Source organism: Zingiber officinale, chromosome 1A (genome assembly GCF_018446385.1).
Source record: "Zingiber officinale cultivar Zhangliang chromosome 1A, Zo_v1.1, whole genome shotgun sequence".
NCBI lineage: Eukaryota > Viridiplantae > Streptophyta > Magnoliopsida > Zingiberales > Zingiberaceae > Zingiber > Zingiber officinale.
The window spans coordinates 37,021,533-37,093,621 of NC_055987.1; the positions used below are offsets into that span (position 1 = coordinate 37,021,533).

The 72,089-nt window shown below is 40.4% G+C and overlaps 2 protein-coding genes and 1 non-coding gene across 3 annotated transcripts; all 3 read right to left on the reverse strand.

The window, feature by feature from the left end:
- Positions 1–11,632: 11,632 nt before the first annotated feature.
- On the reverse strand, positions 11,633–12,700 carry LOC121997493 (uncharacterized mitochondrial protein AtMg00810-like). Its single transcript, XM_042551936.1, has one exon. The coding sequence runs from the start codon at positions 12,698–12,700 to the stop codon at positions 11,633–11,635; it is 1,068 nt and encodes a 355-aa protein (XP_042407870.1).
- Positions 12,701–16,589: 3,889 nt separating this feature from the next.
- Positions 16,590–19,685, reverse strand: LOC121997510 (kinesin-like protein KIN-7K, chloroplastic). Its single transcript, XM_042551959.1, has 6 exons — positions 19,640–19,685; positions 19,270–19,479; positions 18,563–18,683; positions 18,122–18,243; positions 17,247–18,034; positions 16,590–17,120 (listed from the first exon to the last, which is right to left on the reverse strand). The coding sequence occupies exons 1-6, from the start codon at positions 19,683–19,685 to the stop codon at positions 16,590–16,592; spliced, it is 1,818 nt and encodes a 605-aa protein (XP_042407893.1).
- Positions 19,686–35,210: 15,525 nt separating this feature from the next.
- Positions 35,211–35,316, reverse strand: LOC122039136. Its single transcript, XR_006128030.1, has one exon. It is a non-coding gene; the product is annotated as a small nucleolar RNA R71 (small nucleolar RNA).
- Positions 35,317–72,089: the final 36,773 nt, after the last annotated feature.

The following is a 72,089-nucleotide window of genomic DNA, read 5'->3' on the forward strand; positions in this document are numbered from 1 at the left end:
GTTTGACAAGAATAGAGAAGTTATATTTTGATGTTTGACAAAAATAGGAACTTGGGGGATTGTGGGTGCAACCTTTGGTCAAGGTTGACCTGGTTGACCCGACTTGAGTTGACCTGATTCGAGAAAAGTCCAAGTATGGAGACTTGGTACGGAAAAGTCCAAGCAGGGAGCTTAGCACGGGAAAAATCCAAGCAGGGAGCTTGGCACGGGAAAAGTCCAAGTATGGAGACTTGGCACGGAAAAGTCCAAGCAGGGAGCTTGGCACGGGAAAAGTCCAAGCAGGGAGCTTGGCACGGGGAAAAATCCAAGTATGGAAGCTTGGCATGGTAGGTCAGAGAGGGCTCGGTAGCTCGTTCTCTGGACCGGACGAAGTTGGAGAGGGCTCGGTAGCTCGTTCTTTGGACTAGGTCAGAGAGGGCTCGGTAGCTCGTTCTCTGGACCGGACGTGGAAGTCGGAGAGGGCTCGGTAGCTCGTTCTCCGGACTAGGTCAGAGAGGGCTCGGTAGCTCGTTCTCTAGATTAGGAAGACTTTAGGGTTTAAGGCTGGGAAATTGGATCGGTCTGTTGACCGATCCAGTGATACTATGGGTATCTGGATCGGTCTGCTGATCGATCCAGTGATACACAGATTCTCACTGTGGGTCATCGATCGATGCGGTGACCGATCAAGGTAACAACAGATTGGGAGGAGAAATAGGAGGATCGATGCGTGGACCGATCCACCTATGGCCTGATCGGTCGACAGACCGATCAGGCCTCGGCAACCAACTCTCTGTGAGAGTTGGGATCGGTCTGGGGACCGATCAGCCTAGGGCCTGATCGGTCCACAGATCGATCAGGGATTCCTGGACCGATCAGGCCATAGCCTGATCGGTCCAGGCCTAGCCGTTGAGTCACAACGGCTAGATTTCTGTGTCTGTGTCTTCTTCTTCGCAGGTTCATATAAATCACGAGGTCGAGGGCCTCTGCAAGATAATATAGAAAAGGGAAAAAGTGAAGGTAGACTTCTTCTTGCTCCTGTGATCTGAGCTTTGTTGAGCTCTCCTGCTGAAGCTTCGTGTGAGCTTCCCTCGGCTGGACTACAATTGATCAGTTGCAGCTGTTGTTGGCATCCGTGAAGTGGTTGCTTCATCACCAGTCGACGAGAAGGCAAGCAAACCAGTGTTTTTACATTCATATTGTTCTTGGCTTCTTGCTGTATTTCTTGTACTCTGATCTTGCTGTTGCAAGAGAAATTGTGGCGAGGTTTCTCCACCCAGAAGGAGTTTTCATTAGCCGATTTTCCGGGGTCTCATCCACTGACGGATTGATAGGATTCGTCCACCTTACGGACACGCCGAGGAGTAGGAGTATCATCTCTGAACCTCGTTATATCGTCGCGTTTGAGGTTTGATATTCTCCTGTTTCGTTTCTACTTTTTATTTCCGCTGCGCTAACTAAAATTGTAGGAAGAAACGTGAATTTGGGGTCGGCTATTCATACCCCCCCTCTCTAGCCGCATCCGAAGGTCCTAACAAGTGGTATCAGAGCGAGGTCGCTCTTCGTCGGATTAACACCCGGGGGAGCACGAGCTAGAGAATGGATTAACTTGGAGAAGACGTCACGATTCCACCCTTCTACGATCGCGACGACTTCGCGTATTGGAAGGTAAGAATGAAGTATTTTCTTATGACTAACCTAGTAAATTGGAATTGTGTACAAGTAGGTTTTATTCCTCCGGTGGATAAAGAAGGAGAACCTCTCGAGAAGAAGAAGTGGACGAAGGAACAAATCCACCAATCCATAATCAACGACGAGGTAACGAAAATCTTTGAATTTTCATTACCTAATAATATCTTGTGTAAGATAGGTAAATACAACAATGCCAAGGAGTTGTGGAACAACTTGGCTAAGTTCCATGAGGAGAGCTCCAATTCAAGTCATGAAGAGGAGTCAAGTGAGACAAGTAGCTCACATTATGGAGGTATGAGATTAGAAGTTGAGGGCTACTCAACATCTAAGGAAGAAGAGGAGGAGAATTCTTCTTCTAGACTGGAGCAAGAAGAAGAAGCCTCTACCTCCGGAAGGGATGAAGGAGAGAGCTTATATCCATCCTCAACCCTAGGTAACTCAAGCAACTTAATTTCAAGTAAATTACATATAATGTGCTTTGAGTGTAGGGAATATGAGCATTACAAAAGTAAATGTCCAAAGAAGATTAGGAAGACTCCACCGGCACCAAAAGTCAAGGAAGCCAGAGTCCCGATACGCAAGGACAAGGAGCACGTGGTGTGCTTCCAATGCAAGCAAAGGGGACATTATAGGAGTCAATGTCCAAGGGGGAGACAACCTCACAAGGACAAGAGGCCAAGCACATCTATGGGGGGAGCTAAGGCAAACCCTAAGATATCCTTTAAGGCACACTCTTGCAATTCTAATAAGACACATGCTAGTAGTTTTATTGCAATTGTCAATAATGATAAGCATGATAACCATAGAAACCGATACATGTGCTTAGGTGCCAAACATGCTAGTCTAGATAAGGACAATGCTAGAAATGCCAACCCTAGAGTTAACTCATCTAAGGTTAGGGAAAACCTAGATAGGAATCCCAAAATAAATAGACATATGCCTAGGAATACCTCAAAGAAAAATGGAAAATTAAAGCTTGAGGTATTAAAGAAGGAAAATCAAGTCTTGAGGTCAAGACTTGACACTTTAGAAAAGGCTTTTAAGAATTTGGAGAAGTCAACTCTAGGGTCTAAGGGTCAAAAATCAAAGCCCAAGGACATGAGAGGTTCGGGTCACAAACCTAAGTCTCAAGTGGTCAAGCCCGCTTATCATAATGTTCCATTCGATTATGGAACAAGACCTAGGGCTAAGAAGACCATCACCAAGGTCACAAGGGGAGTCACCCCTAGAGTTGATCTTGATGAGTCCCAAATGACCAAGGCTTTAAAGCCTAGGAAGGTCATTAGGAGGGTTGCTAGGGAAGTCATCCCTAGTGAATATTTAGTGAACCCAATGAGCTCAAATAGGTATTGGGTTCCTAGGAGCGTAATTCCTTCACGCTAGATGGTTTAGGGTGTGTCAACCTTAATTGGATAGATAGTTAACCTACTCATGACAAAAGGTGGCATTTTAGGAATTTTCAAGGTGTAATCAAGCCTTGAAAATGAAATTAAAAATTATTCCTAAAGTGATTAGGATGTGTCAACCACATTTGAGGAGTTTTCTAGGGTCAATCTAATTGGCACATAGTGATATAAAAATCTTTAATATATGATTTTAGATCTATTACACTTAGGAATATAGAATTTATGGTAAAATAATCAAAATTATCAAAAATAGCAACTAAGGCTAGAATTAGGTATTTTCTATACCTTTATATGTTATTTGCCATACATTGTTTGTCATATGTCATGTCATGACATCATATTTATTTTATTATCATTTGAAATGTCATGATAATGCTTAGGTTAGTTATATGTCATGCCTTATTTAAGTTTCATACTTTATGACATGACATCATGACATTGGCACATGTGTCCACTTATGATATTATTTTATGCCATGTCATCATCTCTTGCATTTATGATCAATTAATTTGATTTAAGGATAGAAACATAATTTGATATGGAGATTAAATTGTTGTTTAGAAAATGCATGAGAACTTAGCTTATGATGACCTAAACCCATATCTCACATCAAAATTGACTTGGATGTGTTTGATACACCTTAGATGTGTGTGAGATATTAGGATTATGAGTTAGGATCAAGGTGCATAGTTCTTGTACCTAGATGAGCCTAATTCGAATTTGAGGATCATAGGGAAAACTTGTGTACAAGGCATGTACATTTAGCCCTAAGATTGTGGTCCTAAATTGAATGGTTTAAGATCATTTCAAAATTGATTTGAAAAACTTTGATGAAGCTTTTCTAGTGATAGCATTCATCATTGAGCAAGTTGATACAAAGATGGATTAACCTTGAGCTATTTCAAAGTCTTTCGAACTTTGTATCAAGATTAAAAAATGGGAGTTATTTTCATAGAAAATTATTTTTCCATGATAATATATGTTATGAGGAATGTATCCTCAAATTTTATAATTTTTGAAATTTTCTGTAATTTTTTAGGGGTTTCTGAATTTCGAGAGAAAAATCAGAAATTCTTATCAGAGAGTCGTGGACCGATCAGAGGAGATCCTGATCGATCCAGGGAAGTCTGGATCGGTCTGGTCTGGTGACCGATCCAGTGGAGTCCTGATCGGTCTGGTGACCAATCAGAGCGTGCCAAAATACTGATTTTCGACTATTGTCTGAAATTTCAGCTATGGAAGTTGGTGCTTTAGATTTCTAAAGGGTTGAAACTCTCCAAGACATTGTTGGTGCAATGGTCAAGGAGGAGTTGAACTTTAGGGGGAGTTTTACCTAATGGTTAAGGGGGAGTTGACTTTTAGGGGGAGTTTTTACTCGTCAAGATTTCTTAGGATGAGTGATAGGGGATTATCACTAAGTTGATTGTTGATTTTAATATCAAGGGGGAAATTAAGAGTTTCAATGAAAGGTATGGGACTTTCATTAGGAAGAAACTCTTGACCTTGTTCACTCTTTTTGATGTGTGTCAAAAAGGGGGAGAATGTCCAAAGAATGTTCAAGGAAGAACATTGGAGTTTGGGGAGAATGTTCAGAGAATGCTTGAGGAAGAACATTGGAGAACTATTGGAAAACCTAAGTTAGGTTATCGGGTTAACCTAACTTGATTATGGTTTTTGTCAAACATCAAAAAGGGGGAGATTGTTGGTGCAACCTTAGGTCAAGGTTGACCTGGGTGACCCGACTCGAGTTGACCTGACTCGAGGTATATTTTGATGTTTGACAAGAATAGAGAAGTTATATTTTAATGTTTGACAAGAATAGGAACTTGGGGGATTGTTGGTGCAACCTTTGGTCAAGGTTGACCTGGTTGACCCGACTTGAGTTGACCTGATTCGGGAAAAGTCCAAGTATGGAGACTTGGCACGGAAAAGTCCAAGCAGGGAGCTTGGCACGGGAAAAGTCCAAGCAGGGAGCTTGGCACGGGAAAAGTCCAAGTATGGAGACTTGGCACGGAAAAGTCCAAGCAGGGAGCTTGGCACGGGAAAAGTCCAAGCAGGGAGCTTGGCACGGGGAAAAGTCCAAGTATGGAAGCTTGGCATGGTAGGTCAGAGAGGGCTCGGTAGCTCGTTCTCTGGACCGGACGAAGTTGGAGAGGGCTCGGTAGCTCGTTCTTTGGACTAGGTCAGAGAGGGCTCGGTATCTCGTTCTCTGGACCGGACGTGGAAGTCGGAGAGGGCTCGGTAGCTCGTTCTCCGGACTAGGTCAGAGAGGGCTCGGTAGCTCGTTCTCTGGACCGGACGTGGAAGTCGGAGAGGGCTCGGTAGCTCGTTCTCCGGACTAGGTCAGAGAGGGCTCGGTAGTTCGTTCTCTAGATCAGGAAGGCTTTAGGGTTTAAGGCTAGGAAATTGGATCGGTCTGCTGACCGATCCAGTGATACTATGGGTATCTGGATTGGTCTGCTGACCGATCCAGTGATACACAGATTCTCACTGTGGGTCATCTGATCGGTCTGGTGACCGATCAGTAACCAAACAGATTGGGAGGAGAAATAGGAGGGATCGGTCTGTGGACCGATCCACCTATGGCCTGATCGGTCCACAGACCGATCAGGGCTCGGCAACCAACTCTCTGTGAGAGTTGGGATCGGTCTGGGGACCGATCAGCCTAGGGCCTGATCGGTCCACAGACCGATCAGGGATTTCCTGGACCGATCAGGCCATAGCCTGATCGGTCTAGGCCTAGCCGTTGAGTCATAACGGCTAGATTTCTGTGTCTGTGTCTTCTTCTTCGCAGGTTCATATAAATCACGAGGTCGAGGGCCTCTGCAAGATAATATAGAAAAGGGAAAAAGTGAAGGTAGACTTCTTCTTGCTCCTGCGATCTGAGCTTTGTTGAGCTCTCCTGCTGAAGCTTCGTGTGAGCTTCCCTCGGCTGGACTCCAACTGATCAGTTGCAGCTGTTGTTGGCATCCGTGAAGTGGTTGCTTCATCACCAGTCGACGAGAAGGCAAGCAAACCAGTGTTTTTACATTCATATTGTTCTTGGCTTCTTGCTGTATTTCTTGTACTCTGATCTTGCTGTTGCAAGAGAAATTGTGGCGAGGTTTCTCCACCCGGAAGGAGTTTTCATTAGCCGGTTTTCCGGGGTCTCATCCACCGACAGATTGATAGGATTCGTCCACCTTACGGACACGCCGAGGAGTAGGAGTATCATCTCCGAACCTCGTTATATCGTCGCGTTTGAGGTTTGATATTCTCCTATTTCGTTTCTACTTTTTATTTCCGCTGCGCTAGCTAAAATTGTAGGAAGAAACGTGAATTTGGGGTTGGCTATTCACACCCCCCCCTCTCTAGCCGCATCTGAAGGTCCTAACAAAGGGGACGTGACAGTTAGAAGTCAAGGGGACGTGACAGTCAGAAGTCAAGGGAACGTGTCAGTCAGAAGTCAAAGAGACATAGCAGCCAGAAGTCAAAGGGACGGAACAGTCAACAGGTATGGAAAGAAAAAGTAGGACCGTGTGACGACGTCAGCAACATGATTCCCGGTTGGATTCTCACATACCAGGACTCCAGATCTGAGACACCTTAGTTTAAGATTGGGTTGCCAGTCGGGGTGATATCTGACCTGGATCTGACTGGTCGGGCTCTCACGACCTTGTTATACCTAGCCTAGCGCTCTCAATAAGCTAAACTCTCGGGCAGCCAACTCCCGATTGGCTCTTAGACGAACTCTCCACAACTCCCCGCCCACACGATTTAGGTTAGGTGGTATACCCGACTGATCATCCTGGGCTGCCCTATTCATACCCGGTCGGGACAGAAGGCGCTACATGACAACAAGTTCAGGGAATCGTAATTGTCTGTCAGGGAACAACTGCGAAATGTCAGGGAATATTCCAACAGTTTGCAGTCACCTGCTAATGGAATTTTTCTTCAATCTATAGGAGGATGCCATTGGAGCAATCTAGGTGCCCTAGGTTTTGACTTTTGGACAAAGGTTTAAGTTAGGTTTATTGTTGTATTTGATATGCATTGTGAGTGTGCAGGATACAGGTACAACAAGGAAAGTCCAAGTGTGATCTTGATAAAGGAGGAAAGTCCAAGTATGTAGTCTTGGCGGTGTAAGTCCAAGTATGTAGTCTTGGCAACGTAAGTCCAAGTGTGACTTGACAATGGATGAAGTCCCGGAGGCGCAACCTCTTGGCAAAGGAAGACCCGACAATAATGACAAGGCCGATGGAAGTTCCAGAAGGCAAGACGTGAAGGATGGGGAGGCATTCGAGGGACGCAAGGTTGATGAAGGAGGCTAGAAGGCTAGGTCTAGGTTGGTCGGGCGAGAACGAGTGCTGAGTGAATGTACTCGAGGCAAAATCCTAAAATTAGGAGTTACTGTAGCAGTGCGGTAGCGTTACTGTAGCATTACTGTAGCGTTACTATAGCAGTCGACTGGTGCACTGTAGAGAGCCGTTGGGCTGGCACCAGTCGACTGGTGCAAGGTCCAGTCGACTGGTAACGGGAAAATCAGCTTACTAATTTGCTCCAAGCTCTATAAGAAGGAGCTTGGGATGGCCGACCAAGGTGACAGAACTAGACTTGGTTAAAACCTAATTAGTAGTCACCAAACGTGCTCAAGGTTCTCTTGTGTCCAAGTGTTCTTGGTTGGTGTTGTGGTGAGGTTTCTCCACCCACAAGGAGTTGCTTGAGTAGCCGGAGTTTGCCGGGGGTTAATCCACCGAAGGATCGGGATCGTCCACCTTACGGACAGCCGTGGAGTAGGAGCAAGTTATCTCCGAACCACGTTACATTGACGTGCATTGGTTTGCATTTCCTTTCTTTGTCTTTAGCTTTCATATTCGTATTTAGTTTCGTATTATTCCGCTGTGCAACTAACGAATACGTAGGAAGCCATCGATTTGGGTGAGCCGCTATTCACCCCCCCTCTAGCGGGCACATCGGTCCTAACAGATGCCACGTGTCCTCCATCACCCGACAAGTCCTGATACCCGACATTCTCTGACATTAGTCAAGTTTCAAAAGGTACACACTGCCATATAAAAAGGGAGGTCCTCTCCCTTACGCAGGTATGCTCTCTCGCAAATTCGTACTTGTCTTCTACTTTCTTTCTCTTTCGTACATTGTTACTCTGGGGAAAAAGTACCTGGCTTGAGCCTCGAAAGACCTGATCTGAGGACTTTTCCCCTGGTTTCTGGCCTCTAACGCCCGTGTACTTGTTTGAATGTGCGCAAAGCGCAGGTACCGCCAGCTCAGTCATCATCGTTCATCAGTACCACGTGGGAGTCCATTTTTGGAAGCGCATGAGAGAAAGGTGTCTCAATCGCCCCTCTGTCAATGCCAGCAACAGCTCACCCGAGCTTTATCTGACTCAGATTTCAGACATGATCAAAGGTGATTATATTTTTTTATTCACTGTTCATTAGTTTTTTATAACAAATATAATTTGTATTATTAAAAGTAATACAAATATCTTGCGACCTCTACAGGAGGTAACGGTCGACGACGGCAGCCGCCGCACCTCTGCCTGAGGCGGCGATCAGCGGTGGTGCCCGACGATGCTAGGAGGTGGTAGCTAGTGGCGGTGGCGGTGACGGCCGACAACTGTGACGGTAGCGACGTTGGTGACTAGCGATCGGCGATGATCGACGGCTAGCCATCTCGGCAACGACTTGTGGCCGGTGCCTACAGGCGATGGTCGACAGCGGCGATCGACGACCGGTAGTGGTGTCCGATGACACCCAAAGGTTGCGGCCGGTGGCAGCACTCGAAGTCGGCCGACGGTCGACGCTCAAAGGTGACGGTCGAAGGCTACCTCTGGAGGCGACTGCCAGCGGTGGCCAACGACTAATAGTGGTCGGTGGCTGAAGACCGAAGGCGGTCGATGGCTAACGACTAGCAACGGTAGCAGAAGTGACATCGATGACCGATTAATATCGAAAATATACTAAGAGTATATTTAATATTTAAATTTCGAAGACCTTATAATATAATTAGATTACATTGTATTAATTATGTAATACAGATAATAAAATTTTATTATCTTTGTAATTACATTATATATTACAATTTTAAAATAGTATCAAATAAAATAATCAATAAATAATCTTGATTATATTGTAAGACTGGTTATCTCTCCTACCAAAAAGTAGTCTCACAGTGTTCGAAAAATAACATCATCACATTTGACTAGCTATTCTAATAGACTGATTCATTGATAAGGACGATAAGGTGACAAATCAAACTGAATTTTTAAAAAATTTTTTTTGGAAAGAAACCACCATCATTATTTACATGATCTAATAATAAAACAAGTAATTTTTTTTTTTAAAAAAAAATCATGACTTTGTAATGTACTATATGCTTGTATCATGCCATTCTCGCTGTCCATTTCAAGCTAATGCTTTGACTGAACAAGGGGATCGATGAGCTTTTACTAATTACTGGTCGAATAAATTCATTTTTAGACGACGTGGATTGTATTACATGCATGTAACGTCGCTCGAACTGAACTAATGCGTTGATGATTGCACGTTAATTATTACTTAATCATTAGTTTCTAGATGCAATTGACTAACTAAACGTGGTGAATGAGATTTTATTGGTTCAGTGGCTTCGAAATTTATAGCTATGTGCAGGCATGCCCATCTCATAATTTATTGGCTTAGGCATGATACGACTGACTGCATGGAAGAATGCATGCTCGCACTGCGAATTTCTTTCTATATATATATGCAATTTACTAATTAAATTGGACGAGCTTTCGTTTTTGGTTGAATAAATTCAATTTACTAATTAAAGATGAGCTTTCATATAATAGTTAAATTGAGTTGCAAAAAACATCTCTCATATATTCAAGCTGGCCGGTTGGGGGAGGGGGTTGGGGGGGTAACGTACCGCTGCTTCCCGTTGCCTGGGTTGTTGGTCCGTCCGGTGCCGTTGTTGTTATCCTCGGCGTAGCCGAGGCCGTTGTGTATTCTGGCGTCCCTCGTCTTCGGGCTTTCGCCGAGGTTTCCTGCTTTTCCCTCGGCGCAGCCGAGGTTGTTCGTCCGGTGTGTCGTACCGTTCCATTCCCCTGTTGTTGTGTCCCCTTGTCTCCCCTTGTTGAGGCACTTGTAGTGCCGTTCTCATTCCTGTGTTCTAGTTTTCCTTGTTCCCCAGACCCATGGGTCATCCCCCCTTTGCGGTTTGGCTGTCGGTCGGTCGTTGGCTAGGCCTGCAAGTCCTCTCTGTGGCTTGGTTACCTTCCCTGCAGGCTGACTCCCAATGTCTTAGAGTTAATCTCCATGAGTGTGGTTAACACCGACATTGCCCTATGCACTCCCAAGGTGCAATGATTGGGAAGGGAGTTCAATCGTTGCCCTTGTGTGATTTCGTTTCAGAAGATCTGTCCCGTCTTTCGTCACTAGTTTTATCTCTCAGGAATTTCCCTCTCTTTCCCTTTGTTGAGTTAGTTCCAATTGGAGTGAGGTTGTTGGTTCATAGGATATTAGGAGTGCTTTCGTATTCCGTAGTGTAGTACTTTGCTCGTGCCATGTGTGGTTTTATGAGTTTTTCTTCTTTTGAGTCGACTATTTTTTAGTTATGTGGCATTTGTCTTTCCTACCCGCTGTCATGTCCTGGCGTATGTGTCCCTAGTGGTTACTTGAAGGATGGGTCTTTCCTTGTTGCTTTCGAGTGTGCCTCTCTGTGTGCTCTCTTATTCCGTTAGACCGTTGCTAGTGAAGATTGGAGTCAAACTACCCCCTGTACTCGCCCCCTGAGTGAACTCCCTTGGATTTATCCAGGGTCATGGTCCTCCTCTTGAACGTCGTGTACCGACTTCTAACCAGTGTTGCCGCGTGTAGGTATTTATATTGTGGTACTTACATGGTTGGCTTTCGTCAGTTGCGAGCTTCGGATCATGCAGGTCGGCCCCGTCGGCGACTACAGCCTCGCCATTCACCACTCTTGATTGCACCATTAACACGCATCCAATATTCCAATTGTATATATCCCCAGAGGACGGCTGCGCAATTCACCTCATCCAATATTCCAATTCTCTCATCGATTTCGCTGCTACTCTTTCCTCTTTTTCTCTCCGTGCCAGTGTGCCACTCGATATAATCTACCTCATCCCCCTCTCTCATCCACATGTCGACTTGACAGGAATCAGGGATGCATCGAGCTCTCGAGGAGTCATCCTTTTTCGCTGGCTCTAGTGAAGAACTGCTCCTTGGACATTTGTTGGTTCAGAATCTATGAGCAGCACCCCGACAATACACACAAAAACAATAAAGAAGATAAAAACAAAACAAAAAAGAAACGTAGTAGCTTGGGAAAAATTAATCTTGCCGTGCTGCTGTTTCCATTCACATTTGTGTTGTATATATACACCACAAGTGATAAGATCTTACATCACTTAAACCATAGAAATAATGCCACGTAAGCTATAAAATAGGAAAGGCTAAGTTATCAAAAATATTAAACGAAACGTTATAACTAAAACTTATCATGTCCGATTTATTTGAATTTATCCGGATTATTTGCTCACATTACTCCCCCTAATCCGGACATGATTGTAGATCACGGATGCCGAGTAGTTGTCGCATGGCAGCTAACTTCACTCCTGGCAATGCTTTAGTTAACGCATCGGCTCGCTGTTCTCCGGTATTAACGAACTCCACCACAATCTGTCCCTTCTCAATGCATTCTCTGATAAAATGAAACCTTGTATCTATATGCTTGCTTCGACCATGGAATACCGGATTCTTCATGAGAGCTATGGCGGATTTGTTGTCAACAAACAAAGTTACCGGTTTTGGCTTTACACCTGTCAATTCACTGGCAAGGCTCCTCAACCACAAAGCATGGCAGGCTGCAGTTGTGGCTGCCATGAATTCTGCCTCACAAGATGAAAGCGCCACTGTCTTCTGCTTCTGTGAGTTCCAGGACACCAAACTTTCATTAAAATAGAAAGTCATTCCACTTGTGTTTTTCCTTCCATCGAGATCGCCGGCTAAATCACTGTCCGAGTAGCCGAATATACCAATTTCCTGGGGTCCCTTTATGTAAACAAGCCCAAAGTAAATTGTACCTTTTAAATACCTGAGAATTTGTTTGACCACCCTGTGATGCATGATTGTAGGCCTCTCCATGTATCTGCTCGCCATTCCAACAGAATATGACAGGTCCGGCCGTGTGTGAAGCAAATATCTCAGACAACCAACAATGCGCCTGTACTCCGTGGCGTCAACTGGAGTCCCTTCCAGGTCCTTATGCAACTGTGTCTTGGGTTCCATTGGATGCTTTGTGGCATTGCAGTCTGCCATCTTGAATTGAGATAGAATTTTCTTGGCATAAGCTGATTGTCTAAGTGAAATTCGGCTCTTCTGTTGCTCCACTTCAATCCCTAAGTAATAGGAGAGAAGACCCAAATCACTCATCTCAAATTCTGTCATCATTTGTTGTTTGAACTTGTTGATTTTCTCTGTGCTACCTCCTGTCACGATGAGATCATCGACATACACTCCAACAAGTATACTTGCTTCTCCTTCACCTCTTGTATATACTGCATGTTCTTGAATACATCTTTTGAAGCCGAGCTCTACCAGACTCCTGTTCAGCCGCATGTTCCAAGCTCGTGGAGCCTACCGCAGTCCATAGAGGGCCTTGAATAACCTGTACACCTTATGTTTCTGATTTTGTACCTCAAACCCTTCCGGTTGAGAGACGTATATTTCTTCTTCTAACTCTCCGTTAAGGAATGCTGACTTCACATCTAGATGGTGTACCTCCCAGCTTCGATTCCCTGCAAGTGCAAGAATGACTCGAATAGTATCAAGTCTAGCGACTGGTGCAAATACCTCTTCAAAATCGATGCCTTGTCTCTGCACATAGCCTTTAGCAACTAATCTTGCTTTATACTTAACAACTTTCCCAGCTGAATCTTTCTTCAGTTTGTACACCCACTTTAGGCCAATAGGTTTGTGGCCTAATGGGATCTCAGTTAGGGTCCAGGTCTTGTTCATTTTAATAGTTTCCAGTTCTTCCTCCATTGCTTCGTACCAGCAAGCCTCGGTTGCAGCTTCTTGATAACATGTTGGCTCTTCAGATATCAACATCACCTCGCCCTCTTCTTCATCAATACCAACCACTTCCTCAGTGTTGGCATAGATATCAGCAATGGATCTAAAACGGACCGGTCCTTCATAAGACTCAGGTGAGTTTGTTATCGAAGGCGAGGAAGTTGTATGGGTGTTCGATGATGGTGTAGATGGACTTGACGCTGCTGGCGATGTTGTGACGTCTTCTGTTCCTGCCTCAATGTCTGCTACAACAATCACCTCGTCGGTGTCGAGTACATCCTCCACCATAAACTCCGGTAAGTTTTCTTCATGATTAGCACCTGCAGTCCATGTCCATTCACTATTTTCTTGAAATACTACATCTCTACTTACTTGTAGCTTGCCATGCCTTGGATCAAATAGACGATGAGCTTTGCAGCCTTCCTCGACACCCAAGTATACCATGGGTGAACTCCTGTCGTCAAGTTTCTTCAGGTGAGGGGTTGTATTTTTCACGTATGCAACACAACCGAACACTCTCAAGTGGGCGAGATGTGGCTTTCTCCCCATCCAGGCTTCAAATGGGGTACGGTCTCCTAGTGCCTTAGTTGGGAGACGATTTAGCAGATAGACAGCATGCCTAACTGCCTCTCCCCAGAACCTTGTCGGCATATGTGTACCCTTGAGGAGAGATCTTGCCATGGCCATCACAGTGCGGTTACGGCGCTCCACAACGCCATTCTGTTGGGGTGTGTAGGGAGCCGTAAGGTGCCGCTCGATTCCTTCATTTTCACAGAATCGAGTGAACTCTGTGGATAGAAATTCACCACCACGGTCTGTCCGGAGTGTTTTGATCTTGTACTCAGTCGTGTTCTCCATCACGGACTTGAATTTCTTGAATGCTTGGAATGCATCTTTCTTTGCTGCCAATACAAATACCCACATCCATCTTGTATAATCATCAACAATCAACAGGAAATATTTGTTACCAGCCAGTGTACTTGGTGAAATTGGCCCGCAAATATCAGCATGGAGAAGTTCCAACGGCTTCGTCGCTCTAAAGTTAGCTTGGTGCGGGAATGGCGACCTTCCATGTTTAGCGACCACACATACCTCGCAAAGCTTGTTCGGCTGAGGCAATAGTGGCACATCAACCGCCAACTTCTTCTCCCCCAATAGCTTCAAGTCATGGAAATTGACATGTCCAAGCCTTGCATGCCATAACCAGGTCGGATCTTCTAGGCTTGCTAGGAGACAGATTTGCTTGAATGTCTTCAAGGTTATCTTGTACAAGCGATTTTGCGTTCGCTTTACCAGCATCAAGAGCTTCCCGCTTCTATCAATTATCTTCATGGCATCTCCTTCCATGTGCACCTCGTTCCCAGTTTCTGTCAATTGACCAAGACTTATGATATTACTACAAAGTCTCGGAATGTAGTATACCTCGTGGAGAGCCTTCTGATCGCCGTTCTTGCATTCGAACACAACCGTTCCCTTGCCCATGATCTCAATGGTTGATCCATCGCCAAACCTCACCCTCCCGGTGATGGTTTCATCCAGCTTTTGAAATTTCTCACGATGGCCAGTCATGTGGTTGCTGGCACCATTGTCAAGGTACCAGACGTCCTTATCTTCTTTCTTAACGCCTCGGTACATCTCCGGTAGCAACCTCTCTTCACTGAGTAGAATGGTATCCTGCCGCTCACGCCTAGCGTCAGACTCCTCGTGGGACACGGTCATCATCAGTGTCGGCTCTTCATCGGTGGCACAAGTGAGGTGAGCCTCATCATCACGCCGCTTGTTGTAGCATTCGGACGCATAATGCCCCATTTTCTCGCAATTGAAACATTTTATATGTCTCTTGTCTCGAGTGCCACTGTTGTTGCCGCTAGTCCCTCCTGCACTGCCTTGGCGTTGCGTACCACGACCACGACCGCGCCCTCGCCCACGTCCACGCCATTTGCCACGACTAGGGCTGCTGGACCCACGCCCCTTCCCTCCTGACGAAGTGTCCACGTTGCTCCCCTTCTGTCGCATTTGCCATTCGGCATGAGTTAATAGGAGCTCACCTTCAGTGCCGTTGGTGTTGCTGCGTAGTCGTAGCGTTCGTTCTTCGTACGCCTTTAGTCGCCCTATAGCCTCCTCAAATGGTATAGACTCAAGGTCGTAGAATTGCTCAATACCAGCAACAATAGGAAAGAATTTATCAGGGACAGAATCGAGCAATTTTTTTTACCAATGAGGAATCTTCAAGCGTGGCACCAAGGGTGGAGAACTTGCTGCTTAGGGCGCTGAGTTTGCCAGCAAACTCATCAATCGTTTCGGTCTCTTTCATCCGGAGAGCGTCAAACTCACTCTTCAATGTTTGTACACGTGCCTTCTTTACCCGATCACTACCAAGGTACCTCGTCTTGAGGCTGTCCCAGACTTCCTTCGCCGTCTTCTTTGTTGCGATCTGGAGAAGGATGTCTTCGGGGACACACTGCAGGATGTATGCACGTGCCTTTTTATCCTTCTTTGCATCCACCTGGGCTCCTTCCGCTGGCTCCACCGCCTCCCAGACTCCCTGGGCATCAAGAATCGCCTCTGTCTTGATTGCCCACACAGTGTAATTGTGTGGGCTTAGCATCGGATAGGGAAATGGCACTCCGCCGTTCTCCTTTGCAGCAACTTGTGGGATGCCAGACATTTTTGTGGAATTGTAGATTCTTGGGTGTCTTATACTACAAAGGCTCTGATACCAATTGTTGGTTCAGAATCTATGAGCAGCACCCCGACAATACACACAAAAACAATAAAGAAGATAAAAACAAAACAAAAAAGAAACGTAGTAGCTTGGGAAAAATTAATCTTGCCGTGCTGCTGTTTCCATTCACATTTGTGTTGTATATATACACCACAAGTGATAAGATCTTACATCACTTAAACCATAGAAATAATGCCACGTAAGCTATAAAATAGGAAAGGCTAAGTTATCAAAAATATTAAACGAAACGTTATAACTAAAATTTATCATGTCCGATTTATTTAAATTAATCCGGATTATTTGCTCACAACATTGACCTCAACCAGCCGCCGGCGGAGGTTGCGTGAAGCAAACTCACAACACAAATAGTCGGAAATTACATCTTACACTTTCATATTAAACTAATTTATTTTTGCTTTAACATTACTAATCTTTATTTATTCGACTGTTAAGAGTCGATAGGCACCTAGTGGATCGTCTAATGAGCAGATGGATAACAAAAAGAACATCATCAATCATCATTCAAGTCGCGACTTCAATACTGAAAGTTCACTGGATATGTTTTATAATACCCAAACGCGTTCACAAGCCTGTTCGTCCTGCACGGTTTATTCTATTGCCAACAACAAAAGTCCTCAAGATTCAGCTCAGGAAACAAACTCATATTAACAATCAACTAGGTAACAGTCATTAATGAATGAGGAGGGTTCAAAAAGCAGTAGGATTTCCAAGAGCAGTGTAGTCTGAATCTTCAGCCAAGTAAATAAGGAGTTCAGGGTAAGGATCAGGGTAAGGATCAGGGTAAGGATCATCAGTTGATCGAACACTGACTCTTCGCTGGATAGGAGTCCTACAGGAAGGGCACTCTTTCAAGCCCTTTTTCTCATGAAGCTCGTTGCATTGTCTGCAAAAAACTTGGTGGGCACAAGGAAGCAGGACGACGGACACAGTTTCAGATAGGCACATCACACATTCCCATTCACGATCTAAAGCAGACTTCGATTCCTCCTCAGAAAGATAAATGTTGGATGATGAACTTTCCACTAATTTTAGCTGTGCAATTTGATTCTTTAGCTGAAGGATATCATTTTTGTATCTCTGCAAATTATTTTCTGCTTCAATTTTTAATGCATTTTCTCGTGATTTTGCCGACATCTCGATCTGCTCCAGCTCCTTGCGTTCATTCTCGGCCATTTCAAGAGCATCATTCTTCAACTTCTCTTCTTTCTTCCACAGAGACTGCAATAAGTTGCATTAGCATTTAGCAGGCAGAATGAGAGAAGCGTTTTTTTTAGTATGTAATTAAGGATATTGAAACAATAGAATCAAATACTTGAACTGTTCATATAGACTTCATAAATTTACCTTCATATTATCATGAAGATCCTTGGCTTTCTTCAATTGCTGTTGCAATTGAAAAAAGCGACGCTTTTCAGCTGCAAGTTGATCTTTAAGCGAGAGCTTTTCTTCTTCAGATGATTGTAACTTTTTGAGGTACTCCTCCATCCTTCTTGAAGCATTTTCACTATTCGCTGCCACTTCTGCAGCGTGCAATTCTACATCTTTCAGTTCCATCCTCAGTTGATCATTCAACGTTTCCATTTTACGAGCCTTATCTTTAAGTTCCTTAGCCTGGGCTATGTTTTCTTCCATCACACCGTCATGCACCATTCTAAGCGCTTCCATTAATTGACGATTCCTCTTTTGTTGTTTTCTTAGTAATTGAAGCTCGTCCCTGTCCTTGTTCAACCTCTGGGCCGCCTGCATCACCTTTTGCGTACCCCAATCGTTCCACTCTTGCACTTCCTTCTCGAGCCTGCATTTCATTTGAAGCAGCGACTCCAACGAAGCATTTTGTAGAGTGCTCTCGCTGATAACGCTAGGTTCTCTCGAATGCTCTACAGTTTGCTCATTGATTGCAGACAGGAGACTTTCCCAGTCCAATTGTGACTCGATTTGAGAGGTACCAGAAGGGCCTGATTGCTCAAGATTCCTAGAACAGTCGCGACCAACATCAAGGTTGAGCTGCATCATCAAGCGCCACAAGACCTCGCCTTTACTGAGCGGCTTGTTTGCCTTGCTGATCACATCATTGATCATTTCTTTCGTGATTCTCATCTTCTTCTTCTTGAATTCGTCAGAAGATGTAAGATCTGCAGATAAGCATTTTTGTCAGGATAATCATGGGATACGAAGGCTAGATCTAATTGCTGCTCTAATTAAGATTGAATATAAAGTACCCAATAACATCTTCTGAAGCTCTAACTCGGATTCCGGACACCAATCAGCACCCGGCGATTCCATCAACTCCTGTTGCTGCTGCGATTCTAATTTCCTGGATTCAGAGACATAAGAATAGCAACTGTAGCAGTGATTCAATATCAAAAACAAGCATAGATAGCCATAAGAATCGAAAAGAACTGGTAATAAGAGTATCATAGAAAAACTTTCGGTATCAAAGATTGTATATTAACTTATCTATTAAAGAAAACTGATTAAAGATTGACAAAATGTGAAAAAGAAAACATGAACACTGTAAAGGGGAACCAAGATGAGACAAACAAACTGATACTAGCGTCAAAAAGACTACAAAATTGAAAGCGGAAGGATATTCTTATCGGAGAAACGATCAAGAAGGCAAAGACGATCGGAAAGGAAGATAGAAACGGGCAGAGCCGCACCTAATTGACACCGATGGAAGTGATAGATCGATGGATTTGCAGCTCAGACGGAGAAGAGGTGGAAGGAGGAGGGCTGAATTGCTCTGGCGGTTTATATAGGACGAGACGAAACCAAGACTAACTGTCAAAAAAAAAAAAAAAAAAAATGTACGGAATTTGAAAAATAAAACGGCTCTGCCCTTCGTTTTTTTAAACAATATTAAAAGAGTTTCATTTTTTAAATGTATAAAATCACTTAAGTGTAAGAAATATTCGAAATAAAACTTATTCTCTAAAATACCCCTTTAAATTTATAAATCAGTTAAGCGTAAGAATTTTTTGATTAATAATTTGATTTGGGACAATAATGAATGGAGAGATATTTTAGAAAATAAGTATTTTTAGCAAAAATATAAACCGCTTTTTGTCAAACCGAGTAGGTAAGATTTTGTAATTACCAAATTACACAATGTAGTTTATAAATTACCAAATTAGGTATGCTATACCGATTTTATTCCTCGTCCACGTTGCCTGGTTGTCAACATCGTAGTCCACCTTGGCTGCTCGTATGAAGGAAAAACGACATCTCGAACCACATTTAGTTTTCCCGTAAAAAACTAGTGATAAAATCTCGCTTTATCTTCCAAAATGTAAAACCCTAACTCCCCCTCCCGAACCACATTGCTTCACCGACGAAGTCCTGCATCACCGATCCTCATGACATTTGCCTTCTTCATCTCCACCAACATCTTCATTGGCTTCTTTGAAGTTCAAATTGTATCCTTCATCGGTAGTTTTGAAGTCCAAATCGTATCTTTCATTGGCTATTGTGTTCTCGGAAGCTTCTAGGTCAAACTTCAGCTTCACCACCTTCACCGCGTTAGTGTAGGTCCCGTACCGTTGGAAAGAGGGAGGGGGAGGGGGGGGTGTAAATTGCCCTGTAATTACAAAAAACACCCTTCTCAGAACTTTCGACTAAAGTTAATACAAACACTTTTAATAAATGAAACTAAAATGGATAAAAAAAAGTACGAGACAAAAGTGTTTACTTGATTTACAATCGGAGAGGTTGCTAGTCCAAGGCAAGTGAAGCTCAACTAGCAGTCTCCTTCTTCGACACAAATCGGAGGCGGAGAAGCCTCATTCAAGGCGTTGAAAGCACAGAAATTGAAAGCAGCGTAAAGAATTTGAAGTACAAAAGTGTTGTACTGAACTGACTGAACTAGGGTTATATTTATAGTGCTTCGGTGAAACTTATCCATTGCTGACGTGGCACAGTTCGGGCTCTTGGACCCTCTCCGGGCACTCCTAGGGTGACAAATTTTATCTCTATACAACGTCTCCGCGCAACGGCTGGAAGATAAACTTTTTGATGTTCGAGCGCCTAGACCATGTCTGGGCGTCAGGACCGGTTCTGACATGGACCCGAAGGTGATCCACAATAACAACACTTCGACGAGGTGCCTGTGAGGCGCCTTGGTGGTTTGGCCTCAGACTGACCATCCGATGCCTTCTCAGGTCGCTGGCTCCTTCTCCGATCACTTGAGTGATTCTCCCACTTTCCATAGTTAAGTTCACCCAAACCCAACTTCGGCCTTCTCCTCGATCAGTTTTCCGCTCCGGCTTCTCGTCCCTTGGAAGTGCTGCACGAGTCATTCTCACTCCACCTGTAACGCCCGAAAATTCTCAAAACTATTTTTAGAAATATTCTACGATTTTTCTGGAATTTTAGGATATTTTTACAGAATTTTTAGAGTAGCGGAAGTAGCAAAAACAAATAGAAAACGAAAGCGGCCTAAGCGGGAATTGAACCCGAGACCTATTGGGTCCTATGCCTTATAGTGAACCATGGTAACCAAGTGAACCCAGCAGGGCCGTGCTGAAAGGAAAGGGAAACATTTATATTTAAGTTTAAGTTGGGCCGAAATACCCACTTGATATAAATAGGGAATTAATGGGTGAAGAGTTATTTTTTCTCTTTAACGTGACTTGCTCCTCCTCACCCTAGTTTTCGCAAACCCTCTACCTTCTCTTCCCCTTTCGGCGCCGACCACAAGAACAAGCAAGGGTTCCGTTCCAAGGGCAATTCCGACGACGACTTTGACACGTGGACGTTCCCCTCCGCGAGAAGAACGCATAGACGCGAGAAGATCGTCGAAAGGATCGTCTCCTCCGGAAATCTAGCGATTAGAATCGTAAGAAACTTCGAATAGGAGGTAAGAAACCACTCACCTGCAGTATAAGTAGCTTTTCGTACGATAGAATGCTTTTAATTTAGCCATATGTAGATTTTTCGACGCATAGCGTGTATTTAACCCTCCTCGCAGATTTAGGGATCTAGTTGAGCACCTCTAGATGGGCCAGACACGTTTTCTCCTTTCAGTTGGAGATTCTAGACGATGTCGGGTGCCTAGAGGTGATCTCCCTAATAGAGGGGAGAGTTGGAGCACACTAAGTGTTCGATAAAATGCTTAGCTCAGTAAAGTGCTACAGTAGACATTTTTAATAGCTCAGTAAATGCACTAGAAGCATTTAAAATAGCTTAGTTAGTCTTGCTACAACATATATGGGACTACGGTCCAATGGGTGGGTACCCATAGTCGCCTCTAGGTTCAGATAACCTAGTAAAAGCAAGATAAATTAGTTAGCTATGATCCAGTATTTTACTTCAGTAGGGGCACTGTACAGGATTAGATATCCATTGGGCTGGGCTCCCATAGTCGGTCCCTAGGTTTAGATAACCTAGTAAACCTTACTAAATTCGGGACTTGCAACCCCGGGTCTAGTTAAGGATGCGCGCATAGCATGTACAGTTGCCGGGCCCATTAGCAGTATGATTATGTATTTTGATCTATTATGGTAATAACTTTCCAAACTCACAATCAGTTATATGATTATGTTTTGAAATAAGTTTTAGTTAACTCAGTTATGTTTCAGTTAGTTCTTTCTTGTTGATACTTCAGTTATTGCCATGAGTAGCTCTTGGTTTTTATGTCTTGTATGATAGTATGCCATGTCTAGCACTCACCATCATGTTTTCAATCAGCATCTTTCAAAGCATGAACTTATCGTATGCATGTTTTTGTGAGTAGATGGTTTCTTACTAAGCGAAAGCTTATAGATACTTTCTTTCCCTTATACTGCAGATAAAGGTAAAGGAAAGATGGACTAGCGGAGGCTGGAGGGCAATGCTACGAAGATGTGTGTGGGCAGGAACTTGGAGTAGAGTGTTAGGACCAAAAGTAGCTAGAGGGGGGGGGGGGGGGGGGGAATAGCTCTTCGCGTGCTCGTTGCTCGGCGTTGCTTGTTTCTTCAAGGATGCGCAGCGGAAATACAAAGAAACAAATACAAACACGCTAACACTTGGATTTTACTTGGTATCCACCTCTAAGGGAGGTGACTAATCCAAGGATCCACACAACGCACGCACCCTCCACTAATGAAACTCTCCTTTATGGTAACTACCAAGGGCGGAGAAGCCCTACAAGACTCTCAATACAAGAAGAAGAAAGGGTAGTAAAGAAATACAAGCTTACAAGTTACAATGAGTGCACAAACCCTAACCCTAGTTTCTTCTTCTTGCTTTGATCCGCCTCTTGACTTGGAAGAGCCTCCAAGAACCTTCAAGAACTGGCGATCTCGAGCTTGAGAAGAGTTGTGGAGGAGCTGGTGAAGATCTGAAATGAATCTGTGAAGTGATGCTGAAGGAATCGCACGCCAATAGCTATAAACGACGCCAACGGTCGAATCCCAATCGATTGGATTGCTCCCAATCGATCGGGGAGGCTTTGGATCGATCCACGGATCGATACAGAGCGCCTCTATGCTCTGGAAAAATGTCTGGATCGATCCACGGATCGATCCGGCGCTTATCGCGCGAAGCAGCAACGTCCCAATCGATCCACTGATCGATTGGGACCTCTGGATCGATCCACGGATCGATCCAGAGGTGTTCTGTTCGTGGGGACTCACCGGATCGATCGGCGGATCGATCCAGATCTTCTGGATCGATCCACTGATCGATCCAGATCTTCTGGATAGATCCACGGATCAATCCAAACCTGCTGGATCAATCCACGGATCAATCCAAACCTGCTGGATCAATCCACGGATCAATCCAAACTTGCTGGATCAATCGGCTGATCAATCCAGATCTTAGTTTTTGCCCAAAACCAAGTCTAAAGCCCCCTAAACCAACATCTAGTCAACCATGACTTGTTCGTACATAAGACCTAGCATCCGGTCACCCTTGACCAGCTAGGACTCTCTCACCAAGTGTCTGGTCAATCCCTTTGACCCACTTGGACTTTTCTCTTCTTGCCAAGTATCCGGTCAGTCCCTCTGACCTACTTGGACTTTTCTTTCTCGTGCCAAGTATCCGGTCAATTCCTTTGACCTACTTGGACTCTCACCAGATGTCTGGTCAACCTTGACCCATTTGGATTTCTCTTGCCTGGCTTCACTCACCAGGACTTTCCCAATTGCCTAGCTTCACTCACTAGGTCTTTCACCTGGCTTCACTCACCAGGATTTTCCTCTTGCCTAGCTTCACTCACTAGGACTTCCCAATTGCCTAGCTTCACTCACTAGGTCTTTCACCTGGCTTCACTCACCAGGATTTTCCTCTTGCCTAGCTTCACTCACTAGGACTTCCCAATTGCCTAACTTCACTCACTAGGTCTTTCACCTGGCTTCACTCACCAGGATTTTCCTCCTGCCTAGCTTCACTCACTAGGACTTCCCAATTGCCTAGCTTCACTCACTAGGACTTCCCATTCAAGTATCCGGTCATCCTTGACCTACTTGACTCTTCTTCAATCAACCTTGCATTGTCAAACATCGAAACCCAAACCAAGACTCAAGCTTGGTCAACCAGGTCAACCTTGACCTAAGGGATGTTGCACCAACAATCTCCCCCTTTTTGATGTTTGACAATACCAACACTATCACTTACAATACCATATGTAAGTTAGGCTAATCCCATAGCCTAAACCTTCTTCATGCCACTAGGTAATGAATACATAAGTTAAGCCCTTCATTCTCCCCCTAAGAGGGCAAACTCCCTCTAGGTAATGAAAGCCTAACTTACTCCCTTTCATTCTCCCCTATTGGCACACATCAAACCATGCCCCATTTTTGGACACATATCAACAAATTCACTTGTTGAAAACTCTCCCCCTGAAGAGTTGCTCATCGTTGTTCACAACTTCATTCGTTGTGATCAACACGATAATGAAGGTCTCATACCCTTCATTAACCTTAACCCTACATTCTCCCCCAATGTAGGCAAATGCCCATCCTTGAGCATTATCCACTTGAAGCCACTTGAACAATGAGGATATCCACTCCCCATTAAAGTTCAAACGCTCAACCTTGAGCATGTTCTTAACGGAAGGTTGACCACCTTCCAAGGTTCATGAAAAATAGTTTTCATGTCTTTAAAGAGTCTCTCCCCCTAAAGACATGGTGGTAACTTCTGTCATTGCACCAACAATGACTTGGAATCCCCAAAACTTTAGGAAACCCAATTTTAGAAGTTTTGAGGTTCAAATATTCAAAATTTGAAACAAACCTCAACCTAAACTTCAACTTAGCCTTCCTTAACCAATCCATCCTTGTTTTCCACACGAAAACACCCTTTTTATGTATACAAATGTATTTTCAGGGGTTTGGAATGGTTACCTAGACTAAAATAGGTTCAAAATGCTGAAAATAAGCTTTCCCAGCCAAAAGCAGCATCTTCGATCGATTGGAGTTGGGTTCTAATCGATTGAACCCTGCTGAATCGATCCACCGATCGATTCAGTCTTCTTGGATCGATCGGCTGATCGATCCAGCGAGCTTCTGCTCGCTAGAATTGCCTTCTGAATCGATCCACTGATCGATTAAGACACTCCAATCGATCCATGGATCGATCGGAGCTCTGATAGTTGCTGAATTTCAAATTCAGCCAACTTCAGAAACCCCTAGAAAATTCTACAAAAATCCAAAAATCATGAAATTTCGTGTAGACATTATTTAGGGCATACTTTATCATGGAAAAAAAGTTTTCTATGAAAATATATCATATCTTCAAAGATTGACACAAGCTTGAAAACTTGCTAAAACTTTAGCGTTTTCTTCAAGTTTGTGTCTAACTATTCAATGGTGATTACTATCAAAAGATAGCCTTCACCAAGGTTTTCCAGAAGTCTTTTAAAATAATTTTCAAAACCAATATCCCATCACATTCCTTGGGCTTAATGCACATGACTTGTACATTAGCTTTCCCAATGATGGGAAAATACATAACTATGTGTTTTGATGAACCTAAAACTCAAAAGAATGCACTAAATCAACATGTTGAGTTTTGTTCATCATCCTAACATCTCACTTGTATCTATTGTGGACAAAACACATACAAGTCATCCTATAGGTCTTTGTGAGATGTAAAATTTGGTTTTGCCCTATTCTAGGGATCATGCATATCTATCTAGGCATTTTAGAGATATTAGACATCCACCCAGGATGTCACTTGTTAATAAGTGTTGTTAAATGCCATTTGTCCTTAATTACAAGGAATTAAACTTAATGCATGATCATGCTATGACATACATCAAAATGAAATAACTTTCAAAAGAAAGATTCCTATAATTACATGATGTATGTATGATATGACATGGTATTTTTGTATTTTCATAATAAGTCATGAATGCACAAATAAAACATGATGTCATGGCATATAATGGGCAACCAAACATGGCAAGATTTTGCATAATTAAAATATACCTAGATTATCTATCTAAATATCCTTAACCCTTAGCTAATCCTAAAGCATAAACCCTAGATTGCCCAATTTCCTTAGGAAAATGCCAAAACCCAACTTGACATTTCTTTAATCTCTTGAATTAATTATGCCAATTAAAAATTTTAAAACATTCCTCAAATGTTGGCATATTTCATTTTCCCATAAGAGTAATCACTTTAAATTAAGGCTTAGATTTGCCTTAAATTCCTAAGACAATACCAAAGTCCCAATTTGATATTTCTTAACACTTGATTTCTTGTGTCATTTTAAAGTCATCTCAAATTTCTTCCTTTATAGCACATTTTACTCTTTCCAAGAGTAACAATAAATCCATTTCATTTTCAAAGGTTAACAAAAACCTTGAAAATGCTCCTTGAGTGTCAATTTCTTCAAAGTTGGGTTAACTACCCTTCTTCTCAGAGTTGACACTCTCTAACCCATCTATGGGATAGAGAAAATGCTCCTAGGAACCCAAAACCTATTGGTGCTCCTTGGATGCTCTAGGTATTCACTAGGGATAACTTCCCTAGATACCTTCCTAGTGACCTTGTGTGGTTTCTTAGAAGTCTTGGTCACTTTTTCTAGGTCAACTCTAGGGATTGCTTCCCTTATAACCTTCTTTGTGACTTTCTTAGACTTCTTAGAAGTCTTAGTCACATTTGTTGCAAAAATACTCTTAGGGATAACTTTCCTTGTATTTTTGGCTTGACCACTAGACCTAGGGTTGGTTCCATAACTATATGGAACCCTATGGTAAGAGATTACATCCTTCTTAGCCTTTGGTTTGTATCCCAAACCCCTATGGCCATTAGATGACCTTTGTGCTCCTAGACATAGGGTATGCTCATTTTGCCCTTTTAGGATATTTTCCATCCTTTTTAGGGTCTTTTCCATTTTATCAAGCCTTGACCTCAAGACTTGATTTTCTATCACTAAGTCCTTAGTTTTTGGTTTTCCATTAAATTTATGAGCATTTTTATTTCTAGGCTTGTAGCTAAGGTCCTTAGTGTGTTTGCCTAGATTTTTATCTACCTTCCTAATCCTAGGTGTGGTAGTTTTAGCATGGTAAGCTACATTATTTTCCTTAATTTTACCATGCTCTCTATTCTTATGGTAAATAGCATTAAAATGATATAAGTTAGAACTAGCATGTTTTTTACCATAATGTAAAGGGATAGGCTCAATAAAAGTTACCTTCCTTTTTACCTTAGAGGCTCCCCCTTGACTTGAGCTTCCTCCTTGAGCCTTAACCATCTTCTTCCCCTTAGGGCATTGACTCCGGTAATGCCCCTTTTGATTGCAAGAGAAGCACACAATGTGCTCCTTGCTCTTCTTTGTTCCGGGGATGGTCTCCTTTGGCTTCTCCTTGCCCTTAGGTGCCACTTGGCCCTTCTTCTTGGCCAATTTAGGGCACTTGCTTTTGTAGTGCCCATGTTCCCTACATTCAAAACATATAATATGATTCTTATTATTAATTGAACTATTTATACCTTCTTGTGTAGGGGTGGCACTTGCTCCTCCATTTGATATGAATGTAGAGGCTTCCTCTTGATCCGAAATCGATTTCCCTCCAATTGATTTATCTTGACTTGTGGAGGTGGAAGCTTCTTCATCCTCTTCTTCTCTTGACCCGGATGTGGAGGATTCTCATTCTTCTTGATCCGGTGTCACCAAGAGTTGCTCCCCCTCAATCCTAGAGGTGGAGGCTTCACCTTCTTCTTCATCCTCTTGTACATGAAACAAGGAATATGCTCCTTCCTTGCTCTTTTGATTACACTCCCTTGAGAATGAAGCTTCTTGGATTTCCTCTTCTTCGGAAGTTGAGCATCTCTCAACTTCGGAGTCCTCCTCTTGATCTTGCTTCAATGAGTCACCCTCTTTGGATTCTTCTTGGTTAGGTACAGTGGAGGGGATCTCATGAGCCTTTTCCAATTTGCTCCATAACTCTTTGGCATCTTCAACTTCTCCAATTTTCTCCAAGATGTTGCTCGGCAATAGATTGACCAAAAGCTTGGTCACTTTGTCATTGGCCTCACATCTTTGGATTTGTTCTTGGCTCCATTTACTCCTTTTGAGAACTTTGCCCTTTGAATTCCTTGGAGCCTTAAAACCTTCCATTAGAGCAAACCATTGCTCTATATCCATCATCAAGAAATTTTCAATTCTTGATCTCCAAGAATCGAAGCTTGTGGATGTGTATGGTGGAGCCACCCTTGTATCAAATCCAAGTCCATCTTGGAATTGCATCTTGAAGTTGAGCTTCTTGAATTCTTTGACTTTGATGAATTTGCTCCAAACTTCTTCACCCTCTAGCTTTGCTTGTTATGTTTGCCCCTTCCGGCGGTGATTTCGGTGAAGAGCAACCTTGCTCTGATACCACTTGTTAGGACCGAAAAGTAGCTAGAGGGGGGGTGAATAGCTCTTCGCGTGCTCGTTGCTCGGCGTTACTTGTTTCTTCAAGGTGATGCGCAGCGGAAATACAAAGAAACAAATACAAACACGCTAACACTTGGATTTTACTTGGTATCCACCTCCAAGGGAGGTGACTAATCCAAGGATCCACACAACGCACGCACCCTCCACTAATGAAACTCTCCTTTATGGTAACTATCAAGGGCGGAGAAGCCCTACAAGACTCTTAATACAAGAAGAAGAAAGGGTAGTAAAGAAATACAAGCTTACAAGCTTACAATGAGTGCACAAACCCTAACCCTAGTTTCTTCTTCTTGCTTTGATCCGCCTCTTGACTTGGAAGAGCCTCCAAGAACCTTCAAGAACTGGCGATCTCGAGCTTGAGAAGAGTTGTGGAGGAGCTGGTGAAGATCTGAAATGAATCTGTGAAGTGATGCTGAAGGAATCGCACGCCAACAGCTATAAACGACGCCAACGGTCGAATCCCAATCGATTGGATTGCTCCCAATCGATCGGGGAGGCTTTGGATCGATCCACGGATCGATCCAGAGCGCCTCTGTGCTCTGGAAAAATGCCTGGATCGATCCACGGATCGATCCAGCGCTTATCGCGCGAAGCAGCAGCGTCCCAATCGATCCACTGATCGATTGGGACCTCTGGATCGATCCACGGATCGATCCAGAGGGGTTCTGTTCGCGGGGACTCACCGGATCGATCGGCGGATCGATCCAGATCTTCTGGATCGATCCACTGATCGATCCAGATCTTCTGGATCGATCTACGGATCAATCCAAACCTGCTGGATCAATCCACGGATCAATCCAAACCTGCTGGATCAATCCACGGATCAATCCAAACCTGCTGGATCAATCGGCTGATCAATCCAGATCTTAGTTTTTGCCCAAAACCAAGTCTAAAGCCCCCTAAACCAACATCTAGTCAACCATGACTTGTTGGTACATAAGACCTAGCATCCGGTCACCCTTGACCAGCTAGGACTCTCTCACCAAGTGTCTAGTCAATCCCTTTGACCCACTTGGATTTTTCTCTTCTTGCCAAGTATCCGGTCAGTCCCTCTGACCTACTTGGACTTTACTTTCTCGTGCCAAGTATCCGGTCAATTCCTTTGACCTACTTGGACTTTTCTTTCTCGTGCCAAGTATCCGGTCAATTCCTTTGACCTACTTGGACTCTCACCAGATGTCTGGTCAACCTTGACCCATTTGGATTTCTCTTGCCTGGCTTCACTCACTAGGACTTTCCCAATTGCCTAGCTTCACTCACTAGGTCTTTCACCTGGCTTCACTCACCAGGATTTTCCTCTTGCCTAGCTTCACTCACTAGGACTTCCCAATTGCCTAGCTTCACTCACTAGGTCTTTCACCTGGCTTCACTCACCAGGATTTTCCTCTTGCCTAGCTTCACTCACTAGGACTTCCCAATTGCCTAGCTTCACTCACTAGGTCTTTCACTTGGCTTCACTCACCAGGATTTTCCTCCTGCCTAGCTTCACTCACTAGGACTTCCCAATTGCCTAGCTTCACTCACTAGGACTTCCCAGTCAAGTATCCGGTCATCCTTGACCTACTTGACTCTTCTTCAATCAACCTTGCATTGTCAAACATCGAAACCCAAACCAAGACTCAAGCTTGGTCAACCAGGTCAACCTTGACCTAAGGGATGTTGCACCAACATAGAGATCTTAGGGAACCTTAGCAAGCTTTGTTTCAAACATTAGAACTTTTCAGTGTTTTTATCATCTTGCACTTTAGTATGTTAATCGCTATGAATTAGTTAACCATGCACCTTATTATGCTTAGAACACCTCTTTTATGCTGATAGAATGTTAGTTGTTGTCGTTAGAGTGTTTCTTAGTCATTTTAGTACTTGTAATGTGATTGAGGCATGAAACAGTGCTGAAATCAGACCTTTGGCACGGAATCAGAAACTCGAATCGATCAGCTGATCGATTCGAGAGTTTCCAATCGATCGAAGGATCGACTAGGCATCTGGTTTCGCGAACAGTAGGCTTCTTGATCGATAGGTCGATCGATCCAGCCAATTCCGTCGCGAACAGAAGACTCTGGGATCGATCACTGGATCGATTGACCAGTCTGGATCGATCAGCCGATCGATCCAGAATATTGCCCGAGCACAGTAGCGTGCTGAATCGATCACCGGATCGATCCGACATTTCAATCGATCAATGGATCGATTGGGAGGTCTGATATCAGCGGAAAAATGTTTAAGTACAGTTCCTTGACCATGGGGAAGGTAAAGCATGTCATGAATAGTTAGTTTACACCCCTTAGCATGTATAGTACCAAGAAATGTTAGTAGTTTAGCAAAATTTTAATTAGTACCGCTTCCGCATCTAGTTTTAGTGATGGTCAGGGAATAGTTTAGCACAACATAATGTGACGATCGGCCTTACAGCTTAGTTAGTAGAAGGCGGGTCGTTACAGAGTGGTATCAGAGCAGTTTCCATACTTCCTACACACACACCAGCATTGAACCTGCAGCTTCCAAGTAAGAATACCTCTCACTTTGTTATGTTTATTGCTTTCCTGTTTGTAGATAACTAAAGTATGCTTATCTGTGATAGTAGTTAACATGATAACAATAGTTACTCCCTTATGATTGTGTTAGTCATGTATGTCCTCCATGTCTTTAGAAATGGCACGAGGACGCCCAGCTAGAAGGGCCCCAGCTACTGAGCCCCAGCATGAGGCAGGCAGTTCAGTGCCTCCCCCAGACCTTACAGCATTAGTGGCTCAGTTACAGCAGCAACAGGAACTAGCCACCTTAAAGGCTAGTCAGCAGAACACTCCCACTGTCACCCCGGAGCCTAACTTAGCGACACCAATGGTTTTAGAGGTTCCACCAGTCCAACCTGCAGCACCAGTGGCCCCAGCAGCAGGAACCCAGAGAGAAGCCTATCTAATCCAGTGGCAAAGAGTCAAACCAGAGAACTTCTCAGGCAGCAGTGAACCATGGGATGCACAGGCCTGGTTCAAAACACTGGAGAGTACGATGGAGCTTCTGGACTGGCCAGAACATGAGAAGGTGAAGTGCGCCTCCTTCTATCTGACAGGAGATGCACGTATGTGGTGGGAGAGAATTAGAGCGAAGCGCCCAGTAAACCAGATGACATGGGATGACTTCGAGAAGGAGTTCTTTGAGGAATTCTTTCACATGCGGGTTACAAACTGCCACTACGATGAGTTCACTGAGTTTCATCAGGGCAACCTTTCAGTGGAGGAAGCTGTGAAGAAATTCAACAGATTGGCTCGTCTATGCCCTGAACTAGTCAGCACAGAGAAAGAACGAGTCCGGTTGATGCTCAAGATGCTGAGGCCGGAAATAGCAATGAACGTGGCTGGCGGCGTTCATAGGCCGCAAACCACCGAAGAACTAGTCAGCAGTGCTCTGATCACCGAGCACTACCAGAACAGTATAAAGCAGCAGAAGCAAGTCCTCTCAGAATCTAAAGGTCAAGGAGGCTCAGGTATTCAGAAACAGCAGGGTCACAACTCCCATGGCTCTAACTGGAAAGGGAACTCCAGCAACAAGCGCAAACCGGGGAGTTACCCAAAAGGAGGACCGGCTAGTAAACAGCCCAGCTATCCAAAGTGTGCTACTTGTGGGAAATTCCACCCTGAAGTTTGTTGTAATGGCACACGAGGATGCTTTGAATGCGGACAGGAAGGGCATATGGCTAAGCAGTGCCTGAACAAGACCAGTCTTCCTCTACCACAGCCGATTCAGTATGGAGGCCAGCCAGCTCAGTTACATCAGATGCAGGCCGCTCTGGATGGTCCACACATCAGCCAGGGCAGACTAGAAGCCCCTCCAGCTATGACGAATGCGAGGATCTACTCACTCACCATAGAGGACGTAGCAAATGCCTCGACGGTTGTCACAGGTCAGATTAGTATTTTACAGCAAAGTACAACTGTCTTATTCGATACTGGGGCAACCCATTCATATATATCCAGGGCATTTGTCGAGAAGTTAGCAATACCTCCAGAGGTACTCAGTAGTCAGTTTTTGATGACGTTACCTTCAGGAGAAATTATGGCATCCACGCACTGGCTCAGAGCAGTGCCAGTCATTATAGCAGATAGAGAACTCTTTTGTGATCTGATAGTGCTGAATATGACTGACTACGATGTCATCTTTGGAATGGACTTCCTGATCAAATACGGTGCTTCCATAGAGTGTCGTAAATAGAAAGTCATATTCCAACCTGAAGCAGAAGTGCAGTTTGAGTACATTGGAGAACCCAAGAGAAAGGCCAAGAAGTTTCTCTCAGCTATGAAGGCACAGAGGTTAATGGATTCAGGATGTACGGGATTTTTAGCACATGTAGTCAGTACCGGTCAGGACAAGGACCAACAGCTAGCAGAGGTTCGAGTCGTATGTGATTACCCAGCAGTCTTCCCTGAAGAGTTACCAGGCTTAGCACCAGACAGGGAGATTGAATTCGAGATAGAACTCATTCCCGGTACAAATCCGATCTCCAAAGCGCCCTACCGCATGGCTCCATGATGTGCGTAGATTATATACTCTTTTATGCATACTTTGACGCTCATCTACTTGTATTTCATTGGCATAATCTATGTTTATTGCACCCTATTTCATTAGAATATCATACTTTCATTATATTCTGTTCGGAGATCTACTCTTTGCTTATTTTGATTGATAGGACGTGATTTGGAGCAAAAACAGAGTTTAAATGAAGTCTAGAGCTTCCAGAGTGACATGGGCATGCAAAACTATGTTTTCTTCATGTTCTGGCCGTGTAGAACTCACATGGGAGTGTTAAGGCCGTGTAGGGGTCATGTTGGGGCCGTGTGAACTTCACATGGCCGTGTGAAGGCCGTGTGAACCTCACATGGCCGTGTGAGGTTTTCTGCACTGCAGACTAAAACTAAAACGGCCATAACTTTGTGCTCAGTTGGAGATTTGGGCTGTTCTTTATACCGACTTGTAGATAACTTCAAGATCTACAACTTTGATGAAGACTTCAACGGGAGAAAACCCCATCTTGGTGGCCTAAAAGATGTTTCAATGAAATATAACTATTCAAAGCTAAGACAAAGGGTGTGCAAGGGCCATGCAAGGGGGTGTGAGCTGCACACGGCCATGTATGACATCTAGTGCTGAAACCTTACATGGCCGTGTAAATCTATACGGCCATGTGAGGTTTCCAGAGGCCAAGCAGGTGGTGGCCGTGTGGATCTACACGGCCGTGTGAGGTTTCCATAGGCCAAGCAGGACATGGCCGTGTGGATCTACACGGCCATGTGAGGTTTCCAGAGGCCAAGCAGGTGGTGGCCGTGTGGATCTACACGGCCGTGTGAGGTTTCCAGAGGCCAAGCAGGTGGTGGCCGTGTGCACCACACGGCCGTGTAGCATTTCCAGAGAGCAGAAGGGTCTTTGGCCGTGTGCACCACACGGCCGTGCAGCATTGGCAGAGAAGGAACTGGACATGGCCGTGTGGATCTCACACGGCCGTGTCGAGGGGCCGTGTGGCGCCCGATTCCCTCCTCTATTTAAACCTTCCTTCATGAATTGAAAGGGGATCTCTCCCCCTTTGGGAGAAAGCAAGATTTGGTGGTTTCCTCCCATTCTTGGGAGGTTTCTGGGCGATTCTAAGGGAGATCTCGACGATTTCGACTCCGGAGTGAGGATTGGATCCGAAGATGAGGCTTCTTCATAGATAAGTTTTCTCTTTCCCCCTCTTCTTGATTTCTTGGATTGGGGATTTAAGAAATGCTTGTATTCTCTATTTCTTCGGGTTTTCTTCCTCGATTCATGGAGTAGATCTTGTATTCTAGGATTAAGGGAGTATTTGTATGATGGATTGATGTAATCTCTAATGGATTTGCCACTTTCTTGTTTCAATGACATTGACTTGCTTGTATCAATTAGATCTTGAATGATTAATGGTGATTTGTGCTTAATTCTCATTCTTGATTGATTGTTTGGATTTCTTGTGGACTTTGTAAAGATAAACTCTCACTCGATCATCCGAGGGATCCACGTGACAGGTGCAAGCCCGTGTAAGGACGTTTGAGAGATAATCTTGAAGAGGAAATGGGAATATTCAAGAGAGTAGGATGGATCTTGTTATTAGTTTCTTGTATCTTGATAGATTAATAAGTTGTGGGCTTCTATGTTGATATCCGAGGAAGGCATAGTAATAGGTGCGCTTCTGTGTAAGGACAACGTAGATTCATGTCTAATTAATCCTATTTAGATACATTTCTCAGTCCCTAGCCGGTTGTCTATTGCAAGAGAGAACCGGCAACTTTCTACATGTTTGGCAATTGAGGGATAAGAATTGGTGAACCATTTACATTCAAGAAATCTTACAAAGAAACCGAAACTCCTAGAATCTCCCTTTATCATAACCCAAAACACTAGACTCTTGTTTGTTGATCTTTAAGATTAGATTTGTTTACCTTTACTTTGCTTTTGAAACGATTGGATAGTTGTTTAGCTAATTCGCATTGAGACATTTCTAGTGCTTATTCCAGTCCCTGTGGATACGATAATCTTTTATATTACTTGCGACATTTTCGTACACTTGCGGAGCGTAACAAGTTTTTGGCGCCGTTGCCGGGGAATGCGCTATAACATTAGGAATTATCAATTGAGTTAGACTAAACATAATTTTTCTTTTTTTCTTTTGATTTGCATAGTTATAACTAATTGTTAGAATTCTGTTTTCGTAAGTTTTTCCTTTCTTGAATAACATTATTGACAACTCTTTTTGTTGGAATTCTAATTCTAATTCTAATTTTGCATTCTTGATTTCTAGTACTCTAATCTAACTTTTCTCTGTATTCTCTTTTGATCTTGTTTCTTTCTTCTTTTCTTTTGTAAACATATCTTGCAATTTTTAGCATATGAATTATTCTAGATATTTTTCTTTTTTCTTTTATCTTTTCTTTCTTGTTTCATTATGCACTTTCTTTCTTGCAATTTAAATTCTGCATTTGCTTTCTTGCTTTTCATATTGCATTTTATTTCTTGTTTTTGATTCTTGATAATTTTCTTTTTCTTCTTGAATATCCATGAGCACTAACATGTCAAGCAGGACCATGAGAAATTTTTCTACACCCTTTTCTGCAAGATTTTTATCTCCCATTGTGCAACCTCAAATTGAAGTAGAAAGTTTCCAACTAGACCCAGAGATAATTTTCATGATACAAGGTCACAAATTTGGAGGAGAAGTATCAGAAAGTCCTTATCTGCATCTTGAAACATTTTTAGAGATTTGTGATTTGGTGAAATGTGAAGGAGTATCAGCAAATGCAGTTCGATTGATGATATTTCCTTTCAGTATCAAGGATAAAGCAAGGACTTGGCTATATTCTCTCTGTCCTCAAAGCATCACAAGTTGGGAACAATTGGAGAAGCAATTTCTGAATCATTTTTTCCCTCCAAGTAGAACGGTGTATATGAGGAATTGCATAACAAATTTTTCTCAGGCATATGGAGAATCATTATTTGAAGCATGGGATAGATTCAAGAGTCTTCAAAGATAGTGCCCTCATCATGGTTTTGAAAAATGGTTGATTTTGCACATATTCTATGGGGGAATTTCTTTCTCAGACAAGACTTTATTGGATTCATCAGCTGGAGGTTCTTTTATGGACAAAAGTGTAGATGAAGCTTATTCGTTAATTGATCAAGTGACATTGAACCTCCATGAATGGTCGAACAAAAGTTGGATGGAATTTCCCTCAGATATTCAAAAAGTGCAAGCTATAAATGTAAGAGAGCCTGTCAAACAAAATGAAATTCAACCACCTAAAAATGTTGAAATTCACAAGTCACAGAGTGAGGAGTTCAAACATTTGGGGGCAAAGCTTGATAGTATTGTTTCAAAATGGTTTAAAGAAGATCCCCCTCCTACACAGTCAAGATCCAATGAAAAGTGTGATGATGTTGGGTTGAGAAGTGGCAAAAATCATGAAGAACTTCTGAAGAACGACATGTTTAGAATTGAGGAGAAGAATAATAGAAGATCACAAGAACTCAGTTCCATTTCTCTGGGAAGTTCCCAAAGGCCAGAAGTACCTTTCCCTCAACGATTAATCACACCAACATTAGATAAGCAAGTTGGACCTCCTCCAAAAGCTCAAAGAGAATTTGGGAAAAAGGGAGTTCAGTCTTTCCTAGGACCTTCACTAAGGGTTCCTTTTCCACAAAGGTTAGTGGGGGTCAATGAAAATAAAGACTTCGGCAAATCCTGTGACACTAATATGGTTGAGTGTAGATTTTTGAATATATATGAAGATGAAGATTTTTCAGATGAGGATTTTATTGATAATGTAGTGGTAAATAAGTTTTCAGATCTATCTCAAAATTTTATAAGGTGTTATAGTGACATCGAATTTTCAGATGATGAATGTGATGTGGTAGATCAACTTAAAACTGCAAGTGAAGTTATTGATCCTCTTGTTATTGATTCTCCTATTGAGGACATAGATGTTGGTTTATTTTTTGATGTATGTGTTGATGATGATGATATGGAAGAATGTGTAGGGAGCTGTGTTGTGGAAGCAGCATTTCAAGGATCACCACCTTTGTCAAGACAACCCTTAGAGGTTTTAAGAATTGATCATGTTATGGAACAATGTGTAGGGACTTATACAGAGCTAGTAGAGTCTCGAGAATCACCATCATTGATATCATCAACACCTAAGCTAGAGCCAGAACCATCATTTAATTCAGAGGAAGTCACATCTACATGTTTAGAAATTTCAGGTATTTCTCAACAAAGTAAGGTTAGTATTTCTTGTGATCTTTTGGAAAACTTTATGGAGGTACCTATAATTGACTTTGTTGGATGTGATTCAGTTTTTATTACTTATTCATCTTATCTTGATATGGTTCTAGCTCTATACTATATAACATGCTTGTGGGAGATTTGTTTTTCTTTTGGATGTGCAGATTTCACATGGGCCAATAATTGGAAGCTCAATCTGAACCGTCTTCGACCACCTGAAAAAATTTCCAAGAAGACGAAGATGGAGAGAGTTATACTTTACTTTGTAGCTCCTTTGATGAAAGCTCCCTCCATAATAAGAGCCCTTGGTAGGAGGGTTCTAAAATATCTTACCCCTCCAAGAGCAAGATTTAGATGAATCTAATGAGGTGGTTGAGCTAATGACCTTAAACAAGCGCTTCTTGGGAGGCAACCCAAGTTCATTTTCCTTATTTTCTTTTATGTCTTTAGTTCTCTCTTTATAATAAACATGTATCTTCTACTTAATTTTTCTTGTCTATCTTATTGTTGTAGAATTCAAAGTTGTGGAGGAATGTGAGTATTGGATGGAGGAGTATATTTAAAAACATGAACGTCAACCATTTGGAGCTCATCACTTGGTAACTTCTTTTAAAATCTCCTCCACATTGTTTTTAGTTTTCATTGGGACAATGAAAAATTTAAGTCTGGGGGGATGCATTAGATGCATTTGATTTGCTTTGTTTGTTTTTATTTTTGCTTATGTCTTGCATTGTGTTTTGATTTTTTGTGGCATACATCTTGAGAACATCAAAACCTCACTTATATGCTTTCTTGGATTCAAGTGAAATGTTAGCACAATTATTGGCTTGATTCATGATGTTCGAATGATGCTAGTAGTAAACTTTGTGTAGTTCTTTTTTCTATCTTGGGAAGCATTAATAAGCTAAGAATCTTATTGTGATGAGTTTTAGTTTTGGTTCAATCTTAAGGATTTTATCTTCACTACACTTGTGCTTGATGCTTGAATAGTTGATGTCATTGAAATAGTCATGATTCATCTTGTTTGCTTAGTACTTGGTTTCCATGGTGATTTCTCAACTTTCATTTTGGTTACTGGATGAGGCTCAAATCATTAAAGCTCATTTGGAAAAATCAAAATATCCCAACATGTGTGCTAAAAGTACATTTATGAATAAGTTTTGCACAATGCAAACACTTATAAAAAAAAAAAAAGAGGGATATAAAAAACAGTTGTCATGAGTGGAATCTAGCAAGTCACCCCTTTGAGACCGTGTTAGGTTACTGGGGAAATGACTGCTTAGCTTCCCTTGAGATTGAGCACACCTTTGAGACCTTGGGTTAGTTGAGAAATATGAACCAAGTGAATGGTGAGTAAGTGCTTATCACTGGTTACTTGTCTTTCACTGGAAACATTAGAAATTCAAATTTGATGACGACTTGACTAGGACATGGATTGAAACTTGAAGGGTGTTGAGTTACTTTTACACTGTGCACAAGATTCTTATGCTTGAACCATACTTTACTTGTTTCCATGATCACGCTTGTTAATGAAACTTTTTGATAGAATTAGGAAAGTGCACTAGGTTTTATGAATATGTTGTAGAACATATGAATTTAGACTGCAGCATTTTGCTTGAGGACAAGCAAAGGTTTAAGTCTGGGGGTGTGATGTGCGTAGATTATATACTCTTTTATGCATACTTTGACGCTCATCTACTTGTATTTCATTGGCATAATCTATGTTTATTGCACCCTATTTCATTAGAATATCATACTTTCATTATATTCTGTTCGGAGATCTACTCTTTGCTTATTTTGATTGATAGGACGTGATTTGGAGCAAAAACAGAGTTTAAATGAAGTCTAGAGCTTCCAGAGTGACATGGGCATGCAAAACTATGTTTTCTTCATGTTCTGGCCGTGTAGAACTCACATGGGAGTGTTAAGGCCGTGTAGGGGTCATGTTGGGGCCGTGTGAACTTCACATGGCCGTGTGAAGGCCGTGTGAACCTCACACGACCGTGTGAGGTTTTCTGCACTGCAGACTAAAACTAAAATGGCCATAACTTTGTGCTCGGTTAAAGATTTGGGCTGTTCTTTATACCAACTTGTAGATAACTTCAAGATCTACAACTTTGATGAAGACTTCAACGGGAGAAAACCCCATCTTGGTGGCCTAAAAGATGTTTCAATGAAATATAACTATTCAAAGCTAAGACAAAGGGTGTGCAAGGGCCATGCAAGGGGGTGTGAGCTGCACACGGCCATGTATGACATCTAGTGCTGAAACCTTACATGGCCGTGTAAATCTATACGGCCATGTGAGGTTTCCAGAGGCCAAGCAGGTGGTGGCCGTGTGGATCTACACGGCCGTGTGAGGTTTCCATAGGCCAAGCAGGACATGGCCGTGTGGATCTACACGGCCATGTGAGGTTTCCAGAGGCCAAGCAGGTGGTGGCCGTGTGGATCTACACGGCCGTGTGAGGTTTCCAGAGGCCAAGCAGGTGGTGGCCGTGTGCACCACACGACCGTGTAGCATTTCCAGAGAGCAGAAGGGTCTTTGGCCGTGGCCGTGCAGCATTGGCAGAGAAGGAACTGGACATGGCCGTGTGGATCTCACACGGCCGTGTCGAGGGGCCGTGTGGCGCCCGATTCCCTCCTCTATTTAAACCTTCCTTCATGAATTGAAAGGGGATCTCTCCCCCTTTGGGAGAAAGCAAGATTTGGTGGTTTCCTCCCATTCTTGGGAGGATTTCTGGGCGATTCTAAGGGAGATCTCGACGATTTCGACTCCGGAGCGAGGATTGGATCCGAAGACGAGGCTTCTTCGTAGATAAGTTTTCTCTTTCCCCCTCTTCTTGATTTCTTGGATTGGGGATTTAAGAAATGCTTGTATTCTCTATTTCTTCGGGTTTTCTTCCTCGATTCATGGAGTAGATCTTGTATTCTAGGATTAAGGGAGTATTTGTATGATGGATTGATGTAATCTCTAATGGATTTGCCACTTTCTTGTTTCAATGACATTGACTTGCTTGTATCAATTAGATCTTGAATGATTAATGGTGATTTGTGCTTAATTCTCATTCTTGATTGATTGTTTGGATTTCTTGTGGACTTTGTAAAGATAAACTCTCACTCGATCATCCGAGGGATCCACGTGACAGGTGCAAGCCCGTGTAAGGACGTTTGAGAGATAATCTTGAAGAGGAAATAGGAATATTCAAGAGAGTAGGATGGATCTTGTGATTAGTTTCTTGTATCTTGATAGATTAATAAGTTGTGGGCTTCTATGTTGATATCCGAGGAAGGCATAGTAATAGGTGCGCTTCTGTGTAAGGACAACGTAGGTTCATGTCTAATTAATCCTATTTAGATACATTTCTCAGTCCCTAGCCGGTTGTCTATTGCAAGAGAGAACCGGTAACTTTCTACATGTTTGGCAATTGAGGGATAAGAATTGGTGAACCATTTACATTCAAGAAATCTTACAAAGAAACCGAAACTCCTAGAATCTCCCTTTATCATAACCCAAAACACTAGACTCTTGTTTGTTGATCTTTAAGATTAGATTTGTTTACCTTTACTTTGCTTTTGAAACGATTGGATAGTTGTTTAGCTAATTCACATTGAGACATTTCTAGTGCTTATTCCAGTCCCTGTGGATACGATAATCTTTTATATTACTTGCGACATTTCCGTACACTTGCGGAGCGTAACACTCCAGCAGAACTAAAGGAACTTCATGGGCAATTACAGGAGCTGCTTGACAAGGGCTTCATACGTCCTAGTCACTCACCATGGGGAGAGCCTGTATTGTTCGTGAAGAAGAAGGACGGGAGCATGCGCTTATGCATAGACTACAGGGCACTGAACCAAGTCACCATCAAGAACAGGTATCCTCTTCCCAGAATAGATGACCTGTTCGATCAGCTAAAGGGAGCAGCAGTGTTCTCTAAAATAGACCTCAGATCAGGTTACCATCAAGTGAAAGTTAAAGAAGGGGATATACTCAAGACAGCATTCAGGACTAGATACGGACACTACGAGTTCGTAGTCATGCCCTTTGGCGTGACAAATGCTCCAGCTACTTTCATGGACCTCATGAACAGGGTATTCAGGGATTACCTAGATAAATTTGTTATTGTGTTTATCGATGACATTCTTATCTATTCAGGAACTCAGGAAGAACACGCAGAGCACCTGAAAATAGTATTGCAGACCCTTCAGCAAAACTAGCTGTACGCCAAGTTCACGAAATGTGAATTTTGGTTAGATCAGGTGTCCTTCCTGGGCCATATCATCTGAAAGGATGGTATTATGGTAGACCCCAGTAAGATAGAAGCTGTGAGTAATTGGAAAAGACCCAAGAACGCCAGTGAAATCAGAAGCTTTCTGGGATTAGCAGGTTATTACAGAAGATTCGTAGAGGACTTCTCCAGGATAGCCTCCCCACTGACAGCTCTTACCAGAAAGAACAGAAAGTTTCAGTGGACAGAGGACCGCGAGAACAGTTTCAGCGAGCTGAAAAGGAGATTGACCAGCGCACCTATTCTGACTCTACCAGAAAACACAGACAACTTTGATATATATAGTGATGCCTCTAAATTGGGACTAGGAGCAGTGCTGATGCAAAATGGCAAGGTGATCGCCTATGCCTCCAGACAACTCAAGGATTATGAGAAGAACTATCCTACTCATGACCTTGAGCTTGCAGCAGTGGTGTTCGCTCTCAAGATTTGGAGACATTACTTGTATGGAGCTCAGTGCAGAGTATATACAGATCATCAGAGTCTGAAATACTTCTTCACTCAGAAGGATCTGAATATGCGACAGCGCAGATGACTAGAGCTGGTCAAAGACTACGACATAGACATCCTCTACCACCCAGGAAAAGCAAATAGGGTAGCAGATGCACTTAGCAGAAAGTCCAGTGCTGCCCTATTATCTCTAGCAGCCATGTCACCACCCCTACAGAAAGAGATCACAGATTTCGGTCTCGAACTCATAGTCGGACAGCTCTCTACTATGACATTAGAGTCTACCTTGCTTGGTGACATCCAGATAGCTCAGGAGCAGGATCCTGAAATTCAGAGAATCAAGCAAGGGATAGCAGGATCAGAAAGTAGAGAATTCAGAGTGTTCGATAGTGGAGTTTTGTACTTCGGTGACAGATTATGTGTTCCAGATCAGGAGGAACTACAGAAGAAAATCCTAGACGAGGCTCACAAGACTCCTTACGCGATGCATCCTGGCTCCACCAAAATGTACCAGGACTTGAAGAAACGTTTTTGGTGGCCTGGGATGAAGAGAGACATCGCTCGATATGTCAGCACCTGCCTAACCTGTCAGAGGGTTAAAGCAGAATATCAGAGACCAGGAGGAGTTTTGCAGCCTATTCAGATTCCAGAATGGAAGTGGGAAGACATTTCTATGGATTTCATCGTGGGATTACCCAGAACCACGAATGGTTTTGATACAATCTGGGTAATAGTCGACAGATTGACTAAATTAGCCCACTTCTTAGCTATCAGGATCTCCTACTCCATGGAACAGCTAGCTCAGTTGTATCTCAAGGAGATCGTTAGACTACATGGAGTCCCACGAACCATTATATCAGACATAGATAGCAGATTCACATCACACTTCCGGGAGTGTGTACAGTCAGCTTTGGGCACGAAGTTGAAGTTTAGCACAGCCTTCCATCCTCAGACAGATGGACAGATGGAGCGGGTAAATCAGGTACTCGAAGATATGCTCCGAGCATGTGCCCTAGATTTCAAAGAAAGTTGGTGCAAATATCTGAGTCTAGCAGAATTTGCATACAACAACAGCTATCAGGCCACTATCGGTATGGCACCTTATGAGGCTCTCTATGGGCGGAGGTGTAGATCTCCAATCTGCTGGTATGAGAGTGGTGAACAGAAAGAACTAGAACTTCAGACAGATCTAGTGGCAGATACCACAGCAGCTATACAACAGATCCGCCAGAGGATAGAGACAGCTCAGAGCCGCCAGAAAAGCTATGCTGATACACGGCGCAGACCTTTAGAGTTTTCAGTTGGGGATTCAGTGTTCCTCAGAGTAGCTCCCATGAAGGGAGTAATGCGTTTTGGGAAGAAGGGCAAGCTAAGTCCCAGATATGTGAGACCATACCTCATCATCAGAAGAGTGGACAAGGTAGCATATGAGCTAGAGCTACCCCAGGAAATGTCAGCTGTCCACAATGTATTTCATGTCTCTATGCTGAAGAAGCATACCCCAGATGCCACCCAGGTGATTGAGCCTCAGTCGGTACAGATCCGCGAAGACCTCAGCTATGACAGTCGGCCTATTCAGAATAAGGAAGTACCATTAGTCAAAGTTATTTGGCACAGTCACACAGCAGAAGAGGCAACATGCGAGACAGAAGCTAGTATGAGACAGAAGTACCCAGAGTTATTCTAAGTTCGAAGATAAACTTTTTATAAGGTATGGGGGATTGTAACGCCCAAAAATTCTCAAAACTATTTTTAGAAATATTCTACGATTTTTCTGGAATTTTAGAATATTTTTACAGAATTTTTAGAGTAGTGGAAGTAGCAAAAACAAATAGAAAACGAAAGCGGCCTAAGCGGGAATTGAACCCGAGACCTATTGGGTCCTATGCCTTATGGTGAACCATGGTAACCAAGTGAACCCAGCAGGGCCGTGCTGAAAGGAAAGGGAAACATTTATATTTAAGTTTAAGTTGGGCCGAAATACCCACTTGATATAAATAGGGAATTAATGGGTGAAGAGTTATTTTTTCTCATTAACGTGACTTACTCCTCCTCACCCTAGTTTCCGCCGACCCTCTCCCTTCTCTTCCCCTTTCGGCGCCAACCACAAGAACAAGCAAGGGTTCCGTTCCAAGGGCAATTCCGACAACGACTTTGACACGTGGACGTTCCCCTCCGCGAGAAGAACGCATAGACGCGAGAAGATCGTCGAAAGGATCGTCTCCTCCGGAAATCTAGCGATTAGAATCGTAAGAAACTTCGAATAGGAGGTAAGAAACCACTCACCTGCAGTATAAGTAGCTTTTCGTACGATAGAATGCTTTTAATTTAGCCATATGTAGATTTTTCGACGCATAGCGTGTATTTAGCCCTCCTCGCATATTTAGGGATCTAGTTGAGCACCTCTAGATGGGCCAGACACGTTTTCTCCTTTCAGTTGGAGATTCTAGACGATGTCGGGTGCCTAGAGGTGATCTCCCTAATAGAGGGGAGAGTTGGAGCACACTAAGTGTTCGATAAAATGCTTAGCTCAGTAAAGTGCTACAGTAGACATTTTTAATAGCTCAGTAAATGCACTAGAAGCATTTAAAATAGCTTAGTTAGTCTTGCTACAGCATATATGGGACTACGGTCCAATGGGTGGGCACCCATAGTCGCCTCTAGGTTCAGATAACCTAGTAAAAGCAAGATAAATTAGTTAGTTATGATCCAGTATTTTACTTTCAGTAGGGGCACTGTACAGGATTAGATATCCATTGGGCTGGGCTCCCATAGTCGGTCCCTAGGTTTAGATAACCTAGTAAACCTTACTAAATTCGGGACTTGCAACCCCGGGTCTGGTTAAGGATGCGCGCATAGCATGTACAGTTGCCGGGCCCATTAGCAGTATGATTATGTATTTTGATCTATTATGGTAATAGCTTTCCAAACTCACAATCAGTTATATGATTATGTTTTGAAATCAGTTTTAGTTAACTCAGTTATGTTTCAGTTAGTTCTTTCTTGTTGATACTTCAGTTATTGCCATGAGTAGCTCTTGGTTTTTATGTCTTGTATGATAGTATGCCATGCCTAGCACTCACCATCATGTTTTCAATCAGCATCTTTCAAAGCATGAACTTATCGTATGCATGTTTTTGTGAGTAGATGGTTTCTTACTAAGCGAAAGCTTATAGATACTTTCTTTCCCTTATACTGCAGATAAAGGTAAAGGAAAGATGGACTAGCGGAGGCTAGAGGGCAATGCTACGAAGATGTGTGTGGGCAGGAACTTGGAGTAGAGATCTTAGGGAACCTTAGCAAGCTTTGTTTCAAACATTAGAACTTTTCAGTGTTTTTATCATCTTGCACTTTAGTATGTTAATCGCTATGAATTAGTTAACCATGCACCTTATTATGCTTAGAACACCTCTTTTATGTTGTTAGAATGTTAGTTGTTGTCGTTAGAGTGTTTCTTAGTCATTTTAGTACTTGTAATGTGATTGAGGCACGAAACAGTGCTGAAATAGACCTTTGGCACGGAATCAGAAACTCGAATCGATCAGCTGATCGATTCGAGAGTTTCCAATCGATCGAAGGATCGACTGGGCATCTGGTTTCGCCAACAGTAGGCTTCTGGATCGATCGGTCGATCGATCCAGCCAATTCCGTCGCGAACAGAAGGCTCTGGGATCGATCACTGGATCGATTGACCAGTCTGGATCGATCAGCCGATCGATCCAGAATATTGCCCGAGCACAGTAGCGTGCTGGATCGATCCGACATTTCAATCGATCAATGGATCGATTGGGAGGTCTGATATCAGCGGAAAAATGTTTAAGTACAGTTCCTTGACCATGGGGAAGGTAAAGCATGTCATGAATAGTTAGTTTACACCCCTTAGCATGTATAGTACCAAGAAATGTTAGTAGTTTAGCAAAATTTTAATTAGTACCGCTTCTGCATCTAGTTTTAGTGATGGTCAGGGAATAGTTTTGCACAGCATAATATGACGATCGACCTTACAGCTTAATTAGTAGAAGGCGGGTCGTTACACCACCGATGTATTCTTCCACAACTTCTGGTCCCTCGGATGCACCGAGCTCGTCGACTCAATTCCTATGCCATCCTTTTCATCTGCTGCTTCTTTCGCTCGACTTCTTGTGATCCTAAGCTCCTGCACACTTAGACACAAGGATTAAACACAATAGAACCTAATTTAACCTGATTGACTACATCAAAATCAACACGGGGTACTTATAAATTCTCCCTTTTTGATATCATCAACCTAAGTTAAGTTAGGGTAAAAAAAAATAGTAACATAACAATAAAATAATTACAATTAATAACCAAGCAATGTAATTAATAAATATGCACAATTAAAACATAAAAATGAACCTCTTCCTAAACTTGTCTATTATTCTCCCCCTTTGATCATATTAAAAATAGAGGTAAAAATTCTAAGGGTTACATAAATAGTGACTAACACTTAAAAAATTCTGGAATTTTTTTTTTAAAAATATAAATTTTTACAAATTAAAAACTAGTTTTTGAAAAAAAAAATTTAAAATTGATTTTTTCTTTGAAAAATTCTGCAAGTTTTTTTCATTATCAAACGCAATAATCTAGACTAGTGATAAAATTTTCATGAATAACTATGATTTATATAAGAAATAATAAATTAATTTAACCAGACAGATGTATTTCAAATAAAAAATATTTTGAGCTCAAAAAGTTTTGTAACTTTTTTTAAGTATGTAAAATAAAAAGTATATTTATAGAAAAATTAAATTTTTGAAGATTGTCTTTTTGAGAATTTTTAATATTAAAAATTGATATTTTGATAAAAAATTATATAACAGTCAGAAAATTTTGAATTTTTTTATAGAGAATATAATATTTTATCATAGAAAAATATATTTTTCAAAAAATAAATCTATTAAATAATTTTAATTTTAATATGCCATCAACAAACACACAACACAATGTCTTAATCAAAACCCAGAAAAAGTAGTTTATGGTCTCCCTCTTATAATTCTTTCATAGTACAAAATATTCATCTGACGGACTAGTTGTTAGACATCCTTCCTCGCGGGGGTATTAGACTGCTCCTCCCACCCAAGATACGAACTAGTAGCCGAACTACAACCTAAGCAAATATCAGCCGTTTGCCCCATCCTCAAATGTTTATTTGACCCACCTTTGTAGACTTGCAAGGAAGACGCCAGCTCAGATTTGGTTCAATCTAATTCAACATGTAGGTGTTGGTGCGGTTAGCACTAATGGTCTAACCTAGATTTTGATGAATGACAAAGTATGTTAAGTTAGTTTTATTGTGATCCAATATTTTAACTAAGTGTACAGGTGAAGCCCAGACTGGTCGACGGGCTGACCGGACATCTGGCAAGTAAGTTAAGGTAAGTCACTAGAGGGGAGTGACTTGGTGAGGATGAGTTCCCGGTTAGGGAACTTATGCGCCGATCCAACTTAGAACCATTTCGGAACTCTAAGTTGAGATCTTGACTAGATTCTGGTCTCGGTGAGACAAAATCTAATTACTATTCTTTTTTATATTATGCTAACTTGTGTTTTGCAGGGTAGTTTAAAATATTATTTTTACCTTGGACTAACTCTTTCTTACAGGAGAAGGACATTCTGGTGAAAGGTGGTCTGGGCACCCGGAATCGGTCCGGGCGCTCGGAAGCAAAAATTCTATCTTGTCGTCATGGGGAGCGCGCTGATTGGCCGGATCTACATCACGGTCCGGGCACCCAGAAGGGATCTGGGCGCCCCTTCTGGGCGCCCGGAGCCTCCTATATAAGGAGGTCTCGCCTTGAAGCAAAATACAAATCACAACTACGTCTTCCAACGCTTGCTATACAGCGCTGTGCTCCTGCGACACTACAAAGCTTCTCCGACAACATACTACTTTCTTTTTCCTTAATTGTTGTCGGTATTTCATTTATTTAGCATTCCTGTACTTTAATTTTGTAATCATCTTTTCGAATTAGTAGTGGATTTTCCAACGAAAGCACTCGACGAGTGCGAGCCTTGGAGTAGGAGTCGACCAAGGCTCCGAACCAAGTAAATTGGTTCTTGTTAGCATTGCTTTTATTATTTTCCACTACGTACTCTCTACGAACGTTTTCGATCGATATTCACCCCCCTCTATCGATTTTCATGATCCAACAAGTGGTATCAGAGCAGGTACTGCTCTGATTTGGTGCAACCACCAAACTGGTGTTGTTACCTTTTTGGAAATTTTCTCATAGCAATTTATCTGAATTGGTGCAACATTAATTCAGTCTTAGATATGTTTTATTTAAATACCGCACTACTAATTCAAGACCAAGTCTTGGGATTTCTTTTTTTTTTTTTTTGTGTATGCAATGTAAAAATGTCTCAAATCGAAGGATTCAGCAGAGTCCGTCCTCCTCTATTCAATGGGGATAACTTTCCCTACTGGAAGAAGTGAATGGAAGTATATTTGAAGACCGACTTCGACCACTGGTTCAGCATTACCAGAGGCTACAAGGTGCCGGTCGACAACTCTGAAAATCCATTGGACCTGGAATAGTGGACTTTGGACATGAAAAGGAAAGCCTCAACAAACTTCAAAGCTCTCAACACACTGCAATGCGGGCTGACGAGGGAAGAGCTAAACCGAGTGGGTCCACACTAAAATGCGAAGGAATTATGGGACAAGCTGGTCAAACTACACAAAGGAACGAGCAATGCCAAGATAACTAAGCGTGATCTCCTTCTAAATAAATTATTTAATATTAAAATATAGGAAGGAGAAACGACAAGTCAACTTCATGCGAGGATCAAAGACATCCTCAACGAACTTCACGCGATAGGCCACCAAATGGAGAATCGCGACTTAATCAGGTACGCCTTAAACACATTTCCTCGAAATACATTGTGGGCATCCATTGTGGATGCGTACAAGATTTCGAAGAATCTCTCTAAATTGGAATTATGCACCACTTTATTAGGGATCATATCACTAAAGGAGATATTGAACTCAAATACATTGAGTCCAAGTCTAATTTAGCTGACATGTTTACCAAACCCCTCCCTGAAAGTGAGTTTAGCAATTTATGTCGAAATTAGGAATGTGTTTAATAGATTAGGATTTTTTTAATTTTAAAATTGTTTTTAAAAATGGTGTTTTAAAATTCTAGGATAAAATTTTCAAAATTTTCCATTTTTAGAATTTTTGAAAATTAGCTTTAGCCTTAGAATAGATCAAACCCTTAGAAAGCATGCTCCTATAGATCTAAGGTTTGAGCATCTCACCAACAAACTAGGGCTAACTTGTTTGTGTATTTCTGAACTTAGAAAGGGGTGAGATGCATAGGCAGATTGCCTAGACTTAAGATGATTATTTCAGTGCATCGACATAAGTCTGGGCGTTAAATACAAACCACACATTAATCAGGTTAAGTTATTTCAGCTTAGTAAAACACTAACTGATTACAATTAACTTAATCTGACTAATCAAGTGAAAACTACTATCCTCTGATAGTTAGCAAGTAACTAATCAGTTAGACAGTTATTTTGATGTCAGGTTCAGGGGGAGAATTAATTCAACTTATTTTCATACTTAGTTTTCTCTGCTTGAAAATATTTTTGAAAAATATTTCCATAAATTTTTTTTATAAAATTTGACCTTATAAATCTAATTTAATAAATCTATTTTTGAAAACTAGTTTTTATAAAACTAAGTCTTTGAAAATTAGATTTTATAATCTTATGTTTCTTAAAAAGTTGACTTGTATATAAAACTTATATACAAACCTAGTTTTGAAAATTTAATTTTACAAACTTAGTTTTGAAAATTAGATTTAGAACTTGACTTTTGTTAATCTTATGTTTGTAAAGTAGGTATATTTGAAAATTAGCCTTTATAAAAATTTATGCTTGTAAATTGTTTTTAAATTTTTTTAAAAAAGGCTAGTAGATAAAAATTAAAATTTTGCAAAGTTGGTTTTCTAAGTTAGCTAATTTTTTTTTCAAACTTAGCTATTTTTGAAAGCTAAAAGATAAAGTTTAAAGCAAATTTTCTATATTTTCTACTTTAAACTCCCCCAAGTCAATATGACTTTAGTTCGGATTCACAATTTCATTTTTTTTCTCTCTGACTTAACCATTCTTTTTTTGATGAATATCAAAGGGGGAGGGTTAGGTGGGTTTAAGTTAGTTAACAAACAAAATACAAAATATCAAACCCTAAACCCTAACCTAAAAATCATCTTAAGTGATTGCTTACTTTTTGCATATGTTTTTACTAAACCCAGGTTGTCATTGCATCAAAAAGGGAGAGATTGTTGGTGCGGTTAGCACTAACGGTCTAACCCATATTTTGATGAATGACAAAGTAGGTTAAGTTAGTTTCATTGTGATCTAACACTTTAACTAAGTGTGCAGGAGAAGCCCAGACTAGTCGACGGGTTGACCGGATATTTGGCACGAAGCCTAGCTAGGTCAACGGGTTGACCTGATAGCTGACACGAAGCCCAGACTGGTCGACGGGCTGACTGAATGTCTGGCACGAAGTCTAGCTAGGTCGACGGGCTGACGTAATAGCTGGTACGAAGTCCAGACAGGTCGACGGGCTGACAGGACGTCTGGCAGGTAAGTTAAGGTAAGTCACTGGAGGGGAGTGACTTGGTGAGTGTTAGAGTGTATACTAAAAGCCTAGCTTTTGTATAACATTTATTTAGAAATAAAGAATCACAATGGTCAAATATCTACATTTATTTGTTAAATGTAATTTGTTCAATTAATTTATATAGTAGACAACATGGTGTGTGGTGTCACACACAGAAGATCATGTTGTCAATTATTTATAAATTATAAACAGTTATTCGTGACTAATATGGAAAGGAACAAACCGTTGAAGTAGTCGTAGTGTAATTAAGTATTAGTTTATCTTAACTAATAAATTACACTGATACACTCCAAGTGTATTGAGTAGGACCATTTTAGGTAAGTTCTTTTTGTACTGACTTTATAAAAGAACTAGACCTTAGTTATTATGGAAATGTGTGCTCTTAATCCTAATATGATAACAAACACATATATTTAGCATTTATTTCTTTGACATATCAATGGGTGAGATTTAACTCGATAAGTTAATAAGCTCGATAAGTTGGGAAATGATATTACTTATAGTGTGTGTTGTTGATTATAGAAGGAATCTGTGTCCTAGTTATCTAGGTTGAGAATGTCCCCAAGAGGAGCTCATAAGGATTGTCATGTTAAACCCTGCAGGTGGACTTAGTCCGACATGACAATGAAGTTGAGCGGTACTACTTTTGGAGCTAGATATTAATTAAGTGAGTTATCAGTAACTTACTTAATTAGTGGGCATTCGTTATCTTAAACACAGGGAGACTAACACACTCATGATAAGAAGGAGCCCATAATGTAATTTGGGATTGGTGCGGTAGTGCGATAATAAATCTCTAGTGGAATGAGTTATTATCGATGAACTTGAGTTGTGTGTTCGGGGCGAACATGGGATACTTGAGCTCATCGGAAGGCCAAAACCAATTTTTCCTCTAGGTCTCTATCGTAGTCTCATTAAAGCCTTAAGTCCATCCAAATATAAGCCCATCTTGGTGTCCAAGAAAGGGGCCGACCCAATGCTTGGTGACCAAGCAAGGGCTGACCACATTATCCTCTTAAGGGGTCGGCCCCTTGCTTGGTGCCCAAGCAAGAGGGGGCCGGCCACAATAATTCAAACAAGGAGGGATGTTTTAAATTTTTTAAAATCCTCTCTTTGTAGAAAACTACAAGTTTTAAAAGAGATATTTTAAATTTAAAAACTTTCCTTATTTGAATTAGGCCACATGTTTTAAAAGAAAGTTTAAATTTTTAAAACTTTCCTTTTTTAACCATCCTCATGGTTTTAGAAGAAGGAAGAGAAGTTTTAAAATTTAAATTTTTTTGTAAACATGTTAAAAAAGGAAATTTTTAGAAGAGAAGTTTTAAATTTTAAAACATGGTTTTAATTTTTAAAACTTTCCTTTTTAACATCCACTTTAGGAAATTAAAAGAGAGCTTGTAAAATTTTATAAGAGTTTATAAATTTTTTACAAAAGAAAATTTTTCCTTCCTTATAGGGGCCAGCCACCCTTGCTTGGTGCCCAAGCAAGGGGCCGACCAATAGGATTAAATCATCATCTAATCAAATTAAAACTAATCTATGATTGGTGATTGATTCAATCAAGAGGAAAGAAAAGGAAAAATTAAAAGGGAAAAGGAAAAACATGAGGAAGATTTTAATTTTTGTAAAAAGTTTTTCCTTATTTGCATTGGGCAAGTATTATAAAAGAAGGGGAGGAGAGGCTTCATGGGTTAATGAATTTTTTTTCTCTCTTCTCTCTAGTCTCCTCCTTAGGGTCGGCCCCTAGCTCTTTATCATGCTAGGGCCGGCCACATATTGCTTGTGGTCTCTTTAAGTGGCCGGATACAAGAAGGAGGAGGAGAAGAAGAAGAAGAAGAAGAAGAAGAAGAAGAGAAGAAGAAGAAGGAGGCATCTAATTCTAGTCTCTTGCTTGTGCTCTCTCATGATGGTCGGATCTCTCCTCTTCCCTTTCCCTTGCTCTCTTTGGTTCATAAATTGGTGGTGGTGGTCAGATTTTAGAGGAGGAAGAAGAAAGTTCTTTGGGTGGTGTTCATCTTGGAGGATCGTCGCCCACACGACGTCCAAGGTGAGGCGAGGAATACGGCAGAAGATCTCAAGGTCATTAGCATACAAAGAGAAGGTATAATTAGCAATTGTTTTCCGCATCATGCTAGTTATTTCTTTTTGTAAGAATTCCAAACACAAGAGGAATTAGATCTAGTTTTTCAAATTTATTTTTCGAGTTTGTGTTTTCTTTGTTTTCGAATTTGTGATTTGATTGTTCTTTTTGGTTAACCTAGAGTTATTTAAGGAAATTAAATATTAGCTTTCCTTAAAAGGCTTTGTCTAGGCGGTGGTGGTTGCTCCCATATCCAAGAAGGCCATGTGCCTCGCCATGCAGTCCTGGAAGCCAATTTTAGAAATTAATATTTAATGGAATTAATAACATAGGTGGATTTGAATCAATAGTCTTAAGTTCCGCTTGTGATTCAAATCTAAACCATTAAGAACAAATAAGTTAAATTTGGAATCAATGATGTTAAGTTCCCACTACAACAAAAATCTTCATAGACATCAGTGGAACAACAACGGTTTTAAGCAAAAACCGATGTCTATGAGCGCAGATTTTCGCTCATAGACATCGATTTTTTAGGCGATGTCTATGAGCGCCTTTTTTTTTGTTAATAGACACCGATTTTTACATCGGTTTTTTAAAACCCGATGTCTATGAACCAAAATAAAATAATATAACTTTTCCACCAATACTTAGCCAAAATTTGCAACACTTCACTCTTCCCTCCAAATCTAAATCTATATCGCGCCGTCCACCATATACCGTCGCAACATCGCCACCACTTTCCTCCTCGTCGCTGGCCATCTCTCTCAGCCTCAACTCCCTCTTCCCCTTCCTAGATCGATGCTCCTTCCTCTCCCGATCAGGATCAACACACGACACCCTTGCTTCTCCGTCCAACCACACCACATCTCCTCCAACTCCTCCCTTTGGGTGAGAAGAGGAGCCTTTTTCGCATATAGTGTTCGACGCTACCTTCGCTCTGATAGGGTTTTTTTCGATACGAGGAAACCTTCCTAACTATTACTACTTTCCATTTCATTTTCATTTTCTAGGTATTAATACATCTCATGCATATTCCGATCCATTCTCCCTTATTTTACCTCTTTTGTTTTGGCGTTTAGGATTTAAGGTTTTAGCGAAATGTCGGATGATGAAGCGAGGGAGGAGAAGGAGTTGGATCTCACTTTCCCAGACGTTGTTACCAAGTACAAGACCGCGACAGAGATTGTTAACAGTAATGTTCCCCAACCTTTCTTTGCCTTTCTTCGTTTAGTGAAGACGTTACTCGTTACAGATTTAATCTATTATCATGTGTAGAGGCCCTTCAATTGGTGGTATCTCAGTGCAAGCCCAAAGCTAGGGTTGTTGATCTATTCGAGAAAGGTGACTCCTTCATCAGAGAGTATGCATGCTCTCGCCTCTCTCTCTCTCTCTCTCTCTCTCTCTCTCTCTTTCTCTGTCCCCATTTTTGTGCGATCCTTTGCAGGTTAAGCTCATTTCCTGTCTCCTTTGATTGGCCGTCAACCTCCAACAGGTTCGATCTCGCGCCTGCTTCTTCGCTCCGAGGTTTGGACAGATCTTTCCCCCTTATCCGTAGTACGAATTGTATCTTTCGGCATGGGCTGTAGGGATTTCAACTCAGGGGTTTGCAATAGCACAAATGTTGTTCCTTTCGAGTAGGATGGGAAGGCGGGCATGCTCCCGCGTGGGGATGCTAGATCTGAGTGAATGTGAGCTTAAAAGTTCGTATTTTAGAGGGTTCTGTGGGTTTTGGATTTTACTGTCTACTGTTCTTAGGTGGATCTGAACGCGTGCTTTTTAGTTATATAGTCACTTGACCTGGACGGAATTTTATGGAGGTGAAGTTGGACAATTACGCAGGGTGGTTGTGGAAATTATTGTTTTGTACTTGGATTTTATAGCCTGTCTTCCCTCAGATTGAACTGCTTCTGGATGATCTGGTTTGCCAGGAATAATTTGAAAAAAATATCTTATTTTGATGAAATGACTGCCAGTTATTGTGATAATAATTGCATGTTTATAGCATTTTTTTGTATCTTAAAAAATCTTTATCTGGTTTTTTATTGTCAAACAAAAACAAACTTGTGCCATAGAGATGTCTACTAATGGATACCCTATGAACTTTCTTTTTTATCAGTGACCGCATTAATTAGATTTGGAGACTTGATCACAAAGTTTGATGTGTAATCCTTGATTTGGAGAATTGACTTATTTATGGACAAATTTATAATTACATTAATTTTGTTAATTAGATTCTAGTCTTGGCTGCAGTAGATCACAAAGTTTGATGTGTTAATTTATGGACTTTTCTGGTCACCAGGGCTTTCCTTATTTTAGTAAAAAGTTGATGATTCAAGTAGTTTGTTACTCTCTATGCTGTGACATTATTGTGTAGTTATTTTTTTATCTTCATAAATTTGTTTGATCCCTCTAATTTAAGTGGTTATTTCTCTTTATTTCAAGCCATATGGACAGATCTGTGGGGACCCTTGGCACTCTATCATGCTTGTATTCCGTTATTTCAAGCTAAGCTTGGCAATGCCGAGAATGTACTGGAAGAAAATGACATCGTTAAAATGTATATGTTGATTATCTAGATGGTTTTGTGACTCTCTACGATTTAATTCTTCTGAGGTTTTTTGGCAATATCTTCTCTGTGTTGCAGTGACATGGGGTGTCATATTGATGGGTTTATTACTGTGGTGGCACACACTCATGTTATACAGGAAGGACCAGTGACTGGTAGAGCAACAGATGTGATTGCTGCTGCCAATACAGCAGCAGAAGTTGCCTTGCGCCTTGTGAGGCCAGGAAAAAAGGTGCCTTTATATTTGACAATGATGAAATTGTTAATAATCTTTCCTAACTATGTAGAGGGATTTTGAATTTAGTTTCTAATATATACATTGCAAAGACGTTACAAGACTGCTCATTGTTCTAAGTTAACACTTCAAGCCACGCTGATGTTAATTCCAACTTCAATAATACCATCATCTGGTGCGTATTTGACCAACTCAGTGTTGAGTCTTGCTCATGGTGACTGACATTCAACCAATTTGCAATTTATGGATAAAAGGTTCATTTAGTGACATTCAACTCAATTTTTGGATAAAAATATTGTTTTATTTTTATGTGTTTTCTGTATGAATTGATAATATACACATGTACTTATTGGGAATTCCTGAAGGACATGATGGCTTGGACTTTAATAATTGATGGAATGACCTCTTGGATCTGATCCAGTGTCTTTCATAAGTTTTTTTTGGCTTCTTTTCTTACCTTTGTTGAAAGTCATGCAGAAAGATCTGGTAACACCAGATTCATCTTCTCCAAGCTCTGGAACTTGTAGCTCTGGACCACCTCCTTCAGCAAAAGATGCTACTTGTTATATGAGCAGTACTCAAAGCAGTCCAGTTGATCAAGATGACAAGGATGGCTCTGGTCCTGAAGGTCATGTTACAGAACCAGCAATGGAAACGGTATAATGTTTGAGCTCCTTTAGTACTCTCTCAACAAAAAAAATCGGTATAACTCTGTTTTTTACCAGATGGAAGATAAGTTCCTCAATCCAATCCAGAAACAGGACAAAAATAGGCTAACTGTACATGGTAAGTTAGTTTTGATTTCAGCTGTAAGTATAATTAAACTTGCCTGAGATCATTGCTTTCAGGTGGCTTTACAGGTCCGCAAATTTCCTCCTCCAGATGTAAGCCATTTTTAACATCACACAAGGAAAAGACGTCCCACCAGGCAACGTCTGTGGTCGACGAGACAAGAGTGTCTACAAACAGAAAAGTCATTGTGAGAAGCTCATACTTCAAGCATAAGCCATCAGATGTCAATAGTCTCCATCGACCCAATGATGGTGCCACAGATGGTAATGAAAATAACGATTGTATTCCTGGTGGCTACCCTGTCAAGAAAAGAAAACTATCTGAGGACAACGAAAATCAGCCACCCATCTTAGTAATGAATCAAGAAAATCTGCCATCAAAGAATGCGAGGACTTCGGTTCATCATGGAGAAGGTTCGAGCTACTTCTTTCATAACCAAGTTTATGTTCTTCACATCAGTTGATGATAAAGTTGTTATGCTTGCAATACTCTATAACGAGCGAAGGAGACAGTAATCACAGTCAAAAGGTTTATGCTAAATAAAACTAATGATACCGGTACTTTGCAGATAATCAAGTGTCTCGTTTGAACAACAATGGCGCCATGGTAAGGGAAGGAGGAAAATTCGGTCGTGACATTTCACATGTGAACAACTACACAACTGTAGCGGAGAGATCAATGGACAGATTTGCAGCGCTCATGTCATCTTTCAGATACACTCAATCAAGTGCCCGTGCAAGTGTCCTCCGTGCACCTCTAAAAGACGTTCAAAATTCTTCTTCCTCTGCAAGGTATTTTTATCATCTCAATCTATAGTGTTTCGCGATACTATCCAAGTTTCTGTTTTATCATTTCCAAACAGGAGGAAAGCTGTGCCCATTGCCATTGAAGAATTCACATATACATTCCAAAAATAAGGTTGACTTGGGGAGTTTCTAGTCAGCCAAATTTTCACAATTTTGTATGTATGCTCAGTGGCCTTTGCCATTTATACATTTTGGTAGGCCTCTAAATTGCATATTATATGCATATGTATATGTATATGTATATGTATATGTGTATCGGTGTGTATGCGGATGCGCGCAATTATCCTTCAATGAATTAAGCATTATGAACAATAGTCTTCCACAGCAGTTTTTAAAAACTTAGTATTCTATTTTATTTGATACATGTACACATTTGTTTTAGTTATTTGACATATGGTGGATTATTGGGTCCTGATCATAAATTAACTTTGTATAAAGTATTGTAGATTATCTTTGTTGCAAGTATCAATTAGAAAGGGACTTTCTTTGGTTTAGATATTTTGCATTCCAAATTTAGTTTATTGGTAGTTCTCATTGCAAAACTAGACTGAAAAGCTTTCAAAATGCTTGATTTGAAGTGTTAGAAGGATAGAGATCAGAAAAACTAGACTGGCCTCGTTAGAGCTAGAGAAGATATTTGGGAAAAAAAAAAAATCAAAATTGCATCTTTACCATTTCCAGCTTTTAAAATTGCATCTTTACCATTTCCAGCTTTTAAAATTACATCTTTACTAATATATTATTTATGTGTTTTTACAGTTTACAAATCTCAAGTACTCCAGAGTTGAAATTGATGAAGTACGGTTTGAGTGGGTTGAATGCATGCTAGATTACATTTGAAGTGCGATTCTAGCTACCTTGATGTGTTGTTAAAAGAATGTTCTACCTTGATTCTGATATCTATTAGTTTTTTATGTAAAAAGAATGGTTGTGTATTTTATGGATACTATTGTAAGAAGATTATTTATGTAATTTATGAATATTTGTGTATTTTATGGATATTGTTGAATGAAGAATATTTATGTAATTTATGAATATTTGTGTATTTTTTTGGTTACTGTATTCATTGTTTTGGAAATCAATGTGCTGTTAAAAAATACCGATATTACATCGTTTTTCCACCGCTGCAAAACCAGTGTTATTAACTAATATTACATCGGTTGTATACCGCTGCTAAAACTGGTGTTATTAACATATAATATTACATCAGTTTTACATCGTTGATGAAACGGTGTCATTAAGTCATACTACACCGGTTAATAACCGATTCGAACACCGGTGTCGTTAAGTGATACTACACCGGTTTTAACCCGATGTCTAAAATGGCAGACCTTTTACATCGGCTTCATAGACATCGGTCGAAAATGTAATAGACACTGGTGGAAACCCGATGTCTATGAGGGTTTTTGTTGTAGTGTCCTTCTGCGATTCCTAATTTAACCTCTAAAGAACACAATAGGTTATTTAAGGAAAGATTCGACACTTGTACAAAATTTTTGTACAGTGGAACCGGTACGTTTTCCTAGGACTAACCAACAATTGATATTAGAGCTAGGGTTTGCCTGTGCGTGTTTAGAATTCAAATAGGTTATGCACATGTCATACATAATTTAGGCAGGATAATAATAGGATGTGCTAACTTTTTAGTTGCAGGCTCCAACTATTATGACTTATAGATGTTGTGTGTGATTGGACCCTTGGACATGTCAAGGGCATTATTGTGTGTGCGCATGATTGTATGTATAAAATACAGCAGGAGCTATATTATTTTAGAATTTTATTTTGTCCGATCTAGAATATATGTCCATTCCTTTATGGAATATAGGATCGATATTTGTAAAATTCTATATTTATCGCGGATCGTATCTTTGCGAGGCATGGTACTTTTGAAGCACCAAGGCGCAGCAGAATAAGAATCAAGATGGATGCGACGTCTCAACCCGATGGCGGTGGCTAAAGATGGCAGCAGCTAGTGTTGGAGCATACTGAAGACAGTGATGGAAAATGCCATAATAATTGGAAAATTAATTTTCAAATTTATTGCTTTTATTTACTATGATGTTTATGTGCATGTGATGTATGCTAGCATAGGTTAAAATCCTCATTTTTAAATAACTAAGTGGGAGAGGGATCTTAATAAATTCCACGGTCTCCATTACTGGTTTGTAAGTGATGTAACAAGCTTGCGTGTTGGCTCTGAGTGCCTCCCTCCACAACGGATGAGTTTGTTGCGGATCACTAGATCAAACTTCCTTTATGGATGGTTATAGGAAATTATTTAGGAGCGTGTGATCTTCTCCAACTAAAGGGGCATAATTCTATTTAATGGACTAAGTATCAAGTAATGGTATACACTTAGACGTATTCAATAGTATCCTCCCCAACGGAGTCACTGCTATTGTTTTGCGGGACCAAAGCAATACCAACTATTAATTTGTCATAAAGTTAGGTAAAATTCCCCTCTTACAAATGTTTGAATTTGTATACGTCCACACTAATGTGGCATACAAAATTCACAGTGTTTGAGGTAATTTTATTTGTCATAAAGTTAGGTTGACAATATAAAATGGGTAATACCTCGTTTTATAAACAATTGAATTTGTATACGTCCACACTAACGTGGCATACAAAATTCATGGTGTTTGAGGTAATTCAAGGTTGACAAGATAATTAATGGGTAAGACCATTCTCTTACGAATGTTGAATTTGTATACGTCCACACTAACGTGACATGCATAATTCCCGGTGTTTGAGGTATTGGTGAATTTAAATAATATTATTTGAGGAATCAATGTTATTTTAAATTCAAAGTTTTGACCAAATATTTGATCAAAGTTAGACTAACTATTAATTTTATTCATCATAAAGTAAGGTTGATGAGATAATAAAATTAATGGATAAAATCTCTTCTTTGATTTTGTATACGCCCACACTTTCGTGGCATACAAAATTCACGAGGATTTTAAGGAGTTGGTCTTGACCAAATATTTTTGTGATTCTTAGGATTTCAAATGTTAGTTAATCCCCTAGTTGTTATACTATAGAAAAGACTTAGTAGGCCCAATTATAATGATTGGAAATAGGACTTGGATATTAAGGTAGACTGTTTTCTTAAAACTAAGAACAATATAGGTGTATTTAATTCATTAGTTGTTGAAACATGTTTAGAGGTGTTATCTACCAGTACCTGGAGTGTAGATACAGATATCATTAATCATGTCTGCAATTCATTGCAGGGTTCCAGGAAACCCGACAACTATATGAAAAGAAAAACACTTTTTACATGGGTACTACTGTAAAAGTAGCAGCTGTTGTAGTGGGAGATGTTTATCCTCTGATAGGAATATAATATGGATTTTCAGAAATTGTCTTTACGTACTAAGTTTAGAAAGAACTTGATTTTAGTTTCTAAACTATTAAAGAATAGATATTTTGTCTATTTTGATAACAAACTTGTTATCAAGAAAAATAGGGAAATTATCTGTTCTGGTACGTTGGTTGACAATTTATAATCCAATAACTCCCACGATGCAATAAATGGAAATTAATAATACATTTTCTAAATAAGAGAAAGTAACCTTCGGAGATGAACCAATCATATTTTTGGCATCTAAGGCTATGTTATATTAACTTGAGTAGGATTCAAAGGATAATAACCAATGAACTCTTGGGTTCTTTGGTAGTGGAGATCTTTCCAACCTGCGAGTCTTACTTAGAAGGAAAAATAACCAAGAAGCTTTTAAGTCTAAGGGGTATAGAGCCAAAGATATGTTGGAATTGGTTCATTCTAATTTGTGTAGACCTTTGACTATCCATGCAAGAGGTTGTTTCGAATTTTTTCATTTTTTTAGATGACTATTCGAGATAAGGATACATTTACTTGATGCGCCACAAGTCTAAGAGCTTTGATTAGTTCAAAGAGTGCTAGGCTGATATAGAGTAACGTCAAAGTAAAAGTATCAAGACACTACGGTGAAATCGTAGTAATGAGTATCTCTTAGGAGAGTTTAGGAGTCACTTATCAGAAGTCGGGATTTAATCCCAACTAACTGCACCTGGTACACCCCAACAGAATGGTGTAGTAAAAATAAGGTATAAGTCTCTTATGGAATAATTAGATCAATGATGAGTTATTCAGAAAATTACCAAATTCATTTTAAGAATATACACTGGAAATGGAAGTAAACATAATACCTTCTAAGTCAGAACTCTCTACTCCCATAGAATTGCAGAATGGGCGTAAGCCTAGTCTGAAGTATATTCGGATTTGGGTGGTCTAGCACATGAGAGACACTGATAAGTTGGACATGAGTTCACTTGTTTGTGAGTTATCCTAGAAAAATGAAAAGAGGTTTATAGTCCTTAAAATCGGAAGGTCATTGTTGGCACCAATGCCCGATTTTAGAAAAGGACTATACTATGAACCACAAGCCCATGAGTAAAAATTGTTCTTAAGGAAATTAAAGGACACGTCTAATCTAATACTAATTGTACAAGATGAAATATCACAAGAAACTGCAACACGTATCACAAATGATACACAATTGCAGAAAGTGTCTCGTCATAGTGGGAGGGTTGTTAGGCAACCTAAAAGATTCATGTTTTGGAAGAGTCTTTGGACTTGATCCCTGGTAGATATGAACCTGATCCTTGGACATATGACGAAGCACTCCAAGATAAAGATGCAACATCTTTGCAAAGAATACAGAATTAGAATATATGTATTCTAATAGAGTCTGGGAGCTTATAAAATCACCAAATGGTGTAAAAGCCATTGGGTGAAAATAAGTCTACAATAGGAAAAGAGGGATAGACAGGAAGGTAGAAACTTTCAAAGCAAGGCTTATTGAAAAAGGAAACTTTTTTACCGGTAGCCATACTTAAGTCTATCCAGATTCTTTTATCTATGAGATTTAGCAAGTGGATGTCAAGACAACTCTCCTTAATGGAAGTCTTGAAGAAAACATCCATATAAAGAAACTAGAAGGGTTCATTGCAAAGAGCAAAGAGCATCTTGTGTGTAAGCTCAATCAGTCTATGGACTGAAGTAAAGCTTCAAGGTCTTGGTACATCCGGTTTAATAAAGTAATCCAAACCTATGGATTTATTTTATAACTGAATGAGTTTTGTGTATACAAGAAGTGTGATGGAAACGTGGTGGTATTTCTTGTACTATACGTAGATAACAATTTTGGTAGTTGGAAACAATATCAAAGTGTTGTCAGAAGTAAGGGTATGGTTGTCCAAACAATCCGATATTGTAACGCCCGCCCTCCCTGCTAACCCTAAGGGACGGGGCTACGATACTCTATGTACAAATAACAACGGAAGACTTAAAATAATTTTCTTAGTTTAATAAAAACTTTTCTTTTGTTTTCCTTTTTATCAAATCCGAACTACACTATCAGTGCCTCAATAACATGATAACAATTTAGTAGAAACATAACATCAAGTCACACATATGGTACTACAATTCATGATACCAAAGCGTAGTTCTTTAAAAGTTTTAAAGCAGGTTCTTATTTGGTTGCCTAGCCACCACCACACACATCTCCTTGCCTCTCCTGCTGCTCCTCTAGCTTATCTAGCTTTTTCCTTTATCTGTGGTACAAGGACAGTAAGCTGTGAGCACTCATGGCTCAGTAAGTTCCTTTCCTACTCACTAAAACCGAAAATCATAATATAATCAAAGAATGTCTCAACATGACATCACTTCAACTAGTCATGACATAATGTAACATACTCTTTTAAGCATATCATGCAACATGAAGAAATCATAACTAGTCATGGCATATCATAGCGTAAAGCATAACATGAAGCATAACATAATCGTATCTAATCATGGCATATCATCATAATGAGTCATGGCATATCATACACATGAACATATCATGGAACATAACGTAATCATATCTAACCATGGCATATAAATCATCATAAGGTATATGCATATGATTTTGAAAAACATGTATCCGAAAAACATGTGTATGTCTCATGATCTTTAAAACCATTTCTTCTTACATATATATATACTTGAACATAATCTCAACTTAAAGGGGATCCCGGCTATGTACCACTTACATATTGCGCGCAACCTATGTAGGTCCAAGGTAGCAAGTCTTGAACCCTACAAGGCAACATACTAGGCCCGAGTCTTACTCCATCGACCTAGGGGCACTTAGGAGCCCTTCCCTAACGAGGCCCGAGTCTTATTCCATCGACCCCGGGGCGCTTATGGAGCCCACCCTTGGTACAAGCCATATAAAGTAAAGTACATGTCATACTTATACATATCATACATCATAAAAGCATGCATCACTTAGGCACGCATCATATCATAAAAGTATGCATCACTTAGGCATACATCATGTCATAAAAGTATACATCACTTAGGCATACATCATATCATAAAGGTATGCATCACTTAGGCATACATCATGTCATAAAGGTATGCATCACTTAGGCATACATCATACCATAAAAGTATGCATCACTTAGGCATACATCATATCATAACAATATGCATCACTTAAGCATGGATCATAAAAACATGCATATTTTAAGCATAAAGCATATCATCAAGCATGCATAATTTAACCACATAGCATATCATGAAAGCATGCATATTTTAAGCACTAAACATAGCATCAAAGCATGCATAATTTAACCACATAGCATATCATGAAAGCATGCATATTTTAAGCACTAAACATAGCATTAAAGCATGCATAATTTAACCACATATCATAACATAAGCATGCATATTTTCAGCTCATATCATATCGCCAAAGCATGTAAGATTTACCCCCATATCATAACATAAAACATGCATATTTTGAACTCATAACATATAATAGAAATTCTCATCTGGTATAGCTCACAAGCATACATGTCTAAGCATAAAAGTATATCATGTGCTCATCCAATCATAAGGAACAATGTAACATGATTAATTTGGGTACTAAGCTTCCTAATCCTTTGGGTTCTTATCATGGCCGAAACCCTCTTAGGTACCCATTTAGGTTTTAAACACATCCAAGCATGTAGAACCTAATTCATTCACATATCATTTTCATAGGAAGTATCATAACCAAGATTTACTTGGACTCTAAGTTCTCCAAGTCCTTAAACCTCATTTGGCCGAATCTTAACAAGTGTGAAACAAGGTTCTAAAGGACATAAAGCATGGAAACTTTAACCATATTTATAGCATTCATTTCAAGAAATATGGTAAGCACCATTGAGTTAGTTCCTAAATTCTTTAAGCCCTTAAATTTATGTCTTGGCCGAAACTTACAAGTACTCATTTAGGTTTTCAAGCAAGCATACAAGCATGTGAACTTACTCTAACATCATGTATAAATTCATAAATGGCATCATACAAGTGGTCATGGCCGAAACTTCCCTTAGCATCAATTTAGGTCACTAACAACATATAGCATGTGAATTTTAGCTTTCTACATTTCATATTTCATGGAGAGTGACATGAGCATGTTCAATGTAAGTTCTAGGGTTTCTAGGGCATGTATCCCTTCATGGCCGAGACCTTAAGGTGTCCATTTGAATCATAGTTAAATATATAAGCATGTGAACACAAACAACATGTTATCTCAATTTCTTAAGAAGCATCTTTAACACATGAGGTCTAAATTTTTAGGGTTTCTAGGTCTTTAAACCCTACATGGCCGAACCTCATCAAGCATAGAATTTTTTCAAATGGCATAAAAGCATAGAAAGTCATAACACATTTCATAACATGTATAAAAGTCAAGCACTATAAGCATACATTTAAATTGTGTCTTAGGTTTCCTAGGTTTTTCCTTTCTTTATCTCATAGCATATGTTTGGCCGAAACCTTCTAAGTCTTTAAACTAGGTTTTAGGTGGCCTAAAGTATGGAAAACCTAAACAAGTTTTATGGCAAAAATATCAAAGAACTATACATATAAATTTGGTTCACAACAAGCTAGGACCCTTGTGGTCATAATTATCATATATCATGCAACCAATTTTCCTACACTCTAATTAAGCATGGGAGCATTAAACAACTTTCATATCTTATTGTCATGGAGGTTTTGAGCATGCTAAAAATCTGTTTAAGATATTCTAAGCCATCCACCTTACCATGGCCGAAATATTAAGAGTGGTGTTCATGAGTTTCTATCAACATACAAGCATGCAACTTCTTTAAGAACTCTATATTCTATCATATAAACATGGTGAGTTTAAATTCAAAGTATTCCTAACCCTAAACCCTTCTTTGGCCGAAACTTGTGAGTGGGATACTTTTGGTTCCAAGTAACCTTCAAGTATGAAAACAATAATGGATCCTTAGCCATTTATTTAGAGGGTTTTGTGCAAGTTAGGTAAACAAATAAATTCCCTAGCCCTTATAAAACCTTTTTGGCCGAAACTCTAGGGTTAGATTCATCTCTAATCCAACATCACATATATATAAAAATATGAGAGAAAACCTTCTTACAAAGCATAGAAAAATTATCATGAATCAAGGCTTATTTTAAACATTCCTAGGATCACAAGTCCTTCCTTTGGCCGAATTTTTCACAACTTTGTTCTAGGTTTTAAAATCCTCATAAAATCCAAAAACACATCAAAACTACTTGTACCACAGGTGAGGGGATACTTACATCCTTTTCGCTTGTGGTTCTAAAGTGTGGTGATGGAAGAAAGGGTCTCTTCTTCTTGTTCTCCTCTTTTGATTTCCTTTGGTAGCCCTCCTTTGTATCCTAGGAGTGTAACGACCCACCTTTCTACACTACTACTATTCTCTAAAGGTGACCGTTACTTGACTACTAACTCTACTTAACCGGTACGCTACTTAACTTCGAGAAATCCCTACCAAAAAATTTCGGCAGAGTCTCCCCTGTACCGGTGACCCCAAACTGGGATACAAACACTATATACACAGCCACAACAGCTGGAACATATATTTTCACAACCACGCAGTTTAATAAATCAAATCATGTAAGTAATGAAAAGCGGAAACATAACTTCTTACTACAAAATTTTCTTATCAACTTAATAAGAAATTAAACTAAACAAATTCTTAAACTAAGTGAGTTCTTTAGCTAAGTCTCAAGGATCTCCATAGTCCACACATCACACACCGTCACAACATCTCCTTGTCGCCTTCTTCCTTATACTTTAGCTTTTCCTTTATCTGCAGTAGGAGGCAAATAGTATCTATAAGCTAAAAGCTTAGTGAGCGCTATCCTACTCACAAAAACTCGATATGCATGTATATAAATAAAAACATGCTAAAACTGAATGCTAACATGTAAAGCTACTCATGCTCATAAATAGCAAAGAAATCAACTAACTGAAAAGCTAACATGTATAGCTACTCATGCTCATAAATAGCAAAGGAATCAAGCTAACTGAAATACTAAACATGTATAGCTAATCATGCTCATAAACCAATAAAGGAATCATACTAACTGAAATACTAAACATATACAACTAATCATGCTCATAAATAGCGAAGAAACTAACTAAAAAGCTAACATGTAAAGATAATCATGCTCATAAATAGCAAAGAAACTAACTAAAAGCTAACATGTAAAGCTAATCATAGAACTATCATGTGTATCAACGAGAAACTGAATTGATACCTAAGCTAAACTAATTAATGCTAAACTGAGTCTAACTTGTATTCACATAACTAATTTGTGAAGTTTTGAAAACTATTTACATAATAGATTAAAATAATAATCATGCTGCTGATGGGCCCGGCAACTGTACTTGCTGTGCGCGCATCCCTAACTAAACCCGGGATTGCAAGTTCCGAGTCTAGTAGGGTTTACTAGGTTATCTAAACCTAGGGACGACTGTGGGAGCCCAACCCAATGGACATCTGGTCCAGTACAGTGCCACTGCTAAAAGTAAAATACTGGATCTTAAACTAATTAACTTATCTTGCTTTTACTAGGTTATCTGAACCTAGAGGCGACTGTGGGAGCCCACCCATTGGACCGTAGTCCCATATAAGCTGAAGCAAGACTAAATAAGTTATTTTAAATGCTTCTACTGCATTTACTGAGCTATTAAAATGCCTACTGTAGCATTATATTGAGCTAAGCATTTTATCAAGCACTTGGTGTGCACTAGAACACACCCTACGTGCTGAAAATCTGTATACAAAGCTTAACATAAATCTGCATGCAAAGCTTAACAAAATCTGCATACTTTACTTATAAAAATCTGCATGCTATAAAAATAGAACAGCTCATGTTATTCCAATAGCAAATAGGAAACTAGAACAACTTAAACATGCTACAACAGATTTAAAACAAAGGAAACAATTCTGAGATCTTTAAGCATGCTAAAATGAATGCAAAGGAAACCCCAAACTGCAACGTGAACTGACATAGCTGTTCCTACTCATTGGAGTTACATAAACTTGGTGTCTGCATGCATAAAACTAATAAGGAAGGATCTGTATCAAAACTAAGCAATGGAAATGCTAACAGCACAAAACCACTCTACTGCATGCTCATTAAAAGGCCTGTTCCTACACATGGCAGCAAAGAAGAAAATCAAATACTAGGATGTTTCATGCTCTCATTTCCGAATCTAAACAACTAAATCTGGTTTTATGGCAGCAAGCTTCAAGATAAACCAAACCTAAGTCTGTTCATGTTATTCTAATAGTAAGGAGAAACATTATAATTCAATACTGCTCGTGCTCTTCTAGTAATAAAGAAACTACACATGCTTAACTAATAACAAATAGAAAAGTCCAACAACATGCTAAATCATAAGTCTAAAGAATCTTTAGGAAATAAAAACAATCTTGAAACCAATCCAAAACTGTTCCGAAGTCATGAAAGGAAGACTAAATCCCTAGCAACAATTCTATATAGCATGATCCATAACATGAAAGGAAACTAAAGCTCTATCAATTCCTCAATTCTGTACAGCCAGTTCCAAAACAAAGGAAAAATCTAAACTAAGATGCTTCCCAATGCCACTAAACCGCATGCTCCGAATTAAACCATTTCATGTTCTTCCCTGAACCTCACGGCAGCAAACAAAGTTCCTAAACATGCTTCACCGCAAAACTCGAACAAGCAAGGAAACACCAAAACAAGAACCCTTCTATCTTCTTTATGTGATTCACGGCAGAAAACCAAACCAACCATCCTTAACAACATGCTACGAAATCATGGAAAACAAGAATCCGATCAAAACACAAACCACCTACAATTTATCCCAAAGCTTTCGGAAAAGAAAGGAACAACCGGAACTATCCTACTGCAGGTGAGTAGCAACTCACCTTGCGTTCTTAGACTCTCTACTGAAGGAGGAAAGGGCTTCTAGGGTTGCTGAGATGCTTGAGTTCCTGACCTCTTCTTGTGCCTATGCGTCCACCTCGCCGAGAGGATCGTGAAGAAGCGAAAAGCTCTCGGATTGAACCCTCGCCGGCCGCCGGAAACACCCCAGCTTCCTGCTGCGGTTTCGCCCGAGAGAGATCGATGCCATCGCGAGAAGAGAAGAGATGAGAAGAAATTTGTCTCGGGAAGAAAAATAAGCCCTCTTTTATAACTAGGGTTTTTTCTTTATTAAATACTATACCTTAAATATTTGTCGCTGCATATTTGATTAGCATCAACCGCTGGCGCAGTTGGTTGGCTGCGTTTTGCTTAAGACCCGGCTCGTGGGTTCGAGTCTCGGCTGCAACCATTTTATTTCGTATTTATTCTCTATTTCCTAACTACTGCTCAAATAGAATATTTCTCCTTCTTTAATAAGAAACGCCAGCTGGAAGAGTTGGTTGGCTGTGTTTAACCGAAACCTCTGGTCACGGTTTCGAAACCTCAGCCGAGCGTTTAATTTCCCTTTTATTTTAACTGTTCTTAACTACTGCTTAAATGTATTTCGTCCCATATATGTTCACAAAAAGGTTGTAGACCAGTTGGTTGGCTGAGCTCGATAAAAACTTGATTCAGGTTCGAAGTCCTGGGTTCAAAACCCGGCTTAAACATATATATTTACTATTATTATTTTTTTTATTTTTTTTAAACTTCTTCCTCTTGGTAAAAATACCAAACGAACTCCAAAAATTACGTAAAAATATTCTTAAAATTTCTAAAAATCTCTAGAATTTTTCTATAGCATTTCAAAATATTTTTGAATTATTTTTGGAGCTCAAAATGAGAAAATTTGGGTCGTTACAATTCCCCACACCTTATAAAAAGTTCTTCCTCGAACTTAGAATAATTTTAGATCTCTCTGTCTCATACTGTCCTTACACTCCTAAATAATTTTCTCGTGCTTCTGGTTCTAAATAACTTTCACAAATGGTACTCTTTGTTCCTTAGTCTCTTAACTTCTCGGTCCTCTATCATTCATATCGAATCATATCCATTAGTGGTCATTGGAAGGCCTGTTATAAAGTCTCTGGAGACCTTAGGTGTACTGGTCACACCAAATAGCATGACTACAACTTCGTAGTGTCCATATCGGATACTGGAAACTGTTCTAGACTCTTCATTCTCCTTTCACTTTCAACTAATGGTTCCTAGAACGCAGATCTATTTTAGAGAACACTATTGTCCTCTCTAGCTAATCAAATAGATTATCTATTCTGGGAAGAGGGTACTAGTCCTTAACTGCTACCTTGCTTAGTGCTCTAAAATCTATGCACATTAGCATAGATCTGTCTTTCTCCCTAATGAACAACTCTGGAGCTCCCTGGGGTGAATGACTAGGGCGGATGAAACCTTTGTCAAGTAGCTCCTGAAATTGTTCTAGTAACTCTTTTAGCTCTGCTAAAGAAATTCGATACGGAGCTTTTGAAATTGGGCTGGTGTTAGGAAATAACTCAATTTCAAACTCTACTTCTCTGTTGGGAGATAGTCCAGGTAGCTCTTCTAGAAATACCTTTGAGTATTCGCAGATTACCCGAACGTCTTCCTGCTTGGGTCTTTTCTTGTTATCAATGTCCTTCTAGTTCTAATTTCTTAACTGGGGCTTCTGACTCCCCACTGTCTTGTCCTCTATCTTAACATCTAGTTATGCCAAGAATAATACCTGATATCTTCTCTATCCTTTCTAAACATACATATGTATATATGAATATAAGAGAAACAAAACTAAAATTGTCTCTATTCTTTCTAAGCATATGTATCAAAACATAGAAAATTAAAACATGAATTTTCTTCTTTCCTAAACATATATAAGCAGATACTCTATACTGCAAATAATAAAGAAAGCATAAAAGAAAATTAAATACTTTCTTACTTGAAGACGACAAGGATGCTGCTGATGTGTGATGCTGGAGAATGGGAACTGCTCTGATACCAACTGTAACGACCCACCTTTCTACACTACTACTATTCTCTAAAGGTGACCGTTACTTGACTACTAACTCTACTTAACCGGTACGCTACTTAACTTCGAGAAATCCCTACCGAAAAATTTCGGCAGAGTCTCCCCTGTACCGGTGACCCCAAACTGGGATATAAACACTATATACACAGCCACAACGGCTGGAACATATATTTTCACAACCACGCAGTTTAATAAATCAAATCATGTAAGTAATGAAAAGCGGAAACATAACTTCTTACTACAAAATTTTCTTATCAACTTAATAAGAAATTAAACTAAACAAATTCTTAAACTAAGTGAGTTCTTTAGCTAAGTCTCAAGGATCTCCATAGTCCACACATCACACACCGTCACAGCATCTCCTTGTCGCCTTCTTCCTTATACTTTAGCTTTTCCTTTATCTGCAGTAGGAGGCAAATAGTATCTATAAGCTAAAAGCTTAGTGAGCGCTATCCTACTCACAAAAACTCGATATGCATGTATATAAATAAAAACATGCTAAAACTGAATGCTAACATGTAAAGCTACTCATGCTCATAAATAGCAAAGAAATCAACTAACTGAAAAGCTAACATGTATAGCTACTCATGCTCATAAATAGCAAAGGAATCATGCTAACTGAAATACTAAACATGTATAGCTAATCATGCTCATAAACCAATAAAGGAATCATACTAACTGAAATACTAAACATGTACAACTAATCATGCTCATAAATAGCGAAGAAACTAACTAAAAAGCTAACATGTAAAGATAATCATGCTCATAAATAGCAAAGAAACTAACTAAAAGCTAACATGTAAAGCTAATCATAGAACTATCATGTGTATCAACGAGAAACTGAATTGATACCTAAGCTAAACTAATTAATACTAAACTGAGTCTAACTTGTATTCACATAACTAATTTGTGAAGTTTTGAAAACTATTTACATAATAGATTAAAATAATAATCATGCTGCTGATGGGCCCGGCAACTGTATTTGCTGTGCGCGCATCCCTAACTAAACCCGGGATTGCAAGTTCCGAGTCTAGTAGGGTTTACTAGGTTATCTAAACCTAGGGACGATTGTGGGAGCCCAACCCAATGGACATCTGGTCCAGTACAGTGCCACTGCTAAAAGTAAAATACTGGATCTTAAACTAATTAACTTATCTTGCTTTTACTAGGTTATCTGAACCTAGAGGCGACTGTGGGAGCCCACCCATTGGACCGTAGTCTCATATAAGCTGAAGCAAGACTAAATAAGTTATTTTAAATGCTTCTACTGCATTTACTGAGCTATTAAAATGCCTACTGTAGCATTATATTGAGCTAAGCATTTTATCAAGCACTTGGTGTGCATTAGAACACACCCTACGTGCTGAAAATCTGTATACAAAGCTTAACATAAATCTGCATGCAAAGCTTAACAAAATCTGCATACTTTACTTATAAAAATCTGCATGCTATAAAAATAGAACAGCTCATGTTATTCCAATAGCAAATAGGAAACTAGAACAACTTAAACATGCTACAACAGATTTAAAACAAAGGAAACAATTCTGAGATCTTTAAGCATGCTAAAATGAATGAAAAGGAAACCCCAAACTGCAACGTGAACTGACATAGCTGTTCCTACTCATTGGAGTTACATAAACTTGGTGTCTGCATGCATAAAACTAATAAGGAAGGATCTGTATCAAAACTAAGCAATGGAAATGCTAACAGCACAAAACCACTCTACTGCATGCTCATTAAAAGGCCTGTTCCTACACATGGCAGCAAAGAAGAAAATCAAATACTAGGATGTTTCATGCTCTCATTTCCGAATCTAAACAACTAAATCTGGTTTTATGGCAGCAAGCTTCAAGATAAACCAAACCTAAGTCTGTTCATGTTATTCTAATAGTAAGGAGAAACATTATAATTCAATACTGCTCGTGCTCTTCTAGTAATAAAGAAACTACACATGCTTAACTAATAACAAATAGAAAAGTCCAACAACATGCTAAATCATAAGTCTAAAGAATCTTTAGGAAATAAAAACAATCTTGAAACCAATCCAAAACTGTTCCGAAGTCATGAAAGGAAGACTAAATCCCTAGCAACAATTCTATATAGCATGATCCATAACATGAAAGGAAACTAAAGCTCTATCAATTCCTCAATTCTGTACAGCCAGTTCCAAAACAAAGGAAAAATCTAAACTAAGATGCTTCCCAATGCCACTAAACCGCATGCTCCGAATTAAACCATTTCATGTTCTTCCCTGAACCTCACGGCAGCAAACAAAGTTCCTAAACATTCTTCACCGCAAAACTCGAACAAGCAAGGA

Excerpts from the sequence above, each read along its gene's own strand:
- LOC121997493 (XM_042551936.1), bottom strand. The coding sequence starts at position 12,700 with ATGCGGCTGAACAGGAGTCTGGTAGAGCTCGGCTTCAAAAGATGTATT.
- LOC121997510 (XM_042551959.1), bottom strand. The coding sequence starts at position 19,685 with ATGAGGCTTCTCCGCCTCCGATTTGTGTCGAAGAAGGAGACTGCTA. Across the intron at positions 18,035-18,121 it reads GCTTCAGAAGATGTTATTGG|ATCTTACATCTTCTGACGAA; the intron begins GTACTTTATATT and ends GCTTATCTGCAG. Across the intron at positions 17,121-17,246 it reads ATCTTCATGATAATATGAAG|TCTCTGTGGAAGAAAGAAGA; the intron begins GTAAATTTATGA and ends AACTTATTGCAG.